This window comes from Petromyzon marinus, chromosome 34 (assembly GCF_048934315.1).
Source record: "Petromyzon marinus isolate PM22_M1 ecotype Great Lakes invasive population chromosome 34, UKy_Petmar_22M1.pri1.0, whole genome shotgun sequence".
NCBI lineage: Eukaryota > Metazoa > Chordata > Hyperoartia > Petromyzontiformes > Petromyzontidae > Petromyzon > Petromyzon marinus.
Window position 1 is genome coordinate 7,292,838 of NC_133700.1, and position 61,795 is coordinate 7,354,632.

A 61,795-nucleotide genomic window follows, 5' to 3' on the forward strand; every position below is an offset into this window, starting at 1 on the left:
GGGAGGGAGGGTGGACTGTAAAAAATAAATAAAGAACCTGTGGTGTCGAAGCCACAAACAAACGGCCAAAGGGGATTTTTGTTTGAGTTGAGGAAGGGGTGCCGGAGGTTGGGTGGGGAGATTTGGTGGGTGAGCTCGGGTGTGGTGCTGAGGTGAGGGAGCGAGGATGGGAGGGAGTTTGGTGCGGGCGGGCGGGCGGGTGGGTGGGAGTGTTCCGTGCGGGACGGGTCCAAAGGTGGCCGAGGTGTGTCTTGCTCCTTCAGTACCGCGTGGCTGTGCAAGTAGGTAGGCTGTCAACGTACTCGCGGTGGTGTTGCCCTTCGAAGGAGATCAAGTTGCCCCTTCGAGAGAAAAAAAGGTACGGGTTTTTGTTGTTGTTTTAAACGAAACGCGTCTACGGCTCTGGCCTCGAATGGTGACAATTTCGTTGAATTGTCGCACCGGTGAATTGTCACCCAACCGAGCACGGCACGGCAGAGTTGGGGCGCCACGGTGGCGAGATGTTAACTACCTCGCCTGGTGTACAGGAGGTCGTGAGTTAGATCCAGACCTCCCCCCCCCCCATGTTAACTACCTCGCCTGGTATACAGGAGGTCCTTGGTTCGATCCAGACCCCCTCATCCTAACTACCTCACCTGGTATACAGGAGGTCGTGGGATCGATTCAGACCCCCCATGTTAACTACCTCGCCTGGTATACAGGAGGTCGTGGGATCGAATCAGACCCCCCATGTTAACTACCTCGCCTGGTATACAGGAGGTCCTTGGTTTGATCCAGACCCCCTCATCCTAACTACCTCGCCTGGTATACAGGAGGTCCTGGGTTCAATTCAGACCCCCCATGTTAACTACCTCGCCTGGTATGCAGGATGTCGTGGGTTCGATCCAGACTCGCTTAACAGCCTGTATATTTGGAGTTTGCGTGTCTCTCTCTCTCTCCGCGTGGTCGCGTGGATTTTTCTCCTCTGCGGTTTTTTCCTCCACATTAAAAATAAACATGCGTTTAGAGTATTCGGCTGATATCAATTTCCGAATGGTAAGCCACTTCGTTGAGCGATCATTTGCGGCCAGGTCGCTTCTGAAAACGAGCTACGTCGCTCAGTGGTGACTCCTTACCTGGTAAAAGAAAAAAAATCGTGAATGACTTTAGTGAGCGTTCGAAATGCACTTTGTACGGCAGCAATTTCCGTTGTTGTTGCTAATCCACTGCTAGATGCGGGCCTCTCCGTGTAGTGTCGGTCGCGGTGGGGTTGTTTCACCATACTTCACCATGTTGGGCAGTTGTAAGGCCGGCGGGGCCGTGGCTAGGACCGGTTCAAACTTCAACTCACTCCACCCAAGTTCGCCCTGGGTGGGACTCGAACTCGGTGGTGCAGTGCGAGAAATCGCCCCGCCACTGCCCCGCCACTGCCCCGCCCTTACAGATGTTCATTCTAGATTTGAAGTTTTCGTGACTGCAGGGAGCCATACTCTTTGGTTCTTTCGGTAAAGTCACGTAGGTATTAATCATAAAATAAAAATGTAATCACGACGTTTCGATCGCAACACAAGCGACCTTACAGATGTCTTGAGGTTTTATGTTTATCCCCCTGCACCTTGTGTGTGTATATACATATTGAGCATTGATGATATACATATATTTCTTTATGAGTGCTATGCACAAAATGCACACTAACTTGCGGTAACAATCAGTACACGTGTTATTTATCACGCAATATACAAAACTCAAAGTCATCTTACCTTTGTAAAATTCTGAAGTCTTTAAACAACTTAATTTTATGCTGCCGACAATCTACGTTTTTGATATTTGCTCATGTGCTTTCGGTGTAAATGTTTAAACAAATCATATAAATAGAGTCTATCATCTTGATGTCACGGTGAGATTGTTTTACGACTACTTGATATCCGTTCCTCCAAAATGTTTTGACTGACCTTTTTTGTTATTTATTTATTACGTGTTATTAATTATAATTCCATATCGCTTCAAACATTTCCGTCGACCCTTGTTTGTACTTCGCAAGGCACGCTTTACACATCGCTGCGCGGTCCTTCATCGCGAGAGGCGGTGGGTCAAGGCACTTTTCCCCCCATTATTTTAGCTGCCGCGCCGGGAGAGTGATTTGAACTAGTGACTTCTGGACTGACCAATCCGGCTCGCTAACCCATTGGCACCACTCTAGGCAGCAATCTTTTGTCTGTCATGTAAATAATTTAAAACGACGACAGTTTCGGGTCGTTACAAACGTTTGCTGGAGGCAATCAACCATTGGACCCTTCCAGACTAACGCCCCATAGCGGTATTCGTTCGAACAGTACAATTTTTTTGGACGTTAAAATCTTGATGGGGTAATGTTCAGCTTTGACAAGTGTACGTGTGTGTGTATGTGTGTGTATATGTGTGTGTATGTGTGTGCTTGCTGTGCAGCGGTTAGCGCGCTGCGCTACTAATCCGGCCACCCGAGTTCGATTCCCGCTCACGGCAAACACCGGTGACGATTATCTGAACCGGTCCTGGGCCTCCCCTAGGTCGACCCAGACTCAAATGAGTACCCGGTGCGGTGTGTAAACATCGCCACTTAGGGAGACAAAGGCGGCTCGGGCGTGGTGCTGGCTACTCACTCCATGCGTGTGGCCGTGCCGGCCTTCATAGGTGCTACTCGCTGACAGCACTTGCCCCAACAGTGTGTTGAGGTTACACGGGAGATCTTTGTCTAACTGCGATGTTATATTATCCTGTAAAAAAACAAACGTTGTGCCCTAGAACGGCGTTCTTCTTTGTTGCAAAACATTGAAAGTAATGTTGTGTACGCGCATGTGTTCCCTGCACTAAATCTTCATAGTAATAACACAATTGGGTTGCAGTTGTGTGGCCAATCCAGTGGCCTCTATAGCGCATAAGACATGCGCATTCATCTACTTGCCTTGCTACTCAGCCCACTGTGGTATAAAATGCTGTAACTTTAAAACGTGCCACTCAAAGTGTGTTTTTTCAACCTGCATTTATTACGTTGCCGCCTTTGTAATAGGTTGTTTGGATCACGCCTTTATATTCTTAATCAGTAAAACATTGTTTGGTACTGTATCTGGGATAACACCTATTGTAAATTAAACACAATTTAACACTATGGCGTTAAAAAAATGATACGTATATATAATAGTCTGACATCTCAGCTAATGGCCGAAGCCTGAAATATCGGAATATTTTATTTTAAGCCGTAGCACATGTGCTATGAAGGACAATTGCCCGAAACGTCGGTTTATTGTATATATATCCTTTTACGACCAGTGTTATATATATATATATAACTCTGTGTTGAGTAAAAAAAATACTTCTGTGCCACTACTACCCGCAGCAGCAGCACCAAATAATGAATGTAAGTGAATAGTAAACCCAGAAAACCAAACGGAGCTTATCTTTAAAAGCCACACACAAACCTTTGGGCGTGGTCGTACATACACACGCACACACCCATTAAAGCTAGAGGCTTGCTGAGTCACAGTACAGCCGGAAACTGTCGGCCTCGTACTGCCATTGTCTCAGCACATACAGCAGCAGCAACGCATCTTTCATAATCAGCACCTGTCTTCATCCTGGATAAATCATAATCAGCACCTGTCTTCATCCTGAATAAATCATAATCAGCACCTGTCTTCATCCTGGATAAATCATAATCAGCACCTGTCTTCATCCTGGATAAATCATAATCAGCACCTGTCTTCATCCTGGATAAATCATAATCAGCACCTGTCTTCATCCTGGATAAATCATAATCAGCACCTGTCTTCATCCTGGATAAATCATAATCAGCACCTGTCTTCATCCTGGATAAATCATAATCAGCACCTGTCTTCATCCTGGATAAATCCGATGAGCTATGGAGCTCGTTTTCACAGGTGGCCAGAAGGGGCGCGTCAGAAAGTGACAACAACGAACAATACAAAACACGATAGGAGTGTAAATGATAGGAAAGGAAAGAAAATTACCGAGATAAATACATGCAGTTTGTAAGTTAAATTCGCAGGCTTGGGCAAAGCAGCAAATTAGAATCATTCAATAATAATAAAAATAATACGCAACATTCAAAAATGTATCATTTCAATCTGGCCCCATGGTGTAAACAAGTGCTGTCCCCAACTCGTATTAATCATTGCATTTCTCTACTGCATATGCTATGAAGACTTTACATTGCCACCGTAGATTGTGACTGTTGCCACATCGGAGCCAGCGCCGTCTATTTTAACACGATGCACTTCCACCAGGGTTGTCACATGTCCCGGTTTTCCCAGGATGTTTGCGATATGGGCGGAGGCATGAAGCGGCCTTGATGGTAAATCTGCAAATTCCCCCGGGAAGTTTTTTTGCATAACCAATAATAATAATAGTTATGACATAACAATACACCAGTCAAGGCTGTAGACATTTATCTGTCCCAGACAACCTGGCCATTACGCGGTCATCGCCCATCCACGCATTATCCAGGCTCGACCCCTGCTTAGCTTGTCAGTCAGATGGCAGCCGTCACAAAACGTCCGTGACGCACACAAAGGCAAAGACCCCCCAAATAGCCTTAACAGGCTGTTGGGGCAAGTGCTGTTAGCGAGTAGCACTTATGAAGGCCGGCACGGCACACGAGGGGGTGGATGGGCAATACCACGCCAGGCCGCCTTTGTCTCCCCAGTGGCGATGTTTACACACCGCACCAGGTAGTCATTTGAGGCTGAGTCGACCTAGGGGAGAAGCAGGACCCGTTCAGATAATCGTCACCGGTGTTGGCCGTGAGCGGGAATCGAACCACGGGTCGGCAGGTTCGGAGCGCAGCGCGCGAACGGCTACACCACAGCTCCCCACACTCACTCACACGCACAGCCTGGTGTTATTCCGCCAGCAGCAGCAGCAGCACCACAAGGTGACCACCTTGCATGCAAATCCTGCGTTTGGCCAATAGATAAAATAAGCAATTAAATCGCGTGCGCACACGCACGCACGCGCGCGCTCAACTGCGGGGCAATGCAGCATTGTCAGCTCGTCTTACCTGTCTGGACTATCGTTGTATAAGGCCACAGGGCACCTGCCCACAATCGATATCACCTCCACTGAAGACAAATATCCCTCCCCCCACCCCACCGCACCCCCCATAGCCTCACACACAGGTTTATCAGGGCAAGAGTGCTGTCAGCGAGTCGCACCTGTGAAGGCCAGCAAAGGGGTGGATGAGGTAGCCCAGCACCACGCCCGGCCTCCCCCCCCCATGATGATGTTTGCAAACCCAAACCATCACTGGCGGAGCCAGTGTGGGGGGGGGGGATGAGGGGGGCACGTGCCCCCCCAATGATCCGATCGAAATCCCTAATTTCGATCGGATCATTGGGGTTTATTAGTCATAAATCGGCATTTTGCGACCCCCACTGCTACTGTGTGGCATGTTATTACGTGCCATGGACTCTATGAGATGATAGGACAATAGTCTGAGTCCATAATTGGCAATAAGTAACGGCAAAGCGGTTATAAGTGACTCACAGAATTGTGCGCAGTTGTGTATACAGTCCACGACTTCCCTGAAGGCATCGACACCTTCAGCGAGCGCGATGCCGATCACACAACGCGGTTCGAATTCAACCCTCGATCGATGGCTGCGTCATCGCCGCACAGGCGGCAAATAAAAAGCAAGGGACAAGTCCCTACTAACAACTCCTTACTTACTAACAACTCCTTACTAACAACTACTTACTTACTAACAACTCCTTACTTACTAACAACTCCTTACTTACTAACAACTCCTTACTCACTAACAACTCCTTACTCACTAACAACTCCTTACTACCAACAACTCCTTACTTACTAACAACTCCTTACTTACTAACAACTCCTTACTACTAACAACTCCTTACTTACTAATAACTCCTTACTTACTAACAACTCCTTACTTACTCGCAACTCCTTACTTACTAACAACTCCTTACTTACTAACAACTCCTTACTTACTAACAACTCCTTACTTACTAACAACTCCTTACTTACTAACAACTCCTTACTTACTCGCAACTCCTTACTTACTAACAACTCCTTACTTACTCGCAACTCCTTGCTTATTAACAACTCCTTACTTCCTAACAACTCTATCATTTTTCATTGCTGGAGGGGTTGCCCCACCTACCTGAAAATCCTGGCTCGCCATTGCAAACCAGGTACTTATTTAAGGCTGAGTCAACCTTAGGGGGGGGGTGCCTAGGATCATTTATTTGTTGCAGGAATTAAACTCGCCGGGTGACCGGGGTTAGCAAAGCAAGACGCTAACCACTGCGCCACCGCTCCCCTCCTCCTTTGTAAGACCCCACTTGCTGGGAGTCTTATCGGCACACAAACTCACCACAGTGGTTAGCTAGCCGCGTGCCAGCTGCATCTCGTCGGATCTCAAGCCAAGCAAGGTCCAGCCCGGACAGTGCTTGCACGGGTGACCACTGCGCGCGACGGGACGCCAACATCTGTTGTTGTGCTCTACTTCTATGCTCCCGCGTCTGTCTATGCTCCCCCATCCTTCACCAAACCCGCATTGACCAGCGTGGTGAAGTAAGAAGGGTGAAATGACCCCCATGACCCACACCGCATACACTCTTTGGCATTTTATCACAAAGGACCCTTCACGACAATAAATTGTTGCGATATCTTTAGTAGCGACGTAGTGATTGGTAAAAATATCCCTCCAATACAGATTTGTTTCCGTTTGTGGAGGTTCATGGTTCCAAGTTTGATGACAGGTGACAAAGTCCACCTCGGGTTTTCCAATGTCAGGTGATAACGTGTTCAGGTGGATTCATTGATAACTGGCGTCTCTGTGTGAGTCTATGGGTCTCTGTGTGAGTCGATGGGTCTCTGTGTGAGTCTATGGGTCTCTGTGTGAGTCTATGGGTCTATGTGTGAGTCTATGGGTCTCTGTGTGAGTCTATGGGTCTCTGTGTGAGTCGATGGGTCTACGTGTGAGTCTATGGGTCTATGTGTGAGTCTATGGGTCTCTGTGTGAGTCTATGGGTCTATGTGTGAGTCTATGGGTCTCTGTGTGAGTCTATGGGTCTCTGTGTGAGTCTATGGGTCTCTGTGTGAGTCGATGGGTCTCTGTGTGAGTCTATGGGTCTCTGGGTGAGTCTATGTGTCTCTGGGTGGGTCTCTGGGTGAGTCTATGGGTCTCTCTGTGAGTCTATGGGTCTCTGTGTGGGTCTATGGGTCCCTATGTGACTATGGATCTCTATGTTAGTATATGGGTCTCTGTTAGAGTCTACGGATATCTTTGTGACGCTTTGAGTCTGTATTCGTCAATTAATCTCTATGTGACTTTGGATCTGTCCGCGAGTCTGTGGATTCCTGTGTAAGTCAGATCAGTCCCTGTGTGAGAACCTACCAACATTTTAATCTTACACTGCATAATCTGGCTTCGAGTTGTCCGTAACTCTTTTCTTCATTAATCAACTGCTGGATGAACGCCTCCCCCAAACCACCATCGTCTCTCACGGCCCTGCCATGTAACGTTATCACACTGACAGACGCAAAGAGGAACACGTGGAGTCAGAAAACACGCGCACGTTAGAGACGTCACATTGTCTGCTAAGAAAGCGAGTGAGTGGGCTTTGGCAGGACGCGCCATGGCGAGAAGGGATGGGGGCCGGTGTTCAGGACCAGCATGGAGTGGCAGCCATACACTTTACAAACTATAAACTATATATATATTTTTATTTTACTAGGTAACGGCCTCACTGAGCTATGTAGCTCTTTTTCAGAAGCGACTTGACCACAAATTATAGCTCAACGAAGTGGCTTATCACGTGGAAATTTATAGCACCCAAATTACTCTAAACGCGCGTTTCTAATCGTGGAGGGGGAAAAAAACGGAGGACTCGGATTAAAAATCAACGCGACCACGGCGAGAACATGCGAACTCCAAATATACCGGCTCTCAGGATCGAATACACGAACTCCTGCATACCAGGCGAGGTAGTAATCATCTCGACATCGCAGCACCCAATCAGAAAGATCGTCCATCGTAGAGGACTAAAATACTCAGCGTGTGCTGCTGTTGCTGTATGTATTGTGAATTACACCTTTCTTAAACATAACGTCCTGTTGATTAAGAAAAACAAACTATTTTTCTGGAAATGTTCAACTTATTGATAGTTCTATGGGTAGTTCCCCTCTTGGGCTTGCATGCACAGAGAGCAAGATAAATTGTCGTCCTCTCACTTCCCACGGGCAACTTGTGCTAACGTTTACCCAGAGGGCGAATTTAAACGTCTGGCTGGGAGATGGCCACGTGGCCCCTGCGGTCAGAGCTCTGAGCTGGCACCGCTAAAAACCTGGGTTTGAATCTGGGTCTCAGCCACTGGCCCGTGATGAATTAAAACCGAATTTCTTTAGAACTGCTGGTTGTTGTGTTGAATCTAGATTTGAAGTTTTAATCTAGATTTGAAGTTTTAATCTAGATTTGAAGTTTTAATCTAGATTTGAAGCTTTCGTGACTGCAGGGATCCATACTATTTGGTTCTTTCGGTAAAGTCACGTGATAGGTAGAAAATAAAATAAATCACGACGTTTCGATTGCAACACAAGCAATCGTCATCAGGTGGGAAAACCACAGCAAGAATTTGTTTTTGCTAAAGTGGGAGAGAGTTGCCGTGGTAAGAGGTAAGAGAGGGGGAAAGGAGGGGGGGGGGGGGTAGGGGAGCGTTGCGTGGACGTTAGGAGAGGGACGTGAGGCTGGACGGGGGAAGTGTTGTGTTTAGTTTGTTGTACCCTAACCCCCCGCCGTGCGCACCCTCGATCAGCACGGTTGGCTATGTACGGTGCGAAATAAGTTCAGCGTACGTACGAAACCGGGTTACTCGCAGTGAAGGGATGGACTCGGACCTTGGTCACCAACAACTGCACAAAAACGAACACCCCCCCCCACCCCCCGCCCACCCCCCCATACCATTAACTACGGGTTTTCACACAATTTCCTGAATGAAAAATGTCAGTTAACATGTGATCAATACAAATCCAGCGACCTGAGTTCAATTTCCTAACATCGGTGGCAAGTCGTATCGAGCCGGTCACCAACTTCACTCACTGCCGCTGACCAGCGTGGTGAAGTATGCTCAAACGACCCCCATGGCCGACAGGGTTTTGGAGAAGCCTTAATCCAACAGTGGATATGCAACGTTTTATAACTGATCATTAACCAACTCGCGCGTTTGAGAAAGTTATCACTGAAAAAGTGACTTACATAAAATCATAATCACTCTTGGTTTTTGGTTGCAAAATTGTGATAAGTGGTTCCTTCACGACTGTTTCTGCCGATGTCATGACACTTTTTAATATTTACATGGGCTCGTAAAATGTGCGTCTGTCCGTACGCTTCTGCTCCTAAAGCTCATCACCGAATTTTGGTCAAAAGTGGCCCCATTGGGACTAAACGTTACTTCAAACAGAGCCTGACTCGACTGATGAGACACCGAGGGTCGAAACCGGTCCCGGATTTGCTTGCATTACAACAATGTTGCTCACGTTATGCACAGTCCCAGAAGCTCGTGTGGCTGATGGGATGAGTGAAACAAACATTGATTTTTATTGTGGAGGAACAGGTGTATGAAGGAGGCATATTGTTTGCTTATTTACATCCACAACGACACTTATGATTATTATATTGTTATTATATTGTTTTTGGTACTGTTTGTTTATGTAACTTTCTGACCCACGACTGGACATCCGTGAAAAAGAGCTTCATGGCTCATCGGATTTCTCCAGGATAACTAAAGAATCTGATTCCGTGTTTACCCTACTAAATCAGGCCACTTACCATGAGAAACCCTGCAAGATTACGCCATTTCCCATGACCTATTGTGCAACTTCCATCATTCATTGTGGCCACACACCCCAACGCAAGGCCGTTGTTGCACAGACAACACGACGGTGAGCGGCGTATGTACACAGTGAGCGGTGCAGGCGAAGTGGAAAGGGCACACCTATTTAAACACAAATACTTTGCGCAACTGTGGCCCAAAGCAAAGTATTTTAAATGTTGTATAATTACCCACATAGCCGGCCACTGGTGGCTATTCACACCTGTAATGCAGCACTGCGGAGGCGAGGGTTGGCAGATCACACAAACTCCACGGCAGGACAGAAAGGGGATCCATTTCCATCTGTATCCATCTGTACGGGGATTTAGCATCACCCCTCTTCGCACTTGCGGGGTTTTCCTCCGGTCGCTCCGGGTTTTTTTTCCCACGAGTGTAATTGCTCGGTGTTGCTTCAAATATCCAAATATAGGACTCCAGAGCTTGGGCAATCGTTGGCACCCAGTCCTCGCTTGCATTCTCGATTATTTGTAGTTTTCTGTGCCTTTGAATTACTCTCTCTGCGAGTTAAATAAAACTGCGCGTTTATCATCATTAAATATGTTGTAAGCGATTTGCCAAGTCTGGTTCTGATCTCATCTCTAGAAATGCATTCTTGGTTTGCCAGCTGGCACACCAGCAGAGCGAGTGGCCCACAATTGGAAGGTCATGAATTCAAATGCCAAATCCTGAGCGGCGGTAGACTCAGCCCATCATCCTTCCAGGGTGGATAAAATGAGTAGCACTTTGTGGGGAAGTGAAGAGGGGTTGTCCTATGGATCAACTCGCCTCTGGCATAAGCATGTGGAATTTCCGCCACTGGTTGAGGGCTGTAAAAGGAGGATGAGCAGCATTGCCAAGCGATGCTCATTTGAGCAACATGCGTTGAGACTATTTAGATGATGTTGCTGCTATACATTTCCACATGATAAGCCACTTCGTTGAGCTATCATTTGTGGCTAGGTTGCTGCTGAAAAGGAAGGTAATTACTCAGAGGGCTTCAGCTGTTAGGCGAAAACATAGTTTAGTTTTATTTGTATATTTTAAGCGATTTGTTTACTTTCCTATAATTTGCACTCCCATCGTGTTTGTGTATTGTTTGTTGTTGGAACGTTCTGACCTGCCCCTACTGGACATCTGTGAAAAAGAGCTTTATAGCTCATCGGATTCCTCCAGTCTGGAATAACGATTCTTATTCTGAGCAAGAAATTACTTTGATCTGAAATTTTGATTTAAAGCTTTCGTGACTGCAGGGATTCATATTCTTGGTTCTTTCAGTAAAGTCACGCAGAAGGGAAACAATAAAATAATTAAAATATAAAACAATACAATTATCACGACGTTTCGACTGCAACACAAGCAATCATCATCAGGTGTGAAAACCACGGCAAGAAAATTTGAAAAAAGTAGCAGTTATTTTTAACGTTAGCACCACGGAGAGCGATTTGGCAGTTTGTTCAGATGGACGAGTCCATCTATGTTCTGAATCTATCATCTCTGCAAATGTCGTCTCCCTCTTTATTTTCTCTCCTCCGCACACAGAGACGCAAAGATGCCGGAACTCAAGGACGACATGTTCAAGCAAATCCACAAAAACCCTGGCCTGCAGGTCCTCCGCATCGAGGTGAGACCGAGGGGGGTGGGTGTCAAGCAGGGCTGGAGGTCACGGTGGTGGCGATGTCAGCAGCATCACAATATTTTTACCGGAGGAATCCGATGAGCTATAAAGCTCTTTTTGACAGATGTTCAGTCGCGCGTTCATCGTCATGCATCCTACCTGTGAGCTCATTAGCGACGATATGCCCAAATTAATTATGTACGTTACGGTAGTGTTGGTGATGATTTTAAATAATGATGATGTTGCTGCTGCTTCTGGTAATAATGGAGATGATAATGCTGACGATGATGATTATGATGGGGGACATGTTATAATGATGATCATCTTCACCGTGATCATACACCTGAGGAGCATGTGATGAACATTTGATGAACATGTGATGAACGTGTGATGTTGGTGATGGTTCGTGTCTCCCTGTAAAGGCCATGCAGCTGGTCGCCGTGCCAGAGAAGAACATCGGCAGTTTCTACGAGGGAGACTGCTACATCGTCATCATGGTGGGTGGCGAATATCAACCTTAACAAAAAACGCGAAAATTTCTAACACGTTCCTTCATAAGACGACAATCGCGTATGAGACATTTCCTTTTTTTCTAAATGCGGCGGTTTAACCGTGCGGGCATAGATAGAGGTTCGAGCGACTCGGAGCTTTGTTGAATATTTGTAGAACACCAACGATGATGTAGGCCCACGAGCGATACGTCGGAGGGATCCCTCTGCAACCAGCCTGCCAATCAGGTCGATCCGAACCCTAATGAAACCAATGGGGTAAACACTCTCAACCGGTGAAATTATCACTTACAGCCCTACCCACTGCTGCATGGAGGCCTCCCCGCCCTGCGTCGGGTAGTGCGGCTTGCTTGACCGTACTTCACCACTCTGGTCAGCGCGCGTTGATGAGTATTGGGAGGGCCGGGTGGGAGGGGGGAGCCCAACACCGGGCTCAGGTCTCGCTCGCCACTCACGGTAGCCGTGGTGCTCCGGAATCAAACTTGGATCGCAGGCCGCAGCGGCGTGGCTATCGAGACGAGCGCGGGCGGTGCAAGCGCACCGGCGTCCACGAGCCGGAGGGGCCCAGGCCTCGGGCTACGAGGAGGGGGGACAGGGCGGTGTTGGGGGAGGAGGGGGACCATGCCCACCACGCTACTACGCCCAGATTTTTCATCGCGATCGATCTCCTAAGTTTTATGATGACACTGCCCCCCTCCCCGCCCCCCCCCTCATCGTTCACACCACCCCCTTCCCCGCCACCCCTCTCTGCCCCCCCCCCCCCCCCCCACCACAGATCCGCAAGGTGTCCTCCCAGCTGGCGATCGACATCCACTTCTGGCTGGGCTCACAGTCGTCGCAGGATGAGCAGGGAGCGGCCGCGCTCTACACCACGCAGCTGGACGAGTGGCTCGGCGGGTCGCCCAAGCAGCACCGCGAGCCACAGGGCCACGAGTCCGACACCTTCAAGGGGCACTTCAAGTCGGGCCTCGTGTACGGCTGAGCCATGGGCGCGGGGGTTTTATCGTTTGGGTTAGATCGCGCAAATATAAATGTGTCGCTAAACCCGCCGCCACCACCACCACCGCCACCCGACACAGCCAATTAGTACTGTTTGTCACGTGAACAAGATGTGTTGATTAGTTACTATTTCAGCACACCCACGGATGTTGGAGTCAACTCACAAAAATTGTTCACTCGACAACACTCGTGTGGAGGCCGGCACGGCACACGAGCGGGTGGGTGGCCAGCACCACGCCCGACCACCCCTGTCTCCGCAGCGGTGATGTTCATTCACCGTGTTCAGGTGGATTCATTGATAACTGGCGTCTCTGTGTGAGTCTATGGGTCTCTGTGTGAGTCGATGGGTCTCTGTGTGAGTCTATGGGTCTATAGGGGAGGCTCAGGGACGGTCCAGATATTGGCCACCGTTTTTTTGTCGGGAGAGGGAAGTCGAACTCGGGTCGCCGGGTTCGTAACGCAGCACGATAACCGCTACACTACCGCTCCACAACAACAACAACAACAACCGCCGTCTGCCACAAAGTGGTGGTGACGTCACCACTGTGCTTGTGCCAGGCTATGCACGTTTTAAGGCCACGTGAAGTGGTGAACGGCCGCTAGCAGGAGGTCATGCGACAGACCTAGGTGCCATGGGTTCACTGGTTGAGATGACTGGCCAATGCACCACCTGTGCCTCCTACTGTGCCAACTACCACTGCCCATCACCACAGCCACACGCACGCAAAGGCAAAGATTCCCCCCCCCCCCCGCCACGTGGCCACACAGACCGTCGGGGGCAAGTGTCATTGGCGAGCAACCCCCGAAGCGCGTGCGGCTCACACGTGCCGCCGTTCACCTCCCCTCCTTGTGTTGCAGATACATGAAGGGCGGAGTGGCCTCTGGGTTCAACCACGTGGAGTCCAACGCGTACAACACGCGTCGCCTGCTGCAGGTCAAGGGCCGCAAGAGCGTCATGGCGACGGAGGTGAGGCCCACGAGCTCAACCCTTTGAGGAGGAGGGGGAGTCCCGGGGTGGATTATGGGGCCTAGACCGTGCCAGAGAGTCGCACTTCCAAGATCCCGGGTTAGGATCTGGGTTCCGGCCGCCGTCATATTGTTTCTGTTCTATTTTTGTTTTACCAGGTTAAGGTCCCACTGAGCTACGTGGTAATGTTTCAGAAGCGGCTTGGCCATCACAAGTGGTGGCCCAACGAAGTGGCTTTTCGCGTGGGAATTTATCGCAGTCAAAAAATTACTCTCAAGGTGTGACGTTCATTCTTAATGTGGAGTGGAAACTCCGGAGGACCCGGAGAAAAATCTACGAGACCGAGAGTGAGAGAGAGAGGCATGAAAACTCCAAATATACAGCAGGCATTGTCAGGGTCGGGATCAAACCTTGGCACCATTGGTCAGTTGCATTAAACAACTTAATACGAAAATCTCCCTGAATTGACATTTATTTAAACAGCAGCGAAGGAATATGATGGAAATAATGTAAATTTGCAATGCGCCGGAGAGTATTGGCTCACTCTCGTACAGTGAACACTGCCTTCTTCTTCTGTGAGACCTTCCATTGGAATGGTGCGACACCGATAAGCTTGTCTAGAAGTACAGGGTTCTCAGAGGTTAGCTCTGTGGTATCCGCTTCCACGGTCCGCTCTCCGACACGGCACGAAGGATCGCCACTGATTCTGTGAGATGTCCAAATGCTTACCACCTCTCATGACGTGATGGCCATAGTGCGAGTAAAATGTTAGGGGGGGGGGGATTTTTTTATTACACAATCAAGAAATCCTCAAATTGCTAAAAAGAGTATTATTAGAGAGTACAAATTCGTCCACGGAGGAGATGGAGCGATGGAGGCCTTGCAGAAGAGGTAATGTTGTTTCACGTGCCTCAGTGGGTTTACTTATTCTCTTGGCTAACAGAGACAACAACAACGACTGAGCTCGTATACAGATGGCTCGTGGATTATTACATCGCAGGATTGTGGTTTAGGGGAGGCTTACATCCAGCAGCGGATTGCCCACTGTGGTGATGATGATAATAATTATAAAAAAACCCCAACACATTTGTTTTTGGGATTCAAAAGCTGACGTTGCACGGTGATGGTACTGGAGCACCAGGTGGCATAGGTAACATTGCCCCGGGTTTTTTTTACATTTCAATAAAACAGGTTTGGTAAGAGAGACTTAAGTAAACACAACAGAGCTTCTATAGCGACTGTTCTCACCACGCACCAACCATCACAACCCACTACCCTCCACCACCACCCCCCACCACCACCCCCACCACCACCCCCCACCACCACCACTCCCCACCACCATCTGCTACCCTTGCAAAGTTTTAGAGCCCCCTCTGTTCCTCATTCATCGTTCTTTTCACATTCGTGTACAAATTGCACACGAGGCCGTTGCACGTCCCAGGTGCCTGTCGATTGGCAAACTGAACACCACGTGCTGCACGTTAACGAACCACGGCGGAGATAAGCGATTGACGTTGTGGAGCAGCGACCGATGCGATAAGTCGACGTCTCGGATCTGTAATCGTTCAATGGTGCTGTGTCCGACCGCCTTGATGTGGCAGCCATCGTTCACGGAGCATGTGCTCTAACGACCACGTGCTCCATGGACCACGTGCCCCATCGATCACGTGCTGCACGGACCACGTGCTCCACGGAGCATGGCTCCCATAGACCACGTGGTCCATGGACCAGATGCTCCATCGATCACGTGCTGCACGGAGCACGTGCTCCACGGACCACGTGCTCCACAGACCACGTGCTCCATCGATCACGTGCTGCACGGACCACGTGCTCCATGGACCAGATGCTCCATCGATGATGTGCTGCACGGACCACGTGGTCAATGGAGCATGGCTCCATTGACCACGTGCTGCACGGACCACGTGCTCCATCGAGCATGGCTCCATTGACCACGTGCTCCATGGACCACGTGCTCCGTCGATTGCTCCACTCTGCCGTGGCAGACAAAGCCGCGGTTGAAAGCCCATTTGTGTGAGAGTTGAGCGAGCCCATCGGCATCACGATGATGCCCGACCGCCATCATTCAGCACGGTCCGCAGTGCACGGGGAAACCAGAAAAAGCCAGGAAGGGCTTCGGTTGGGTCGTTGGTGAGGTCTTTGTTGGTGGAGGTTGAGAAGCCTTGAAGTAGGGGCACACCCATAGAGGTGTTTTGACAGGCATGTCTGGTGTCAGTCACACCTGTGCCCAGAGGTTTAGAAACAAGGCCAGGTAATTTGAGCTGCAGCAATTGGAGTTATATTTCTGGTCTAAAGCGGTGGAGAGAGTTGGTAGGTACAAAGCGATTTTGGTTTCGTATTTACCGTAATAAGGTTACCACGTTGACATCACGAAGGTGCGTTTTTCTTTCAGAATAATTGCATTGGAAACAATAGTGATGTGTCTCTTGTGATGTGCCTCTGTGATGTTCCCTTGCGATGCGTCCCCCGCGATTCACCCCTTGCGATGCGACCCTGTGTCGCGCGAAGGTGGCCTTGACCTGGGACAGCATGAACAAGGGCGACGTGTTTCTGCTGGACCTGGGCAAGGTCATCGTGCAGTGGAACGGCCCTGACAGCAACAAGAACGAGCGCATGAAGGTGCCAGCAGCCTTTTATTTCAACGTACAGGGCGATCCACCGATGGACGTAACCGAAACGCACCAGGGCAGGCAACGCAACAGCGAGCGTCTTCCGCTACGAATGACACATGACGACGTTGTTGATAATGACAAAGATCCTTAATACCACATGGATTTGAAACCCGTTTCTTTAGAACTGCTTTTTGTGTTTAGTTTGTTGTCCTTCCCCCCGCACCTCCGATTGGCACGGTCGGCTACGTACAGTGCGAAAGAAGTTCATACATATGTACATCATAACAACCGTAAAAAAAAAAAGATCACGTAGGTGAGCTTGGGAAAAACAAGCCGCTCGAAGGGATGATGATGATGATGGCCGGTGGTCGAGATAAAAAAATGAGTGCAAGCCAAAAGAGGGAACACATCCGAGATAACGTCATCCATGGAGATGGAGCGATAAGATCCTCTCGTGTGCATGATAACGACGACGATGATGATGCTGACAACGGCGATGTCTGTCGTCGTTGTTGTTCTTCGTTGTAGCGTTCCGACCCCGTGCCCCTACCGGACATCTGTTTAGAAAAAGAGCTTCATAGCTCATCGGATTCATCCAACATAAATACATACCCTCACGATTCCGATGTTTGTGCATCTCAACCCGCCCCCGACCGACCGACCGGCCGGCCTCGAGCGCAGGGCCTGCAGATGTCCATGGACATCCGCGACCGCGAGCGCGGCGGGCGCGCCCAGATCGGCGTCATCGACGGCGAGGATGAGAAGGCCTCGAGCGAGCTGCTGCGCGTCATGGTGGCCGTACTGGGCGAGCGCAAGAAGGCGCTCAAGGACCCCGTGCCCGACGACCGGCCCGACGCCGCACAGATGTCCAACATCAAGCTCTACCAGTGAGCGGTGGCGGGGGTGGGCGGGGGCGGGGGGAGTAGGGGGGCCCGCCCCCCCCCCCCCCCGTCAATCACAGTAGAGTACAGTATTCCATCGTTATTCAAGAACCGGCGATCTGTTATTTGCGGGCTATCCGCAAACTGCATCTGGAACTCTGCCCGATTGCATCGAGGGAGAGATGAAGTGACGAGATAAGCGATGAGATAAAGTTACGTGTTTCTTTCATATATCTAAGAGCTTATTTACACATTGAATTAAGGTCATGAATTAAATGTGCTATTCACGAACGTCTCCGGAATGTATACCCTCGCCAATAATGAGGGGGTACCGCGCCATTATTTGACGCACTCCTTTTTGTGTGTGTCTGTCACAGCCTGTCAGATGCAGAGGGGAAGCTGGTGGTGCAGGAGGTGGCAACACGGCCACTCACCCAGGACCTGCTCAAGCACGATGTAAGGCGGCGACAGGGATTATGGGCGAAACACAAAAGCGGCACGCCCCCCCCCCCCCCCCCAACGCACATACGTACATACACGTTATCGTGATTTTGAAATGTTGACTGTGAGGCTACCACATTTATTGGAAGCTCAGCCGGGAATACCCAGCGAGCTGGCTGCCCCTTCTCTCCCTACCTCAAGCAGGCCAGCCCACTTTTGCCAAACCACACCCACTCAGCCGGTAGCCCCGTCCACATTCACATAGCCACACCCCCAATACAATCAACGGCTCCGCCCTACTCTGTATAGGCCCCGCCTAATCCTGATCATTAGACCAAACAAATATGTTTACCCGATTTTTCCAAAATCTTCGGGTCACCGGGACAGGTTTTCTGAAACCACCGGAACTGTTCCGAGCAAACCAGGCCAGGTGGCGTCTTTAAATGTGAGGGCACCTCACAGGAGGTGCCACGCGTCGCTCTGGTTTCACCGCGTCACCGATCCTTCAGAATGTCCAAGGCTCACTTCACGTAAATGTGTTCTCAAGCTCGGAGCTGAAATCCCAGAGCGCAGACCCCGCACACATCTAGGCACTGCTGTAGAGAGCAGAGCCCCTTGCCTGCACGGTGGCCCAAAATAGGCTCCAGAGATAGCTGGGTTTGCTGTGCGAGCGAGTGAGCACCAATCCGTTGCGGTGGGCCATGCCTGCACATCGCAGCACTGTGGATGTCAGGGTTGGTGGACCACGGGAGATTGGTCAAACTCACACACTGATCTGTGGGCCTCCCCATGCCGTGTCGGTCATGAAGGTTGGGGCGGGGGGGCATTGTTTGACCATACTTCACCATGATGGGTCAGTGCGGGTTGGTGAAAGGGGGAGGGGATACCAGGACCGGTGCACGAATCACCCGCCATTGATGCTTAGCCGAATCGAAATCACATCGGCGGCGGCTTGCTGATGTTTAGAAAGCGCGGTGCATCAACCGGTGTGCCACCGCTCCGCGCAAAACACGCAACAATTCGCTTTACAAACTAACAGTGAAGTTCACACGTCACAAACGGGCGATTGTGACACCTTAAGCATTTCGTTCACCGCGCAATGGAGAGCGCGGATTAGGTGGTGCACTATTTGCTCAGCCACAGGGTTCGGGGCGGGCTCGGCGCAACAATGACTGGGAATGTTAATAGGAGGCTAAGGCAAACATTGTGGCTTTTTACCGACAATGTGTAATGGACACTGTGCACACCGCAATTGTGCCAGTTATTGTTATTGTTATTTTTTAACAAAGCCTCCCCAGTCCCAAATTAATTTGTCGATTTGTTTTTGTTTACGAGGCAATATTTGTCAGACGTGACGTTGCAGCTAGCTGCTGAAACGCGTCCGGGGAGGGCGAAAATCATTCGGCCCTTACTGAATTGGCAGTGTCGGCGGGCGGTGGCGGGTTTAGCGACACATTCAAATTTACGCCGACCTAACCCAGTTAAACCTTTATTATGGAGCTCTGAAAAGTACCTCGTTTTACCAAGGCGTATTTTGTTGAGCACAAACACAGTCACAGTGCTCTGAAACCAGACATGGCAAGTCCTCGCTTAACGCGCGGCCTTGAGACTGCAACGCGTGCTCGCTACGACGCGGTTCTGCCATTGCGGAGGCACGTGTTCTCGCAACGTGGACCGCGCGCCGTCAGAACGCGTTATGGCTGGACCCTTCGGGAACCCAGTCACGGCACGTGCCAGAGAATCTTGCACGCGCTGCAGCGCGGTGCTGCTAATATTCGGAAGTGTGGGGGAAAGGCAACGAACTCCAGGCAGTGATCAACTACACAAACACCGCCGGCCTATGAACACCCGCACTTGCGAAGCAGCTTCTGTTTAAAAAAAAAAAAACATTTTCAGCATCGACTTAAAACGCGAGACTCTCGCTTGCAAATCGAACCGCGGCACTGTTTTGTTCGGCTGAGCGACCCTCCGCAGGATGTCAATGAGGTCAGCCTCGTGCTGGGAGTGAGCGTTTGGGTGCGTGGGCATTTACATACAGTACATCATTGTGTTTCCGACTTACGGACCCCGCGACTTACGAACGGCCCCCAGGAATGAATTACGTTTGTAAGTCGAAGACTGTCCGTAAACACAAATCGCAGTTTTAAAGAAAGCAGTTTTCTTCAAGTAGTCGGAGAGGCCCTACGTACCGGGCTACGAGGGAAGAGAGAGGGGGGGGGGGCTGGAAAATGGCATGTCAACCACGTCCCCATTTCAGTCCTTGCAACAAAGACAAAGATTCTTCCCTGTGTAGCCTTAACAGACTGTTGGGGCAAGTCCTGTTAGCGAGCACTGGGGCGCCACCGTGGTGAGATGTTAACTACCTCGCCTGGTATACAGGAGGTCGTAAGTTCAATCCCGACTCTGACGCCTGCTGCTGTATATTTGGAGTTTGCGTGCCTCTCTCCCCGTGGTCACGTGGATTTTTATCGTGGTTCTCCGGTTTCCACCTCCACATTTAGAAACACGCGATTAGAGCAATTTGGCTGCTATAAATGTTCACGTGATAAGCCACGCGCGTGAGCTATCATTTGTGGCCAGGTCCCTTCTGAAAAAGAGTTGCATAGCTCATTGGGCATTACCTGGAAGAAAAAAAATTCGTTTATAGTCAGTTACCTATGCAGACCAGGCACGGCACACGAGGGGGTGGGTGGGCCAACACCACGCCCAACCCGTCCGCCTTTGTATCCCCAGTGGCGATGTTAACTACACACCGCACCGGGTACTCACTTTGAGGCTGAGTCGACCTAGGAGAGCGGCTTGAGATTAATCGTCACTGGTGCCGGGTTCGTAGCGCGGGGGGGGGGGGGGGGGGGCGGGGGACGGCGGCGAACCGCTGCACCTGCGGCTCAGAATTCGCACCTCGGTACCATGACATCCACAGCCGCGTGGACGCCACTGCAGTGACTCCTCACTGTGCCTACCGATCTCCTTGCCAGACACAGAGAGACTGCCCCGAGACGTAATCTCCGCTTAGTTAACAAAGCCCCGACCCATCGTGACAGACCGCGAGAGATATCTACAAATAGAGCGTCAGGGGCACAGTGGATCGCGGAAATGAAACTGGATATTTCATTAAGAGATGAATGCCTTCTACCACTTCGCTCCCCAGCCAGACCGCCTTTGTTTGACAATCATAGTGTTCGTTTTATGGGTAATTAACTCGCAGGGAATTGAATGTTGTTTGTTTGCCGCCGATTGTGTTACTGGTCCTGGGAACATGACGCTCCGTAGCTCAGCTTTTAAAACTGACAGGGCCGGTAGGATGAAAAGCCTTTAAGCATACAGAGACACGGATAAAGATCCCCCGTGTAGCCTTCACAGACTGTTGGGGCAAGTGCTGTTGGAGAGCACCGCTGAAAGCCGGCACGGTGGCACACGAGCTGGTGACGTGGCCAGTAACCACGCCCGGCCGCCTTTGTCTCCCGAGTGGCGGAGTTGGCCTGATAACTTTAATCCGAATTGTCTTATGGTTGTTATTGTTTGACTTGCATCACACTGGGATTTTTGCACACAGCGTTGTAATACGGTGATTTTAGTTTTTTTTCTGGATGATTTGCTGGTTTATCCCAGGATGTTTCTGTTGCGCGTCGTCGCTTTAAGATTTTTCTCTGTTCATATTTTGTTTGTTGCGGTTGCACCCGGCTCAAGAGCCGCATGGCTCACAGGGCTATACCTAATAAATGAAACTTGAAACTTGATGTTTACACATCGCACCAGAAACTCATTTGAGGCTGGCCCGAACTTGAGGAGGCCCAGGACCGGCCCAAATAATCGTCACCGGTGTTGGCCGTGAGCGGGAATCGAACACACACTGCCTGCCCGGCAGTACTGTATAAACTAAACTATTTTATTATTTGACTAGATAAAGCCCACTGAGCTATTAGCTATTTTTCAGAGGCAAACTGGCCACAAGTGGTCTCTCAACAAAGTGGCTTTCATCATCGTGGAAATGTATAGCAGCCAAATATTCTCAGCGCATGTTTCAAAATGTCGAGGGAAAAACTGGTGGACCCGGAGAAAAATCCGCGGGGATACAGACACTGCAAACTCCAAATAGACAACAGGCGTCAGGGTCGGGTTCGAACCCACGACCTCCTGTGTACCGGGCGACGGAGGTAACATCTCGCCACCGCGGCAGCGCCCATGAACGGGCCTACCGCCACAGTTATTCAATCGGCAGGCCGCGTGCGCGGTGGGGTCAAGTGTTGGCACTCCCACCTCTTCGACGGCGCCTGGCCCGCGCGGAAGAGTAGGCCAAACACCACTCGAGAGCGGCCTCTCCGGAGCTGTCTCGAGCGGTGGCCACCTCTGCTGGCAGCGGAGTGAGCAAGGATCCGCGGGGCTGTGCTTTAACCACCGTTCGTCGTTTGAATGACTCTATAATAATCATGTGTTTTCTTAGGGGGGGGGGGTTAGATCACGTGAATATAGATGTGTCGTTAACCCACCACCACACAGCCAACCAATAATGCTTGTCAATGTAAACAAAACGTTGGCAATGAGTTACTACTTCAGCCCACCGATGTGTTGGAGAGTAAATCCACAACATTTACAATTCGAGTACTGTACCGTTTCGCTGGTCACATCCAGCTTCATCGGGCGATTTCGCCAGAATTGGCGTTGTTGTTAATGTTGTTGTTATTGTTGTTGTTTCAGGACAGCTACATCCTCGACCAGGGAGGGGTGAAGATCTACGTGTGGAAGGGAAAAAACGCCACCAAACAGGAGCGCCAGGGGGCCATGAGCCGGGCCCTAGTGAGTGAAGCCATCTCCTCCTCCTCCTCCCTCCACCTCCTCCCTCCTCCTCTTCCCTCCCCATCCCCCCCCCCATCCTCCTCCGCCTCTTCTGCTTGTCGTACGACTGCTGATGTAGATACAGAGCAACAGTCACAATTACACATTCAGGCGGTGTTAGCGCCGCGATGTCGACCTTCGCATTTGAAGGATACTCATCGGGCACTACAAACGTCGCATGTCCGACCGTCACGTATCTGCCCTGAGGCCACATTTAACCGGCGGGGAGCCGGGTAGAAGTTGAGGAGGAAGTCCCAGCGGCAGATTGAAACCCTTCTCCCGGTGTGGTGGTCGAAACGTTGGTGCGAGTTTCCGTGAACCTCACCGCAGCCTCTCCCACCCAGTAGCACAAACAGGCGCGCCCGCTGCAAGGGCACGTGCGGTGGGGTAAAGTGTGGGCACGGCCCGCCTGTGCCAACGCAGCTCTAGGAGCTCGCCGTAGTGGAGGCGCGTCCGCCAGCAGTGGCGTGAGCGAGCAATTGTGGGGGTGGGGGTGTAATCTTATTGTGAGAGTCCTCCATAACGGTCCCCGCAGCGTTGGCATTCCCCACCTCCTTACACGCTGATGCCCATCCCTTCGCCGAGTTGACCGGCAGTAACCCCGGAGTATGAAGAGAGGGGATTGGTGGATGAGCGGAGGGGGGAGTGAACGGGAGAGGGGGCCGTGTGGATAAGAGGAGACGTCGGTGTAGTGACGGGGAGAGAGAGAGAGAGCGAGCTGTGTATGAAGGAGGGAGCTGTGGATGAAGGAGGGAGCTTTGGATGAAGGAGGGAGCTGTGTATGAGGGAGGAGAGAGCTGTGGATGAAGGAGGATAGAGCTGTGGATGAAGGAAGGAGCTGTGTGTGGAATAAAGGGACTGGAACCCTTTGCTGTCTCCGTGTGTTGGTGAGGAGGGCGTCCGCTGCAATGCGATCAGGCAGGAGATGCCACGATCGCATTGGTGGTGTCTGATTGGCCTCGACATTCTCTCGCTGTAGGAGTTCATCAAGGCCAAGGGCTACCCCTCGAGCACCAGCGTGGAGGCGCTCGCCGATGGGGGAGAGTCTCCCATGTTCAAGCAGCTCTTCCAGAAGTGGACGGAGAAGGGGGAGACGCAGGGCCTGGGCAAGACCCACACAGTGGGGAAAATCGGTTTGTATGACAATAACAACAGCAACAACAACAACAACAGTGATGCCGTTACATCCGCCACCACCGCCACTGTCAACACCATCAACAGCACCCGAGCAAACGTGGAACCTTGGACCAACGTTGGTCCAACGGTACCGACCACACGACAACGTTGGCCCAACGTTACTACCACGACCGCAGCCACCATCACCTCTGTCAACATGAACAACAACAACAACAGCAACAAAAACCATTGAATGCTGAGTAGTTGGTGCATTGTCTCATATTGTGTGTGCTCTGCACGTGTGAGCGGCCGTGTAGCGGTTTGCGCGCTGCTGCGCTACGGACCTGGAGACCCGAATTCGATTTCCACTCACGGCAAACGCCAGCGACGAACACATTCCTGTGGAGGGAGCTGGTAGGAACGTTGGGTTGCTCGGTCAATGGCCTGGGTCAACGGCGGCACCACGTGGTGGTGTATTCCGGAAATCTGCCAGACTGTGAGGGCGGGCACAAGCCGGCGTGAGTAGGTTAAACGTTGAGTTTTATAAGGGCACCACGGGGTGACCAGCCACTCCCCACCTATCACCACCCCTCCCACCCCCCACCTCTCCCACCCCCCACCCAGCCCCATCCTCCCCACCCCCCACCCAGCCCCTCCCCACCCAGCCCCTCCCCACCCTCCCCTCCCCACCCTCCCCTCTCCACCCAGCCCCACCCCTCCCATTTTATCCGGGTGTCCGGATACACGTGGACAGACATCCACAGACATACACAATTAATCCCCTGCCTCCTGTGAATTAATCCCGGTTGGGCTTCCAGTCCACTACGTTTCCTACCAGTATTATCTGGGTCCCCGAGCTCGATTCAGCCTCAAATGCGCGCGATGGGCAAACATCCCTGCTGGGGAGACAAAGAGGGCCGGGCGTGATGCTGGCCAACCCACCTCCCTTTGTGTCCCGTGCCGAGCCTTCGTATGTGCTACTCGCCGACAACACTTGCCTCTGCAGTCCATCGAAGGCCATGCGGGGGGGGGGGGGGGGATCTTTCCGTTCGTGTGCGTGTTTCACACAGTACGTGTGCTTGCGTGTGTGCGTGTGCAGCCAAGGTGGAGCAGGTGAAGTTCGACGCCAAGATGCTCCACGCCAGCCCCGAGCTCGCGGCCGAGCAACGTATGGTGGACGACGGCACCGGCACGACCGAGGTGACGCACGAACAACACGAGAGACAAAGGTCTCACGTATAGCCTCGACCTTCTTATGGGGGCAAGTGCTGTTTGCGAGCACTGCTGAAGGCCGGCATGGCAGATGAGCTGGCGACGTGGCCAGTAACCACACCCGGCCGCGTTTGTCTCTCCAGTGGCGATGTCTTACACGTCGCACCCGGGTACTGATTTGCAGATGATCGTCACCGGTGTTGGCCATGAGCGGCAATGGAGCTCGGCTCGTTGAGATTGTAGCCACTGCTCCTCGACGCACGTGTCGGAAGAACTTGATAACGCGCAAAATCTCATTGCGCGGAAGCTATCGATGCTCGTGTTGAGAGTGAGGCAGGTTAAGTGCATGAACAGCAGAGTGGACTAATTCGGTTGTGCCGTGGGGAGACGATGCAATCACACCAACTCCGGTCACCCTCGCAGCAGTGGATTTTGGCTGGCAATTGAACAAAGCCGGTAACCGCAACGTGCGGCGCTTTCAGACGCGCTTCTGCGGCCGTCTGGAACGCTCTTCCTTATGATGTTCGGAAGCCACCGGGAGCCATGCACTGTTAAATCATCGAGATTGAAAATTCACTTCTTTAGAACTAATTTTTGCGTTTAGTTTGTTGTTCTTCCCCCCGCACCTCTGATCAGTGCGGTTGGCTGCGCACGGTGCGAAAGACGTTCAACATACATACAATACTTAAGCAAAAGTGTTCCGACAAAGCCATCACCATCGTCATCATCATCATCAACATAATCGTCATTGTCATCATCATCATTGTCATCATCGTCATCATCATTGTCATCGTCATCGTTATCATCATCATTGTCATCATCATCGTCATCATCATAATCATCATCATCGTTGTCATCATCATCGTCATCATCATCGTTGTCATCATCATCGTTGTCATCATTATTGTCATTCCCGGTACCGTCCCTTCCCAGGTGTGGCGCATCGAGGATCTGGAGATGGTGGCCGTGGACAAGCGCCGTCACGGCCAGTTCTACGGCGGTGACTGCTACCTGGTCCTCTACACCTACGAGCGCAACAACAAGCCCTCCTACATGCTCTACATGTGGCAGGTAAACAGCGCTTATTGATAGCGGCAGCAGCAGTAGTAGTATCGCCATGTGTTCATCAGAATCATCAGCAGAATTGTCATCTTCAGCAGCAGCATCGCCACGTGTTCATCATCATCAGCAGCAGCAGAATGACCATCTTTAGCAGCAGTATCACCACGTGTTCATCATCATCATCAGCATAATGACCATCTTTAGCAGCAGTATCACCACGTGTTCATCATCATCAGCATCAGTAGAATTGTCATCTTCAGCAGCAGCATCGCCACGTGTTCATCATCAGCAGAATGACCATCTTTAGCAGCAGTATCACCACGTGTTCATCATCATCAGCATAATGACCATCTTTAGCAGCAGTATCACCACGTGTTCATCATCATCAGCAGAATGACCATCTTCAGCAGCAGTATCACCACGTGTTCATCATCATCAGCAGAATGACCATCTTTAGCAGCAGTATCACCACGTGTTCATCATCATTAGCAGCATCATGTTCATTGCCATCATTATCGTGGTCACCATGACGTATCACATAATCGTTATCATCATGATGTGTTAATTGTGATTCGCATAATCATCATCATCAACATCATCCACACACTTTCATCATCATTATCCTGATCACCATTTAAATATCATCATCACATGTTCATCATCATCTATGATCATGATTATCATATGTTTATCACCATCATCATGTCTCTTATAAATAATAATAATCACGATCATCATATCTTCACCGTCGTATAACGAGTCATCATCATCAGCTCATCCATCGTAAATTACCAGCCGTTCTCTTCAATGACCCCTGAACTCTGCTTGAAGAGCGACTTTGTTTGTCACGCGTGGCTGTAGTGGTTGTGGTGGCTGTGGTGGCTGCTGTGGTGGTGGTGGCTGTGGTGGTGGCTGTGGTGGTGGCGGTGTTGGTGGTTGTGGTGGCTTTGGTGGTGGCTGTGGTGGCTGTAGTGGTGGCTGTACTAGCGACTGTCGCGGTGGGCGTGGTGGTGGTTGTGGTGGCCATGCCGACTGTGATGGTCACTGTGGTAGAGCTGTGGTGGCTGTCGTGGTAGTCCTGTTGGCTGCGGTGCTAGCGGTGCGCCGCGGGATGTCAAACACCACTTTCCCCATCAGTCTCTCGAAGGCTATCCGTGGCGGGGGATCTTTGTCTCTGTGCGGTTGCCGTGGTTGTGGCACAGGGCCGCCACGCGACCAAGGACGAGGTGACCGCCTCGGCGTACCAGGCGGTGGCTCTGGACGGGAAGTACGGCGGCGAGGCTGTGCAGGTCCGCGTCGTCATGGGCAAGGAGCCGCGACACTTCCTCACCATCTTCCGCGGCAAGCTCGTCATTTACGAGGTGCGAGATGTTGACTACCTCGCCCGGTATGCAGGAGGTCGCGGCGTCGATCCCGACCCTGGCGACGCCTGCTTGTATATTCGGAGTTTGCGGGTGTCTCCGTTCCCTCTTCCGTTGCCTTTGGTTTGCGGGGATTTTTTCTCCGAATCCTCCGGTCTTTCCCCCGACATTTAGAATCAACTCGCTTTCAGAGCATTCGGCCGCTACAAGTTTCCACGCGAGCAGCCATTTCGTCGGGCTGTCATTTGTGATGGCCAGGTTGCTTCCGAAAAAAGAGCTGCACAGCTCAGTGGGCCTCACCTGGTGAAATAAACACAGGGTTTAGTTTTAGCGCTCGCTTTGAGGCTCCAGGGCTGGTTCAGAACGATGGAACCCAGGTCCGCCCGGGTTCCATAGCTTAGCACGCTAACCACCGCACGCGTTTGTACTCACGCCGCGGACGTCAGGGTGGCACATCGCGGGACAGCCGCAAGGAGCCCGAGCCGCCCATGCGCCTCTTCCACGTGCGCGGCAATGACGAGATGACCACCAAGGCCATCGAGGTGCCGGCACGCGCCTCCGCGCTCAACTCCAACGACGTCTTCGTGCTCAAGACCACCAACACGTGCTACCTGTGGTGCGGCAAGGTCAGACATTGTTGTCACGACGGGTTGCGTTTTTTTGTTTTTTGGGGGGGGGGGGGGGGGTTGGGGGGGGGGCGGTTTCCTGCGAAGGCACGAAGGCTCAAAAACCCCCCCAAAAGGCCCCGACGGCCCGGAGGTTCGTCTCTCTGTGTGCGTCCGTGCGCGTACGTTCATCCGCGTGCGTCTGTGGGCGCTTGTGTGCGTGCACGCCGATCTGTGTGCGTGCACGTTCACTCGCGTGCACGTTCATCCGCGTGCGTCGGCGTGCGCCTGCGTGTCTGCGCGTGTGTGCATCTCCGTGTCCGCGCGTCTGCGTGCGTCTGCGTTGATCTGCACGCGTGCGGTCCACCAGGGCTGCAGCGGGGACGAGCGTGAGATGGCCAAGACGGTGGCGGAGCTGCTGTGGAAGGGAGACAAGCAGACGGTGATGGAGGGCCATGAGCCCTCCGAATTCTGGGTGCAGCTCGGAGGGAAGTCCTCCTACGCCAACGACAAGCGGTGAGCGTCGCCGCCTCCAGACGGGCTCGGGGTGACGCGCGTCGCGAGTCGGCGTCCGACGTTTCGCTCCACGTGCCGGGAGCTTCTTCGGGAACTGAAACATTTCCCTGACCAATTCGGCCCGTGTCGCTGTGTGACACGGCATAGCATGCCGGGCAATGGCGGAGCCAGGATTTTCAGGTGGGGGAGGGGGGGGGGGCAACCCCTCCAGCAATGAATAATGATAGAGGAGTTGTTAGTAAGTAAGGAGTTGTTAGTAAGTAAGGAGTTGTTAGTAAGTAAGGAGTTGTTAGTAAGGAGTTGTTAGTAAGTAAGGAGTTGTTAGTAAGTAAGGAGTTGTTAGTAAGTAAGGAGTTGTTAGTAAGTAAGGAGTTGTTAGTAAGTAAGGAGTTGTTAGTAGTAAGGAGTTGTTAGTAAGTAAGGAGTTGTTAGTAGTAAGGAGTTGTTAGTAAGTAAGGAGTTGTTAGTAAGTAAGGAGTTGTTAGTAGTAAGAAGTTGTTAGTAGTAAGAAGTTGTTAGTAAGTAAGGAGTTGTTAGTAAGGAGTTGTTAGTAAGTAAGGAGTTGTTAGTAGTAAGAAGTTGTTAGTAGTAAGAAGTTGTTAGTAAGTAAGGAGTTAGTAAGTAAGGAGTTGTTAGTGGTAAGGAGTTGTTAGTAAGTAAGGAGTTGTTAGTAAGTAAGGAGTTGTTAATAGTAAGGAGTTGTTAGTAAGTAAGGAGTTGTTAGTAAGTAAGGACTTGTCCCTTGCTTTTTATCCGACGCGTATGCGTCGATGGCACAGCCATCGATCGAGGGTCGAGTTCGAACCGCGTTGTGTGATCGGCATCGTGCTCGCTGAAGGCGTTTGCCTTCAGGGAAGTCGTGGACTGTAGACGCAACTGCGCACACTTCTGTGAGTAACTTATAACCGCTTTGCCGTTACTTATTGCCAATTATGGACTCAGCCTATTGTCCTATCATCTCATAGAGTCCCTTGCACATAATAATATCCTACACAGTGGCAGCGGGGGTCATAAAATGCCGATTTATTACTAATAAACCCCAATGATCCGATCGAAATTAGGGATTTCGATCGGATCATTGGGGGGAGGCACGTGCCACCCCACTCCCCCCACTGGCTCCACCAGTGATGCCGGGTAACCGTCCCGTGTCTTACTTGGTAAAATGAAAATAGCACGCCGGGAGACTCACCATCCTGTGGCCAGGTTGCTTCTGAAAAATAAGTTAAAACCTCAGTGGCTTGTGCCTGGTAGCATGGAGATGGTTTAGCTTAATTTGTATGGGTTTGGGTGATTTTTCACATTTATTGTACCTTGCACTACTATCGTGTTTTTGTAACTGTTTGTTGTCATAACGTTCTTACCCCGTGCCCCTACTGGCCATCTCTGAAAAAGAGCTTTATCGCTCATTGGATTCCTCCAGTATAAACAAATATTCTGATTCTGATTTTCCGAATCGGTCCTGGGCCTCCCCTAGGTCGACCCAGCCTCGAATGAGCACCTGGGAAGAAAAAGGTGGCCGGGCGCGGTGTCTGGCCACCCACCCCACGCGCCACCGTGGCGGCCTTCATAGCTGCTAACGAACAGCCCCCAAACTTCTGTTCAAGGCTATAAGGGGATGGGGAATCTTTGCCTTTGATTCCGTGTCACCGCGCCGTGCCCGCTCCCCGGTTGAGCCCGTGCCGCCGTTGCCCCCCGCGACCGCTGCAGGCTCCAGGAGGAGGAGACGCGCGTGCAGCCGCGTCTCTTCGAGTGCTCCACGCAGACCGGCCGCTTCTTCGCCACCGAGGTGACAGACTTCTCGCAAGACGACCTGGACGAGGACGACGTCATGCTGCTCGACACCTGGGACCAGGTGAGCCGAGCTCGCCGTGGGACGAGGGGTATAGGTCGCGGGGGTTCCCAAAGCGGTCGGTGGTTTGCCAACAAAGCTCCAGACCTCGCGACGCGCCACCATCCGCCCGCGCTTCCTTCACCAAGCCCTCTTCACATCTGCAAAATCTGCCCCACCCACGTGTTTTTCTTTTTCTGGATTGTTCCCGATGGTTGTTCTGGATTGTTCTGGATGGTTCTGGGTGGTTGTTCTGGATTGTTCTGGATAGTTCTGGATTGTTGTGGATGGTTCTGAATGGTTGCTCTGGATTGTTCTCCATGTTCTCCGTTGTTTTGGATAGTTCCGGATGGTTGTTCTGGATTATTCTGGATAGTCCTGGATTCTAGATTTGAAGTTTTCGTGACTGCAATGATCCATACTCTTTGGTTCTTTCGGTAAAGTCACGTAGGTAAAAATAAAGTTAATAAAATCACGACGTTTCGGAGGCAACACAAGCTTCCGTCATCAGTAATTTTGCTGTGCTAGTTCTGGATTATTGTTCTGGATTATTCTGGATAGTTCTGGATGGTTGTTCTGGATTGTTCTCATGAAATGCCTCTCCTACTGAAGCTTGTTGTAGAACATCCTCGTCAGTTGAATGGGAATCAAGCCTAACTCGCAACTACGATTCATAGCATTGGTCGTGAAAGCCTTGGTAGGAAATTAACTCGCATGTATTTGCATAAATACTCAGTAACTGATTTGTACACGCACGACTAGATACGCGTATGATGATGCGTGCACATGTCTGGGGAGTGGTGGTGTGGCGGTTAGCGTGCTGTGCTACAAACCCAGTGACCCGAATTTGATTCCCGCTTGCGGCCAGCAACAGCGGTGATGATTATGTGATCCGGTCCTGGGCCTCCCCCAGGTCGACTCAGCCTCAAATGAGTACCTGGTGCGGTGGGGAGACAAAGGCGGACGGACGTGGTGCTGCCCACCCACCCCCCTCGTGTGCCGTTCCGGCCTTCATAGGTGCTCGCTAACAGCACTTGCCACTACAGCCTGTTAAGGCTACATGGGGGATCTTTGTCTTTGCATGTATGTTGAAATTCTTTCTAAACACAGAAACCATTTATCAAGAAATGAGCTCCGGCGGCTTCCTAATGTCGGAAGGAAGAGCTTTCCAGACAGACCGCAGAAGCGCATCTGAAAGTGCGCGACGCGGTGCCCGTTCCTTGTTCGATGGCGAGGCAAAAGCCTCCGTGTGCGTGCGTGCGTGCGGCAGATCTTCCTGTGGGTCGGCAAGGGCTCGACGGACACGGAGAGGAAGGAGGCTGTGCGCTTGGCGCAGGAGTACATCGACACGCACCCGAGCGGGCGAGACCGCGACACGCCGGTGCTGGTCGTCAAGCAAGGCTACGAGCCGCCAACGTTCACCGGCTGGTTCCAGGCCTGGGACAGCTTCAAGTGGAGCGTACGTCGTTGTCGTTGTTGTCGTTGTTGTTGTTATTTTACGTTATTATTACTACCAGCACTCGCTAGAGACACGCTGAAGATTCATCACCCGGGAAACACTCGGAGCGGAACGTTGGACATTGTGCTGAATGTACAACGCGAGTTGTACACCGAAAGCCTTGCAACACCACGACTGCTAAAACCCACAAAGTAGCAAAAAATGTAATATTGCATTCGTACAACCTTAGTAGGACTCGTGTTATGACGCTTGCTTTGCACGTGACTTGTAATTTCGCGTTCTGCAGCGGTGACGCCGCGGTTATCGTTGTTGATTTCTTTTCTTCTCAGTCTGGAAAGTCGTACGATGACCTGAAGGCCCAGTTCGGAGACGTCGCCGCCATCACTAAAATCACAGCGGTGAGTTTTCTTTTTATTTCGCGACGGGGGTACGGAAACAGAACTGCAGACGCCGCTTCTCCTGCATGGCTGGCGTTGATCTCGAGCCTTTCTCTTTGATTGCCAGGCCACCGCGGGCCATGACGTGCGGTCCCCCCCGACAGTACACAACACGTGAAAGCACCCTCCCCCCAATGCTTTCAAACGGTGTGGCGGCCCTCACACTGACGATGTCTTATCGTCGAAAACGGGCCCCCCCCCGCCCGCCCTCTGAAAATGAGTGAAGTACACCGATCTAGAGCGGCGGCAAGCGCCACGAAGGTTGAGCGAGCCAATTGTGTCAGGAGTCGTAGCCGAGGGGTTTATCACTGCCGATGATGTCGCCTTCACGTTGCTCTCTGTGTGAGTCAGTGGATATCCATGTGAGTCTGTGGGTCTCCATCAGTGCCGGATTAAGCTAGTTGCGGGGCCTGTAGCATATGTTATAAAGGGGCCGTAAATTAAAAAAAACACACACAAATATTGAAACACTAATTTTTGACTTGCATAGTAAATGGTATTCTTTCATTTGCTTTACAGCCAGATAATACGACAAATCGCTAACCTTAAACACACAGTCGTTAATACAATTGAAGGCAGTATAGTGCTATAGTAATAGAGCAAGTGCAGAATCACTTAACCGGAATTGATAGCTTGACAGCATTTAGCGCAGGGCTCTTGAAAGTGCGGGGCCCATAGCATATGCTGCTTTTGCTACGAGGATAATCTGGCACTGGTCTCCATGTGAGTCTAGGGTTCTCAGTGTGAGTCTATAGATCTCAGTGTGAGTCTATAGGTCTCAGTGTGAATCTATGAGTCTCCATGTGAGTCTATAGATCTCAGTGTGAGTCTACGGGTCTCACGTCAGTGTATGGTTCTGTATGTGAGTGAAAGGTGATCTATCTAATCTCGTTCATAATTATAGAGCGCCTTCACTCAAGGGGCTTCACACAGCTTAACTACACAATGAGTACAATGATGTAGATGTCAGTGGCGTGCTACGAGGATTGAGGAATGAGTGACAGTGATAGAGGGGTACCTAAGCATCACGAAAGAGGGGCAGGGGAGGGACAGGAAAGAGCGAAGGGGCGAGGGATGCGACGAGGAATGGAATGAGCGATGGAGAAGAGGTGAGACTTTGAGAGAGGAAGGGAAGGAGGCTCAGGGGTGGAGGGGGGGGGACTGCTTATTGTAAGTTCAAACTCCGGTCGCTTTTTGGTGTGTTTCATCAAGGCGCGATCGCCACCTGTACGTTGGACGTGGCGCTGCAAGCCTTCGAGTTAAAAATATTGACACGGCTACAGCAGCAAAGCCACTTTTGCCAGAAATTGACGCTCGGCAAACCAGGAGATTGGCCATCGTCAAGACCACTCGCGGCAGCGGCTTTTGGCTCGCCTTCAAACAAAGACGGCCACTGCATTGCGCGCTTTCAAATGCGCTTCTTCGGCCGTCTGGAACGCTCTTTCCTTTCCAACATATTAGGAAGCCACCGGAGCTATGCACTTTTAAATAATCTCGATTGAAAACTCATTTTTTCAGAATAGCTTTTTGTGTTTAGTTTGTCATCATTGTCCCTCACCTCACGCAGACCCATAGACTCACACAAAGACCCATGGTTTGTTGTCCTTCCCCTGCACCTCCGATTAGCGCGGTTGGCTACGTAAGACGTTCAACAAATGCCCCTGATTCGCGAGCGCGCTCCCTCACCCTCGCCACCCTCGCCACTCACCCTGCGCGTGGTGCTCGTGCGTGCTCGCGCGCGCCCCTCCAGGAGATGCAGGTGACCAACGTCAAGAACCTGGCGGCGGCCGAGGAGCGCACGAGCGTCCAGAAGGCGGCGGCGGCGGCCAACACGGGCAACATCACCACACGCGACGGACCCTCAAGCTCGCCCACCGCGCTGTGGGCCACCGGGCCCATCCCCATCGCCGACAAGTTCTACGCTCCCGAACTGCTGCTCAACAAGCAGCCCGACCAGCTGCCCAGCGGGGTGGACGCCCAGGTCAAGGAGGTGCGTTCGCTCGCTCGCTCATCAATTTGCTCGTTTGCTTGCTCGTTCATCGTTCCTTCGCTCGCTCGTTCATTTGCTTGGCCGCTCCTTCATCGTTCATTCGCTCGCCATGCTCCGTCGATGCATCGAGCCGCCTCAGCCCCCGTCGCCCGCGGCAGCCTCTTAACATCTCGCCGCGGTGGCGAAATGTTAACTCCCTCGTCTGGTGTGCAGGAGGTCGTGAGTTTGATCCCGACCCTGATGCCTGCTGCTGTATATTTGGAGTTTGTGCGTGTCTTTCTCTCTCTCTCCCCGTGGTCGCGTGGATGTTTCTCCAGGTCCTCTGTTTTTCCCCTCCGCATTTAGAATCAACATCACGCATTTAGAATGTTTGTCTGCTATACATTTCCGCGTGATAAGCCACTTCGTTGGGCTATCATTTGTGGCAAGGTCATTTCTGAAAAAGGAGCTACATATGGCTCAGTGGGTCCTACCTGGTAAAATAGAAAAAGTTTAGTTCAGTCATTACTCTGTTATCGCCGCTGTTCAGTCACTCCCGTAAAGCTCTATCATCGCTGCTGCCACTGCACCGCGGCAGTGGCTGCGTAGCGCTAAGAGGCGAGTTCTGGCTCGATCAGAGTCGGAACGTAAAAGCTCTCCGGTTCGCTTTGTTCACCTGCCTGTCACTCTTTTATCGCTCCTACCACCAGCCAAAGGTAAGCGGATGTGCGGTTATATATATGCGTTCGCGGCTACATATTTATTCAGAACCTTCATGGTCAAATGTTCGTGTGCTCGTTGTTTCACGAAATTCGCGCGGCATAATTCTGACCGAGTCGGTCACCGCGTGCCGACGTCACGGACCGGGGTCGCGGCAAATTACCGTAAGAATTTGACACCGCAACAACAACAAAAATCACTCGACTGGGAATTACACCGCTCGACAAAGGTGTCCCCCGCCTCGCCCCGACCCCAGACCGCAGGTCGTGTCCGTGAAACGACGCCTGCACGCACCATCATCAGAATTGAAAGCCCGTTCTTTTAGATCTGCTTTTAGTCTTTTATTTTTATACTAGCCCCCTCTCCCCCCAGCACGCCCGATTAGCACGGTTGACTACGCACGGTGCGAAAGAAGTTCAACGTATGTACGTAGACTCACGCAGAGACCCATAGACTCACGCAGAGACCCATAGACTCACACTGAGACCCATAGATTTACACTGAGACCCATAGACTCACATAGAGACCCATAGACTCACGCAGAGACCCATAGACTCACGCAGAGACCCATAGACTCACACTGAGACCCATAGACTCACACAGAGATCCATAGATTCACACAGAGACCCATAGACTCACACTGAGACCCATAGACTCACACTGAGACCCATAGACTCACGCAGAGACCCATATACTCACACTGAGACCCATAGACTCACGAAGAGACCCATAGACTCACGCAGAGACCCATAGACTCACACTGAGATGCATAGACTCACACAGAGCCCCATAGATTCATACTGAGACCCATAGACTCACGCAGAGACCCATATACTCACACTGAGACCCATAGACTCACGCAGAGATCCATAGACTCACGCAGACACCCACAGACTCATGCAGAGATTCATGGTTTGTTGTTCAACATACATACGTACAAGGTGAATACAACTGATGCGCTGCTTCAAGTATCGTACAGGCCACGGTGAGAATGTTGTTGCTCCGTGTGAGGGTCAATCGGAGCTCAAGGCGAGACTGTGCGTTCACTGGGACGTGGTTCATCGATGAGGCCTGAGGGCTAAAGGAGTTCAGATACAATTCACCACTGATGCTCGATGATGACGTTGTTCAGCCATTACTGGGACTCCATACTAAGGCGAGTTGATCGTGATTTTTATAGCGCAAAGGGACCAACCGCTGGGCGAATGCAACCTCCGATCAGCGCGGTTGGCTACGTACGGTGCGAAAGAAAGTTCAGCGTGCATACTAACACCTCCCCCTCCCGGCCCGCCTCCCCCCCCAGATCTACCTCTCCGACGACGACTTTGAGCGCGTGCTGAGCATGAGGAGGGAAGCGTTCTACGGCCTGCCGCTGTGGAAACAGCAAAACGTGAAGAGAGACAAAGGCCTCTTCTGAGGTCCACGCGCTCGCCCCACCCTCGAGAGAGAGCGGCGCACGAACACAAACGAAACGTCGGTCGCCCCGCTCGCTGCGCATAGCCCCCCCCCCCCCCCCCCCAGAGAGAGAGCGATCGTTGGCATCATCGTCACTGTTGTCGTCATCGTTGTGGGGTTTGTAGCGGTCGATTGAGCCGCTGCATATTTCTCATTGATAATCGTTGTTGCTGGTGTTCAAATGGAGGCGATGGTGATTTGGGAGTGGGGGGGGGGCACGGGGCGGATTTCTCCCGTCAGGTCCACGAGCTCAGAATCCCGCAGTCATTTAATTCAGCGGGGTCGGTGCCCACCTCATGGTGGGCTCAAAAAGATTTTGCCGCCCGGTTTCCCGTCTGTCTTCTGTGGTCGGCGACCAACAACGGGCGAATTGCGAGTTTAGTTAATCCCCTTTCATCCCCTGTGGGACACAAAGGCCGCAACGAGCTCCCTCCACTTCTCCCTGTCCTTGGCAACGTGCTGAGCTTCGCCATCAAGGGAGGTCGATCGCTGCCGCCAGCTCGTCCGTCACGGTCTCGCGCCAGGTGGGCCTCGGGTCTCCCGGGGTGTCCCGTTTGCCCGGTGGTTGTCCGTCTTTTGGACGAAATTTTTCGTTTGTTTTTGGCTATACGGTCAACCTTGGTCCATTCTGAGAACGTGACCGAGCAGTCGGAGAGTCGCCGCCCCTTGACGTCTCGCGTGATCTTAGGGCAAACGGGCGAATGTTGTGGCAGCCGAGATTGAGATGAGTGTGGAGTGGCGGCGGGGGGCGGGCGGGAGGGGTTGGTGGGGGGCTAATTGTGTAATTCACTCGAATTCATCGGTGCCACGAAAGTTTTGACGACCTTAAGTGGTACCCCCGATTGCTGCTCTGCGAACATGGACCAACATCTGCAACGTCCCTGTCGGGTTCTCTACTCCCCACTAAAATAAAACATACAATAAATAAAAACCTTCTTTCACAAATTCCATCAATTGTCCACCGGAGTGCGCTGCAACCCATTCATTCGATATCGGACAGACGGAAATGTAACGAAATGTCTCCTACTTAATGCTATCGAGGGAACATTAAGCAACAGAATTACCGTCGTTTTATATAAAGTGCGATACTATTCCAACAGTGTGCAGTAGTAGTTGTAGTAGTAGTAATAATAATGATGATTACAGGAATGTCCCACCCTTCATCAATCTGCTACTTGGGACATAGGCGACCTCACGGGGGTGGTTGTTTGACCATACTTCACCACGCTGGTTAGTGCGGAGGGCGGGAGGGGGGTGTGCAGGACCGGTTCGGACATCACACGCCACTGAAGTTATCGTCGCGGCCCGGGGAAAATGAAGCTCAACATTTGACGAGTTCGTAGCGCGGTGCGCCAACCTGCCGTGCCACCGCTGTCCCCTCGATGCAGTAGGCACCGCTTGTTGTCCGTGGCACCCACTACTGAGGTGGAGTTAAACAAATAAAATAAAACGTAATGCTCTCATCACGTTTATCGTGTGGTCAAGTGTGGCGATTAAGCTTAATTACGGTTCCACGTCTGGCACGCACAACTGTACCCATGCGGTCCCGACACCGCCGCAATGCACGTCTGGGTTAAGTGGCGGCGATTTCACGACAGGCGACCCGACAGCGAGCCGCAGTCGTTATGGCTTTACACGAAAGGGGAATTCTCAATATGATTTGTGCATTTTTAGATTGTGACTTTTTTTTTTCTCCCAAAAATAAATCCAATTCCAGTCTTTCTCGAAATGTCATCACCAGTTTTTGTTGTTGTTGTTGTCGTCGTTGTTGTTGTAGTCCTCAACAGTTGTTGCTACTGGAGGACGAGTGCGAGGGCCAACTTCGGGCGGACACACAAAGACAAAAGTCCCCCGTGTAGCCACAACAGACTGTTGGAGGCAAGCGCTGTTAGCGAGTAGCACCTAAGAAGGCCGGCAATTGTGGCACTCGAGGGGGTGGATTGCCTGAACGATACCTGGCTACCTTTGTCTCTCCAGTGGCGATGTTTACACACACAGCACCAGGTACTCATTTGACGCTGAGTCGACCTAGGGGAAGCCCAGGACTGGTTAAGATAATCGTCACCGGCGTTGGCCGTGAGCTGTCATCGATACTCGGATTGTCGGGTTTGCCGAACAGGGCGCCCAACGCTGCACCACTGCTCCCCATGCACTCCATCGCATGCATTGGACACTTCAAAGACGCGTGTCCCTTTAAAGCAACAAAGTCAAGATGTTCCTGCTCAAGCAATGAATGAGCTGAATGGGTTAACTCTGCCTGTGTGCTAGCCATTGGCGTGTATGTTGAACTTCTTTCGCACCGTGCGTAGCCAAACGTAATTGGTGAAAGGTGGGGGGGGGGGAAGGACAACAAACTGAACACCAAAAGCGAACTCCGGTCATCCGCGCAGTGGCTTTTGGCTAGCCATCAAACAAAGACGGTCACTGCATCGCGCACTGCCTGCGGCCGTCTGGAACGCTCTTTCTTCCGATATTAGAAAGGCGCGGGAGCTTTGCACTCTTAAATCATCCAGATTGACAAACGAATTGTCTAAAGAACTGCTTTTTGTGCTTAGTTTGTTTAGCTTGACCCCCGTGCCTCCGATTAGCACGGTTGGTTATGTACGGTGCGAAAGAAGTTAAACATGCATGCAGCACAACAGAAGGGCAGCACAACAGTAGGGCAGCACAACAGAAGGGCAGCACAACAGATGGGCAGCACAACAGATGGGCAGCACAACAGTAGGGCAGCACAACAGTAGGACAGTACAACAGAAGGGCAGCACAACAGAAGGGCAGCACAACAGTAGGACAGTACAACAGAAGGGCAGCACAACAGAAGGGCAGTACAACAGAAGTGCAGCACAACAGAAGGGCAGCACAACAGATGGACAGTACAACAGTAGGGCAGCACAACAGAAGGGCAGCACAACAGAAGGGCAGCACAACAGAAGGGCAGCACAACAGATGGGCAGCATAACAGAAGGGCAGCACAACAGATGGACAGTACAACAGTAGGGCAGCACAACAGAAGGGCAGCACAACAGTAGGGCAGCACAACAGAAGGGCAGCACAACAGTAGGATAGTACAACAGAAGTGCAGCACAACAGTAGGACAGTACAACAGAAGGGCAGCACAACAGAAAGCACGGCCACCCATTGTGCGAGGGAGCCGAGTCCGAGGAACGCGCAGAGGACAACTGGCCGTGGCAGAGCGAACCAGAATCAGAATATTGATTTGGACTGGAGGAATCCGATGAGCTATGAAGCTCTTTTTCACAGACGTCCGGTAGTGTCGGCTCAAGATCTTACATCAACAAACAAAAAATACAACAAACGAAAACAACGAGAACACGATCGGTGTGCGACCTTCCAGGAAGGGTAAGCGAACAAAAAATAATAATCGCCGAATCGACAAAATCTAACAACGAGAGACCATCGTGTGTGGGGAGAGTTCAACCGTGGGCTGTCGTGCGGACAGACTCGCCACCTCGCGACTCCCGGGCCGCCGCTGCCCGCAACGTCGCCCAGAAGCGGACGGCGCCCCAACGGGAGCGCCTCCACCGCTGATCTTAAGCGAGGACGCTGCCTGACACGATTCCCCTTCAACACCCCCACCACCACCAACCCCACCACCACGTCAACTTGCGAGCGAGCGCTCGCCACGTGCTGCAGTGTGCGGTGGAGCTGCTGGCTGATGGTTCACACCGCGGCGTCTGGCTTACGATGCGTCCATTATTATATCGACAGGGTGGTCCAGATAACCTGTGACCCCCCCCCCGACCCCCGAATTAATTTGACCTCTAATATATATTTTCTTTCTCCCTTTGCGTATGCATTTCTGTTTTTACAACAACAACAGTAGCAACTAAACAAGAAAAACCTTACCTTGCAAAGGTTACGTTTTAGATAATTAAACGGGGGGGGGGGGGGGGGGGGTACAAGACATCACCTGAGGCACGACTAGTGTCGGGAAGGTGAGGGTCTGCAGAGCGGTGGCGCAGTGGTTAGCGCACTGCGCCGAACGCGCCACGCGCTAAAGTTACATTCCCGGCTAGGGCGAGCGTCAATGGTGAGCGAGCGAGATTGTGAGAGTGCGAGAGTGTGGTTACTTTGACTTTTAAAATAACTTTTATTGCCCCCAGCAGCAAAAGCACTGGAGGCGATTTCGATATTAAAATACACAAAGTCACCAGCAACACAAATTAAAATAAACGTTACAAATCCACGCGCTGTGACGCTAAACGGCACCGCGCACAACACGAAAGAAAAGTCACGTGGTGGTGGTGGTGGTCATCGCGCACGCCACGGTGACGAACGAGCGCTTCAGAAGGTGAACACGTGGGGTGGTGCCGTCCACGCTGGTACAGAGAGGGGTTTGTCTGACCCCCCAGCGTTTGAAGAAGACGCGCTGCACATCACCGACACGTGTGTGTGGTACGTGGCGTGCTCCAGCCGGAGCCGCGCCTTGAGCAGGCCTCTGAACACTGGAAGCAGCACAGAGCAGCCGTCAGTGTCACCTTGCAGCGTCTTCTTCCTCGCTCTGTACACCGCCAACTTCGCCTGAGCACAGGCGAAGTTGGCGAGGTCATGGGGCTTGTTAGCCAGGTAAGGCACCACCCCCCATATACGAAGCTGCTGTTGTAGAAGGGCACCCCCAGTTTCCTGAAGATGTCCCCCAAAAGGCGGGACATTGGTTTGAGCCGCTGGCAGTGTAAGTACCGGTGGGGCAGATCCCCCCTGGCACCGCAGGAGATGCACCAAGTCTGTTACCCCTGGCGAGATTCGGCTGAGCCACACGGCCGATGGCAACGTGCAGTGTGCCAACCTCCACCGGAGGTCACCGCAGCGTTTGGCTACGGGAGACTTGTACATTTGTTTCAGAGAGCGAGAGTGCGAGAGTGTGTGTGAGTGTGTGAGAGTGTGAGCGAGTGAGAGTGTGTGTGAGTGTGTGAGAGTGTGAGTGTGACAGAGTGTGAGCGAGTGAGAGTGTGACAGTGAGAGTGAGAGACTGTGAGCGAGTGAGAGTGTGAGAGTGTGAGCGAGTGAGAGTGCGAGAGTGTGACAGAGTGAGCGAGTGAGAGTGTCACAGAGTGAGCGAGTGAGAGTGTTTGAGTGTGAGCGAGTGTGAGAGTGTGAGCGAGTGAGCGTGCGAGAGTGCGAGCGAGTGTGAGAGTGTGAGCGAGAGTGTTTGAGTGTGAGCGAGTGTGAGAGTGTGAGCGAGAGTGAGAGTGTTTGAGTGTGAGAGTGTTTGAGTGTGAGCGAGAGTGAGAGTGTGAGCGAGTGTAAGTGTTTGAGTGTGAGAGTGTGAGCGAGTGTGAGAGTGTGTGAGCGAGTGTGAGAGTGTTTGAGTGTGAGAGTGTTTGAGTGTGAGCGAGTGTGAGAGTGTTTGAGTGTGAGAGTGTTTGAGTGTGAGCGAGAGTGAGAGTGTGAGCGAGTGTAAGTGTTTGAGTGTTTGAGTGTGAGCGAGTGTGAGAGTGTGTGAGCGAGTGTGAGAGTGTTTGAGTGTGAGAGTGTTTGAGTGTGAGCGAGTGTGAGAGTGTGAGCGAGTGTGAGAGTGTGAGCGAGTGAGAAAGTGAGAGTGTTTGAGTGTGAGAGTGTTTGAGTGTGAGAGTGTGAGCGAATGCGAGAGTGTGAGCTAGTGAGAGAGTGAGAGTGTTTGAGTGTGAGAGTGTGAGAGTGTTTGAGTGTGAGAGTGTGAGCGAGTGTGAGAGTGTTTTAGTGTGAGAGAGTGTGAGCGAGTGAGAGTGTTTGAGAGTGTTTGAGTGTTTGAGTGTGAGAGTGTTTGAGTGTGAGAGTGTGAGCGAGTGTGAGAGTGAGAGTGTGACAGAGTGAACGAGTGTGAGTGTGTGAGCGAGTGTGAGAGTGATATCCGAAGCGACTCCGAGGCGCGTCTTTCCCATGTCTTTTCTGAAGTAATTCGCCACAGGTGGTGAGAGTCAACGAGCCAGGGGCATGGCGCCCTCGTCCCTGCCCTGCAGGGAAGGAATTCTGCAGGGAGCCGCTCTGCACAGAGCTCGCGATCTCGTTGAAGACAGACACACGCACAAAAACACAACAACAACAACAAAAACACAACAACAACAACAACAAAAAAACAGAAACACGGCGTGCGGGAACCGTGGAGCGAACCAGGAAGGGGTTGTGATTAGAATTCTCATTCTGCAGCTGTCGCACTTGCCGGTGAGCACGGTTGGCTACGTACGGTGGGAAAGAAAGTTCAACATACACACTGGCCATTGACTATCACTACCCATAGACTCAATACTGCCCATTGACTATCACTACCCATAGACTCAACACTGCACCTCCGATTAGCACGGTTGGCTACGTACGGTGGGAAAGAGGTTCAACATACGTACGGTACTTATTGGGGGGTTCATTCGAAATGTGCACTACTCTCGAATCTGTTTTCAAGAATTATCCATCCTGGATGACCAATACCGCCATTCGCCACGATGTGACGGTGACGTCACCACGGCACCTGTGCCAGGCTAGGTGCACTTTGAGGCCACTGAAAGTATCGAAGGCCCTCGCTGACGGGAGGTCACGGGATAAACTCCCACGTGCCATGGTTTCACTGACTGGCATGACTGGCAGATGCATCACCTGCTGTGCCCCCCACTGTGCCAACTTGCTGCATTTCAGCCACCCGGCGCTCCGCTCGTTGTTGTGAGCGTCGCTCCTCCACCCCTCCGCTGTTGCTGGAGTGGCGACTGCCTCCAACTGCCCAGCAGCAGCATCGTCCTTCACGAGCCTCCTCTATAGAGGCCGATCTTGACAGCGCTGGTAGGGTAACCAGTCGCCGGCAAGTCACTCGGGATAGTTAAACTGCTTTCACAACGCTAGTGTAGTTATTGTTTGAGATGAGAGCTGGGATTAATTTGATTAGTCGAGTGAAAATTGTAATCGCCTCCTTCAGCTCATTCCCTCTCACTACCACCACCTGTCCAATCACCTTCATCGCATTCACTCTCACTACCACCATCTGTCCAATCACCTTCAGCTCATTAACTCTCACTACCACCACCTGTCCAATCACCTTCATCTCATTCACTCTCACTACCACCATCTGTCCAATCACCTTCATCTCATTCACTCTCACTACCACCACCTGTCCAATCACCTTCATCTCATTCACTCTCACGACCACCGCCTGTCCAATCACCTTCATCTCATTCACTCTCACTACCACCACCTGTCCAATCACCTTCATCTCATTCACTATCACAACCACCACCTGTCCAATCACCTTCATCTCATTCACTCTCACTACCACCACCTGTCCAATCACCTTCATCTCATTCACTCTCACTACCACCATTTGTCCAATCACCTTCAGCTCATTAACTGTCACTACCACCACCTGTCCAATCACCTTCATCTCATTCACTCTCACTACCACCATCTGTCCAATCACCTTCATCTCATTCACTCTCACGACCACCGCCTGTCCAATCACCTTCATCTCATTCACTCTCACTACCACCACCTGTCCAATTACCTTCAGCTCATTCACTCTCACTACCACCACCTGTCCAATCACCTTCATCTCATTCACTCTCACTACCACCATTTGTCCAATCACCTTCATCTCATTCACTCTCACTACCACCATCTGTCCAATCACCTTCATCTCATTCACTCTCACTACCACCATCTGTCCAATCACCTTCATCTCATTCACTCTCACTACCACCACCTGTCCAATCACCTTCATCTCATTCACTCTCACGACCACCACCTGTCCAATCACCTTCATCTCATTCACTCTCACTACCACCACCTGTCCAATCACCTTCATCTCATTCCCTCTCACTACCACCACCTGTCCAATCACCTTCATCGCATTCACTCTCACTACCACCATCTGTCCAATCACCTTCAGCTCATTAACTCTCACTACCACCACCTGTCCAATCACCTTCATCTCATTCACTCTCACTACCACCATCTGTCCAATCACCTTCATCTCATTCACTCTCACTACCACCACCTGTCCAATCACCTTCATCTCATTCACTCTCACGACCACCGCCTGTCCAATCACCTTCATCTCATTCACTCTCACTACCACCACCTGTCCAATCACCTTCATCTCATTCACTATCACAACCACCACCTGTCCAATCACCTTCATCTCATTCACTCTCACTACCACCACCTGTCCAATCACCTTCATCTCATTCACTCTCACTACCACCATTTGTCCAATCACCTTCAGCTCATTAACTCTCACTACCACCACCTGTCCAATCACCTTCAACTCATTCACTCTCACTACCACCATCTGTCCAATCACCTTCATCTCATTCACTCTCACGACCACCGCCTGTCCAATCACCTTCATCTCATTCACTCTCACTACCACCACCTGTCCAATTTCCTTCAGCTCATTCACTCTCACTACCACCACCTGTCCAATCACCTTCATCTCATTCACTCTCACTACCACCATTTGTCCAATCACCTTCATCTCATTCACTCTCACTACCACCATCTGTCCAATCACCTTCATCTCATTCACTCTCACTACCACCATCTGTCCAATCACCTTCATCTCATTCACTCTCACTACCACCACCTGTCCAATCACCTTCATCTCATTCACTCTCACGACCACCACCTGTCCAATCACCTTCATCTCATTCACTCTCACTACCACCACCTGTCCAATCACCTTCATCTCATTCACTCTCACTACCACCAGCTGTCCAATCACCTTCATCTCATTCACTCTCACGACCACCACCTGTCCAATAAGCTTCAGCTCATTCACTCTCACGACCACCACCTGTCCAAACACCTTCAGCTCATTCACTCTCACGACCACCACCTGTCCAAACACCTTCAGCTCATTCACTCTCACGACGACCACCTGTCCAATCACCTTCATCTCATTCACTCTCACTACCACCATCTGTCCAATCACCTTCATCTCATTCACTCTCACTACCACCACCTGTCCAATCACCTTCATCTCATTCACTCTCACTACCACCACCTGTCCAATCACCTTCATCTCATTCACTCTCACTACCACCACCTGTCCAATCACCTTCATCTCATTCACTCTCACTACCACCACCTGTCCAATCACCTTCATCTCATTCACTCTCACGACCACCACCTGTCCAATCACCTTCATCTCATTCACTCTCACTACCACCATTTGTCCAATCACCTTCATCTCATTCACTCTCACTACCACCATCTGTCCAATCACCTTCATCTCATTCACTCTCACTACCACCATCTGTCCAATCACCTTCATCTCATTCACTCTCACTACCACCACCTGTCCAATCACCTTCATCTCATTCACTCTCACGACCACCACCTGTCCAATCACCTTCATCTCATTCACTCTCACTACCACCACCTGTCCAATCACCTTCATCTCATTCACTCTCACTACCACCAGCTGTCCAATCACCTTCATCTCATTCACTCTCACGACCACCACCTGTCCAATAAGCTTCAGCTCATTCACTCTCACGACCACCACCTGTCCAAACACCTTCAGCTCATTCACTCTCACGACCACCACCTGTCCAAACACCTTCAGCTCATTCACTCTCACGACGACCACCTGTCCAATCACCTTCATCTCATTCACTCTCACTACCACCATCTGTCCAATCACCTTCATCTCATTCACTCTCACTACCACCACCTGTCCAATCACCTTCATCTCATTCACTCTCACTACCACCACCTGTCCAATCACCTTCATCTCATTCACTCTCACTACCACCACCTGTCCAATCACCTTCATCTCATTCACTCTCACTACCACCACCTGTCCAATCACCTTCATCTCATTCACTCTCACTACCACCACCTGTCCAATCAGGCCCCGTGATGGGAATGCTGCTAGGTTGGCTGCGAGGAGGGATCATAGGCGTAAGGCACTGCCACTAGCATACAAGGTGCCGCCGATCCATCACGACCCTACCTGATTTGTTTGCTTTATCTTGCTATAACCATACGAACAGGTTCGTAACAATTATAGGCGATATCATGAGGACAGAAAAATAACCAAGGTGCTTGGATGTCGTGACCAACACAATGCCCGAAATTAACATCGTTCCGGACCATTCCGGCTCAATTTTAATCGCTAAAATTCTCAGTCCTCCTGGCCAATGCATGGGACGAAAACTCGAGGTTTATTAGCAGGGATCGGGTCAAGGCCCCCTTCTTGTTTGCCAGAGTTATTGGCCCAGCAGGACCTACGCATAAAAGTATTCATTCATTCCAAAACTCTCCTCACCTTCCGGTTGCAACCCAGCATCGACAGCCCCCCACCCATCGTCAAATTGCACCTTGCAAAGATAAACACCGCGGGTGGCTCATACCCCCGGCCAGAATGTCGTAACGGACTGATGATTAATGAGCTCCTGGCACAACCACCGCCGCGGCAGAGGGCTGGCAAGGGAGGCCGTGGTTTGTCATTCGAGGGGGTGTGGTGTGGGTGGTTTGGGTGGTGTGGAAGGGTGGTGTGGGGGGGGGTGTGGAGGGTGTGGGGGGGGTGGTGTGAGGGGGGTGTGTGTGGGGGGGTGGTGTGGGGGGGTGTGTGGGTGGTGTGGGGGGGGGTGGTGTGGAGGGGTGTGGGGGGGGGGTGTGGAGGGTGTGGGGGGGTGGTGTGGGGGGGTGGTGTGGGGGGGTGGTGTGGGGGGGGTGTGGGGGGGTGGTGTGGAGGGGTGTGGGGGGGTGTGTGGGTGGTGTGTGGGGGGGTGGTGTGGAGGGGTGTGAGGGGGTGTGTGGGTGGTGTGGGGGGGTGGTGTGGGGGGGGGGTGGTGTGGGGGGGGGTGGTGTGGGGGGGTGTGTGGGTGGTGTGGGGGGGGGTGTGGGGGGGTGGTGTGGGTGGTGTGGGGGGGTGGTGTGGAGGGTGTGGGGGGGTGTGGGGGGTGTGGGGGGGTGGTGTGGGTGGTGTGGGGGGGTGGTGTGGAGGGTGTGGGGGGGTGTGGGGGGGTGGTGTGGGGGGGTGGTGTGGGGGGAGGTTCTGGCACCGGAACGGAGCCGTTAATCGCGCGGCATTTCCGCCGCTAATTCTCCGCGAGTCGCGCGTGAATGGCCACGAATTCACTCGCGCCGCTGCCTCTCGCGATGCGACGCGCAGGTCGTGGCGGAGGGGTTGGTGGGGCGACGGGCGGGGGGGGGGGCAGGATGGGGGGTGTCCGTGAAGTTTAATTTCGCTTGGTTGAAATGAAAACCGTGTTACCGCGGGGTTTGTCAACTTGCGTTGTGGGGTGGGGGTTAATAACGGAGTTTTTTCGGAAGTGAATGTCGAGGTTTGTTTGTTTGTTTATAATGGGGGGACTTGTGTGATTAAGCTGTACATGTGCAGCTTAATCATGCAATCGCAAGAGAGGTGGGGCGGGGGGGTAGAGAGATCGGGCCCTGCCATAGGAATGTGGAATTTCAGCGTAAGTAGAAATTAGCATTACCCCCCCCCCCCCGCCACCACCCCCAATACATTTTGATTCTAGTATAGCACACGGGTACAGAGGTAATGATTATTGATTTATTTTGAACTTCTTTCGCACCGTACGTAGCCAACCGTGCTAACAATGATCGGAGGTGCGGGGTAAGGACAACAAAGGAAACTCTCTCGTCCGATCATTCCTACACATTCCTCCTGTTCTCACTTCATCCGTATGTATGAAATCGCTTCTGTCATCGAACGAGGATTTTCGTGAGTTAAAAGGGGGGGGGGGGTGGTAATGGGTCCTCTTTGGGCTAGGTCCATGGCCACGAGTAAGAGAAGGAATAGATGGTGGGAGTGGATGTGAATGTGGAATTCTGTCTTCGATGCCAAACTGCCGAAAGGATGCAAGGAGGGAAAGCCCCGGATGATGTTGTGTTGCAACGTGATCCAAACAGCTGCGGGCAAACACTTTAACAAGAATAATAATTGCAACGTAAACAAATAAACACGCGTGTTTGTACGCACCCATTCATTTAATATCTCAGCTGAAGGTCTTGCTAAATCTGAGCAAAAAAAAAAGTCATAGACGAAGTTGAAAAACAAGCTGCATTTATGCTGTATTTATATATTCAGCACAAATATTTTAAAATGTTTTACCAATGACCATGTGTACTATCAATAGGATTATAAAGAGAGAGAGAGAGGTTAATCGGATATCGTAAAGCCATCATGCCTGGGTAGACTATGCAAAGGGCATTTGATTTAGTGGAGACGGATGCAGTTAACCAGGATCTGACTAACCGCACCACATGTTGCGAAACTCCCCGTCCCGAGGGCAGTGGTGAGGTGCCACACCTTGGCCTCAAAGGGGAAGCCGGTACAGCCAAATTCAGATTCGTCCATCTGTTCTATCTGAAAGGGGACAGGTTGTTTACCTCCGGGTGCTCCTGCTTTCCTCCGGCATTGTTAGCGCTCATTCATTAATCAGCCAATAACCCTGGGCAGCCACCTGAGGACCGCTATACCATTCACCACAATGAAAAACAAATTGTGTCTGGGATGGGCCCTTGATGCGCTGAGTGACATGAGCACGTGCGTGCGGTCACGGGTTTTGCGATAACCACTTCCCGGTTGCTATTTCTACGTGATCCACGCTCTCCGGCATCGTATGTTGACACAAGCGATCTACGCACACGTTTGTGAATTCACATTTTGTAAATGTAACTTGTTCATAAAAAAAATCAACGACACACATACCAATACTCAAGCGTCGTTAATTGAAAGATAAAATTGTATTTTTTTGGCGCAAGGCCAATGATTGTGGAACGATCATTGCTGCCGCATTATTTATTTTTATATTTAATGCAATTTTTGTAAACTTGCCCCTCATACCAAGTTCCTTGTTTCCAATTGTTGCAAAATGCCCTTACGCAAGATAATTATTCTTGAAAGTGCGAAGTCGTGGCTTCGTCTTGCACGAGTTGCCAGTCGCAATGATGTCCACATGCAAAGTTCTGCGATTGACGGTGAGATTCGCATGTCTTTTTTTTGGGCGTTTTCCGATGTTTAGGATGTGCACACTTTCGTAATTATATCAGATTCATGCGCATCTGCTCAGGAGTTCGATGCCAATCTCGAGGTCTGCTGCTGCTCACCACGACGAGAGAGCTTCAGCAGAGAGAGAGAGTTCGTTTCGTGTCGCTGTTCCTCCTCCTCCGTTGAAGGAGCGCAGACCACCACAGTGGGTTTACTGTGCGGTCCGTAGCTGGCGGGTTGCATGGCCACACTGGCGGAGCCATTGGGAGGGGGGGGGGGGTAGCACGTGCCCCCCCAATGATCCGATCGAAATCCCTAATTTCGATCGGATCATTGGGGTTTATTAGTAATAGATCGGCATTTTGCGACCCCCACTGCCACTGTGTAGAATATTATTACGTGCCAGGGACTCTATGAGATGACAGGACAATAGTCTGAGTCCATAATTGCCAATAAGTAACGGCAAAGCGGTTATAAGTGACTCAGAATTGCGCGCAGTTCCGTATGCAGTCCACGACTTCCCTGAAGGCATCGACACCTTCAGCGAGCGCGATGCCGATCACACAACGCGGTTCGAATTCGACCCTCGATCGATGGCTGCGTCATCGCCGCACAGGCGGCAAATAAAAAGCAAGGGGCAACTCCTTACTAACAAGTCCTTACTTACTAACAACTCCTTACTATTAACAACTCCTTACTTACTCCTTACTTACTAACAACCCCTTACTACCAACAACTCCTTACTTACTAACAACTCCTTACTAACAACTCCTTACCAACAACTCCTTACTTACCAACAACTCCTTACTACTAACTACTCCTTACTTACTAACTCCTTACTTACTAACAACACCTTACTACTAACAACTCCTTACTTACTAACAACTCCTAACTTACTAACAACTCCTTACTTACTAACCACTCCTTACTTACTAACAACTCCTCACTTACTAACAACCCCTTACTACTAACAACTCCTTACTTACTAACAACTCCTTACTTACTAACAACTCCTTACTTGCTAACAACTCCTTACTTACTAACAGCTCCTTACTTACTAACAACTCCTTACTTGCTAACAACTCCCTACTTACTAACAACTCCTTACTTACTAACAACCCCTTACTACCAACAACTCCTTACTTACTAACAACTCCTTACTAACAACTCCTTACTAACAACTCCTTACTTACCAACAACTCCTTACTACTAACTACTCCTTACTTACTAACTCCTTACTTACTAACAACACCTTACTACTAACAACTCCTTACTTACTAACAACTCCTAACTTACTAACAACTCCTTACTTACTAACCACTCCTTACTTACTAACAACTCCTCACTTACTAACAACCCCTTACTACTAACAACTCCTTACTTACTAACAACTCCTTACTTACTAACAACTCCTTACTTGCTAACAGCTCCTTACTTACTAACAACTCCTTACTTGCTAACAACTCCCTACTTACTAACAACTCCTTACTTACTAACAACTCCTTACTTACTAACAACTCCTTGCTTACTAACAAGTCCTTACTTACTAACAACTCCTTACTTACTAACAACTCCTTACTTACTAGCAACTCCTTACTTACTAACAACTCCTTACTTACTAGCAACTCCTTACTTACTAACAACTCCTTGCTTACTAACAACTCCTTACTTACTAACAACTCCTTACTTACTAACAACTCCTTACTACTAACAACTCCTTACTTACTAACAACTCCTTACTTACTAACAACTCCTTACTTACTAACAACTCATTATTTACTAACAACTCCTTACTTACTAACAACTCCTTACTTACTAACAACTCCTTACTTACTCACAACTCCTTACTTACTAACAACTCCCTACTTACTAACAACTCCTTTACTTACTAACAAGTCCTTACTTACTAACAAGTCCTTACTTACTAACAACTCCCTACTTACTAACAACTCCTTACTTACTAACAACTCCTTACTTACTAACAACTCCTCTATCATGTTTCATTGCTAGAGGGGTTGCCCCCTCCACTACCTGAAAATCCTGGCTCCGCCAATGCATGGCCACGTTTGCATTGCTGTGTCTCGCGTCTTGACTATATCTCTATGAGTGTCTGTGTGTCTCTATGTATCTCTGTGTCTCTATGGGTTTACTTATGCGACCCATAGCTTGGGTTGCATTGCCAGAGTCGCACCGCTCTGTGGCTCGTGTCTTTAATGCTCTTTTTATGAAGAAAGTTGTGGTGCATCGTCCTGGTCATGATGACGTCCTGATGTGGTTCAGGGTTCCACCGGTGTCTTTTAAGAATGCCGAAGCCAGGAAATGTGCGATGTTTGGGTCTCGAATGAGGATTAATTTACGTGCATTATATTTTAATACCTTTCGCAGTTCATGCACTAAATGTAATTATTGTAATAACTGTATAATAATAATAATCTTTGGTAAATTGAATTTAATGTCACTTTGTTTTTAAAATTCACCAAAAGTGACGTCACATTGCCAACATAATTTCGTATTTTTTTTTACCACCAAACCTGCAACAATATTTTCCTCACGTGAAGTTCATTTGTCACTCCGCTGCTGGACGAAGGCCTCCCCACCCCGTGAGTTGCAGGTCGTGGGATGGTGCATTTGACCATACTTCACCATGCCGCTCAGTGCGGGTTATGAAGGCTGGGAGCATAGACGTGGCAGGATAGAATCGGGTTACCACCTGTCCAGGTCAGAGTCGGTGCAGTCTGGAAATCGGCCTCCGTGCTCGGGGTGGCAGGAATCGGCTTGTACCGAAACCTGGCCACCGGTATTGCTGCGTGGAACTTTTATTTGCCACGGTCGACCTCGACGCTGACTTTTTGAAATATGTGTGGAGGGCGCTTGGGCTCCGGTGGGAAAAGGTGACGACGCAATGTGACGACACAAAAAGCTCTCACGTGGTCTGCCAGCACGTGCTAATACAGAATTAATCGGTGCCCCACCCCCTCGCCCCGCTCCCCTTCCTCTGGAAAATAAAGTTGGGAGTCAGATTTAGAGCATTGGCTTGATTCGAGGCACCATCAATACCCCATCGGAACCGTCGGGGGGCACTGCGTCGTAAGGGGTGATTGCAAGATGCGTAGCTTAGCTCCCAAAAACCTGCGTGCCAAGGGGGTTGTCCACCTCTTTTTGTTGGGGAGGTGCCACAACATACATCCACAGTGTATTGTAAACGTTATCACATTGCTATACTTCTTATGGTGAAGCGAAAGGTGTTATGTGAGGAGTTGTCCTCGCGTTTAGACCACAATGGTGAACGATCACAGCGGTAAACTATTCCGATCACAGCAGTACACTACTCTGATCAATCACAGCGGTACACTGCTCTGATCACAGCGGTACACTACTCCGATCACAGCGGTACACTACTCCGATCACAGCGGTACACTACTCTGATCACAGCGGTACACTACTCCGTTCACAGCGGTACACTGCTCCGATCACAGCGGTACACTGCTCCGATCACAGCGGTACACTACTCTGATCAATCACAGCGGTACACTACTCTGATCACAGCGGTACACTACTCCGATCACAGCGGTACACTACTCCGATCAATCACAGCGGTACACTGCTCCGATCACAGCGGTACACTCCTCCGCTGCTCTTGACGCGGTTTTTTTCTTCCTGGGCTTGAACCACCTGAATGTGAAATTGGAGTTGTTGCTCTGCATGGACACCCATCAGCCATACGAAGCAAGATAACCGTGTGGATGTCGACGCTGACCCCGAGTTGTGTTTGTGTTGAACCTAACGCTGTTGACAAACAAATGTCGTAAGGCCGATGGGATTGTGTTAAAAAATATATATAACGGCAACTTTTTTTTTTTTTAAGTGCGAGAGACGAACACCGGGAAAGGAGACGTTAATGGTCAGATAATTCGCTTCGTTACTTGCATTCTCCGCGACGACGCTCGTGATTGTGTTGTCAAATGTTTAGAAGCCGAAGACTTGAGGCATAAAGTTTGCTCCACATGTGGTGTACGGTCAGTCGGCCGTCTGGAACGCTCTTCCTTCCGATGTTAGGAAGCCACTGGAGCTGTGCACTTTAAAAGCGTCTACATTGAACACATTCTTTTTTTTTAAGCTTATTGTTTGTGTTTAGTTTGTTGTCCTTCCCACGCACCTCCAATTAGCACGGCTGGCTACCGTACTGTGCGAAATAAGATAAACATACACACATATACGTACGGTCACATTTACGCAAACCTATTTTGATGGTGATCGCAGACAGAAGGACCACAATGCACCCCCTTTCAGCAAATGCTCATGGTTGGTGTCTTTTGGCATTCGCTCAATGGCCGTGTGCTTCCGATAGAATCAGAATCTTTATTAATACTGCAGGAGGAATCCGATGAGCTATGAAGCTCTTTTGTTCCCCCACAGATGTCCGATATGGGCGGGTCAGCGAGTTTCAACAAGAAGCGAAATCGAGAAAAAGGGTAAGAGAGTCGCTAATTTGCGTCTTGTCTTTCTGTCTGCAGAACGACTGTTGGACCGAGTTCCATTCTATCACCGCGTGTAAGATGGTAGCAGCAGCAACATGTGGAGGCATAAGTTAGATGCTAATGTCGAAGTCTATTTTTTAGCACACGACGAGAGGGCTAAAACTCTATGTGGTTTTCTCGATTTGAAGTTTTCGTGACTGCAAGGATCCATTCTCTTTGGTTTTTTCGGTAGAGTCACGTAGATGAAACATAAAAAGAATAATAATGAAAATAATAAAATGAAAATAACTAATTTTCTTGGTTATTTCGGTAAAGTCACGTAGAAGGGAAACAATAAAATAATACAAATGCAACACAAGTAATCATCATCAGGTGTGAAAACCGAAAGAACCAAGAATATGAATCCCTGCAGTCACGAAAGCTTTAAATGAAAATAACTACATTTAGTTATTTGCGGTTTTTTTATTTTCATTATTATTAAATAACTAAATTTAGTTATTTTCATTGTATTATTTTCATTGTTATTATTTTTATTTTTCATCTACGTGACTTTACCGAAAGAACCAAAGAATATCTATTTGGTTTTATTTTATTTTACCGGCTAAGGCCCCACTGAGCCGTATAGCTCTTTTTCAGAAGCGATCTGGCTATCAGAAACGATAGCTCAACACAGTGACCTATCATCGCGTGCAAATGTAACGCATGACAGTTCTAAATATGGACCGAAATAATCGGAGGACCCGGAGAAAAATCCACGCGACCACGGGGAGAGAGACATGCACACACCAAATATACAGCAGGCGTCAGGGTCGGGATTCAACCCACGACCTCCTGCAAACCAGGCGAGGTAGTTAACATCTCGGCACCGTGTGGGCGAGGAGGGAGTTCGTGAAGTGTTGCCGTTCCTCCTCCTCCTCCGTTGAAGGACCGCAGCCCCGAGTGGTTCACCGTATGGTTAGAGTTGTTGAAATATGATTATGCGTCGGAATTATGAAAAGTCGAGACGCACTTCAGTGTCTCGGCAAGTGTGCGGCAGAGTGGGCCCTGGGCATCTCCACTGGACGATCCGATTCAGTCGTTACGTGCTGCACGTGCCTGATGAATGTGATGCAGAGAGCACGAATTCAAGTGTAAGGCGCAATATTGTCTATGTATACGTGTACGTCATGTGTGCTCGCTAACAGCACTTGCTCCAACAGTCTGTCCAGGCTATACAGGGGATCTTAGTTGTTTTGTCTATGCATACCTATATTGTCTGGCGTGCCGTGGTGTAGCGGTTAGCGCAGTGCACTATGAACCTGGTAGTCTGCTCAGGGCCAACACCAGTGACGATTATCTGCACCGGTCCTGGGCCTCCTTCCCCAGGTCGACTCAGCCTCAAATGAGTACCTGGTGCGGTGTGTAAAACATCGCCACTGGGGAGACAAAGGCGGTCGGGCGTGGTGCTGGTCACCCCACCCCCTCGTGTGCCGTGCCGGCCTTCATTGGTTCTTGCTAACAGCACTTGCCCCGAAAGTATGTTAAAGCTATACGGGGGATATTTGTATTTGCAGCCATGCGGATTCAAATAAATACTTAATTTTTTTTAAAGACTGTAGGCTGACTGAGAAATATATCCGGGTTTTGGTCTACAGTGGAGAAAATTTGGTCGGAGTCTAAAATGACCACGCGTTGGACATTTCACGGTGGAGCATATAATAATACGCAATATAATCATAACGAAAGAATAAAATAACGTCTTATTTACTGGGCATGATAACTGAACCGAAGTTCACAACGTGCCGTGTGCCGTCTGATGGTCAGGAACAGAAACTCCGGGGGGCTTTCTCTGCGTTGTCACTCGGGTGGATGTCGTCGACGGATCATCATCCGGGGAGGTTGCAACGATACGCGCGGGATGGAGCGTGAGTCATTCTGCCGCACCGGTAGGAGAGCGAGGTTTGTGAGCCCGCTATTGTTATGCGGGAGGGGGGGTGGGGGCGGCGAGTCGGTGGGGAGACAGCCGCCTCTTTAACACCTGCGAATGTGCTGAGATCGATTTAACTGGAGCGCCGATTTGCTCTGCGGCGGTATATGAATGAACAGGTCTTGACACGAGAGATTATCAGCGGCGTCATCAACAACGTGGGAAGGTGGGTGGTAGTGGTGGTGGTGGGGGGAGATAAATACCGTCTTCTCCCGATTATTAGAGGCTCCGGAAAGTAAGACGCACCCCACGAAGTGTGCCCTGTGTCAATAGAGTGATTCGACTCTAGTCGCAATCACAACGATAAAGATGTCCCCGTATAGTCTCGAACAGACGTTCCGGGCAGGTGCTGTGAAGGCCGGCACGGTACACGAGGGGGTGATTGGCCAACAGCACGCCCGGCCGCCTTTGTCTCCGCAGTGGCGATGCTTTACACATAGCACCAGGCACTCGTTTGAGGCTGAGTCGACCGAGGGGAGGCCTCGGACCGATTCGGATAATCAGAATCAGAAAATGTATTTAGACTGGAGGAATCCGATGAGCTTTAAAGCTCTTTTTTTGTTTACAGATGGCCAGTAGGGGCGGGTAAGAACGCTACAACAACAAACAGTACAAAAACACGATAGCAGTGCAAAGTACAAGAAAATAAAACAAATCACCCAAACACGAACAAATACAATACTAAACCATCCCCATCCTACCAGGCAAAGCCCACTGAGGTGTTCACTTATTGTTCAGAAGCGACCTGGCCACTAAATGATAGCTCAACAAAGTGGCTTATCACGTGGAAATGTATTGTAGCATAAATACATAATCTAAATCATCTCAATACATAGGTCTAAACGTGGAGGGGAAAACTCGGAGGAGCCGGAAAAAATCACAGGGAGAGACACGCAAACTCCAAATATACAGCAGGCGCCAGGGTCGGGATCGAACCCACGACCTCCTGTAGAGCGAGCGAGGTAGTTAACATCTCCTAGCCACCGTGATGATGATACCCACGAACCTCCTGTAGACCGGGCGAGGTAGTTAACATCTCCTAGCCACCGTGGATCGAACCCACGAACCTCCTGCAGAGCGGGCGAGGTAGTTAACATCTCCTAGCCACCGTGGATCGAACCCACGAACCTCCTGTAGAGCGGGTGAGGTAGTTAACATCTCCTAGCCACCGTGGATCGAACCCACGAACCTCCTGCAGAGCGGGCGAGGTAGTTAACATCTCCTAGCCACCGTGGATCGAACCCACGAACCTCCTGTAGAGCGGGCGAGGTAGTTAACATCTCCTAGCCACCGTGGATCGAACCCACGAACCTCCTGCAGAGCGGGCGAGGTAGTTAACATCTCCTAGCCACCGTGGATCGAACCCACGAACCTCCTGCAGAGCGGGCGAGGTAGTTAACATCTCCTAGCCACCGTGGATCGAACCCACGAACCTCCTGCAGAGCGGGCGAGGTAGTTAACATCTCCTCGCCACCGTGGATCGAACCCACGAACCTCATGTACACCGAGCGAGGTAGTTAACATCTCCTAGCCACCGTGGATCGAACCCACGAACCTCCTGTAGAGCGGGCGAGGTAGTTAACATCTCCTAGCCACCGTGGATCGAACCCACGAACCTCCTGTAGAGCGGGCGAGGTAGTTAACATCTCCTAGCCACCGTGGATCGAACTCACGAACCTCCTGCAGAGCGGGCGAGGTAGTTAACATCTCCTCGCCACCGTGGATCGAACCCACGAACCTCATGTACACCGAGCGAGGTAGTTAACATCTCCTAGCCACCGTGGATCGAACCCACGAACCTCCTGTAGAGCGGGCGAGGTAGTTAACATCTCCTAGCCACCGTGGATCGAACCCACGAACCTCCTGCAGAGCGGGCGAGGTAGTTAACATCTCCTAGCCACCGTGGATCGAACCCACGAACCTCCTGCAGAGCGGGCGAGGTAGTTAACATCTCCTAGCCACCGTGGATCGAACCCACGAACCTCCTGCAGAGCGGGCGAGGTAGTTAACATCTCCTAGCCACCGTGGCGCTCACCCACAGTTTGGAGGGCCCCCTGTCCAGAGCGATCAGCAGTGGAAGTGAGCTCGCAGCTGGAGGGTGGCACAGAGTCATCCCTCGATAACTCCTCGCCAGGGGGTCGACAACCTGCGGCTCCGGAACCGCGTGAGGGGCCCTTTAACGACGACTTCCTCGTGACATTATTTAAAAAAAAAAACCTAAATAGTAACATGTGCAATGGACTGATAGAAAGAGGGGAGGGTGGGAGATAGGGGGCGGGGTGGTGTTTGTGGAAAACACAGAGAGAACGAAATTACTGCCCCTTTATTGCAGAATTATCTTCGTAACCCTCGTCCGCATTAATAGCCGGCCGTGTAATAGGGGGGCCCCATTGATTGTAAGAGCAGAAGTCGCCCGGGATGCGTTACGTAAATTGCGAGCGGGGTTCGGCTTGGTTGACACGGGCGCTAGTTTGTGGTGGGGGGTGCGGTGGGGGAGGGGGGTGCAATGGGGGGGTGCAGTGGGGGGGTGCAGAGGGGGGGGGTGCAGTGGGGGGGGGGTGCAGTGGGGGGAATGCGGTGGGGGAGGGGGGTGCAGTGAGGGGGGTGCAGTGGCGGGGGGGGGGGTGCAGGGCGCGTTTCCAGATGTGAGCTCTGACGTCGATGCCCTTCGCCTTCTCTCAAGGACGGCGCAAATAACCACCAACACCACTACCACCACTACCACTACCAACACTACCACTACCAACACTACCACTACCACCACTACCACTACCACCAACACCACCACGACCACCACTACCACTACCACCAACACCACCACCACCACTACCACCACTACCACCACTACCACCACGACCACCACTACCACCACTACCACCACGACCACCACTACCAACACCACTACCACCACTACCAACACCACCACCACCACCACTACCACCACTACCACCACTACCACCACTACCACCACTACCACCACTACCACCACGACCACCACTACCAACACCACTACCACCACTACCAACACCACCAACACCACCACGACCACCACTACCACTACCACCAACACCACCACCACTACCACCACTACCACCACTACCACTACTACCACCACTACCACCACCACTACCACCACTACCACCACTACCACCACGACCACCACTACCACCACGACCACCACTACCAACACCACTACCACCACCACCACTACCACCACCAACACCACCAACACCACCACGACCACCACTACCACTACCACCAACACCACCACCACTACCACCACTACCACCACTACCACTACTACCACCACCACCACTACCACCACTACCACCACTACCACCACGACCACCACTACCACCACGACCACCACTACCAACACCACTACCACCACCACCACTACCACCACCAACACCACCAACACCACCACTACCACCACCACCACTACCACCACTACCACCACTACCACCAACACCACCAACACCACTACCACCACTACCACTACCACCACTACCACCACTACCAACACCACCACCACTACCACCACTACCACCACTACCAACACTACCACCACGACCACCACTACCAACACCACTACCACCACCACCACCACTACCACCACTACCACCAACACCACCAACACCACCACTACCACCACTACCACCAACACCACCACTACCACCAACACCACCACTACCACCACTACCACCACCACTACCACCACTACCACCACTACCACCACCACTACCACCACTACCACCACTACCACCACGACCACGATGATGATGATGATGATCCATAAGAGGTTTGTTTTTGCGGTTAGATCGTGTAAATATAAATGTTTCGTTAAACTCACCACCACCCGACACAGCCATTTAGTACGGTTTGTCACGTAAACAGAACGTGCCAATTAGTCACTAGTTCAGCACCCCGGTGTGTTGGAGAGTAAACCCACAACATTTACAATTGTAAATGTTATGGGTTTACATTTGTAAATGTTATTGGTTTCCTCTCCAACACTCCGGTGCGCAGAAATATTTACTAATTGGAATGTTTTGTTAATGTGACAACCCCTTAATAATTGGCTGTGCCGGTGGCGGGTTTAACGACAGATTTATATTGTCGTTGCGACTTGCAGAAGTGGTGAGTGGGTGAGGTTGTGATTGCGACTTGCAGAGTGGTGAGTGGGTGAGTTTGTGGTTGCGACTTGCAGAGTGGTGAGTGTTGTGAGTTTGTCGTTGCGACTTGCAGAGTGGTGAGTGGGTGAAGTTGTGATTGCGACTTGCAGAGTGGGTGAGTGTTGTGAGTTTGTCGTGGTGAGTGCGTGAGTTTGGGGTTGCGACTTGCAGAGTGGGTGAGTGTTGTGAGTTTGTCATTGGGACTTGCAGAGTGGTGAGTGGGTGAGGTTGTGATTGCGACTTGCAGAGTGGGTGAGTGTTGTGAGTTTGTGGTTGCGACTTGCAGAGTGGGTGAGTGTTGTGAGTTTGTGGTTGCGACTTGCAGAGTGGGTGAGTGTTGTGAGTTTGTGATTGCGACTTGCAGAGTGGGTGAGTGTTGTGAGTTTGTCGTTGCGACTTGCAGAGTGGTGGCCGAACAGAGGAGTGTGGTGAATGAGACTAAGCAGTCCGTACAGTGGACCCAGTCCTCACCACGGGTGGAGGAGGCAGAGGAGGATTCAATGGGGCGAGAGTTTCCATCTGCAGCAAAGTGCGAGCAACGGTGGCCGCAGGAGGAGAGTGGTGGTGGGGGGTGGGGGGGGATTTGTGGAGCGTTAAGGGGAAACGGAGTCTCAAGACGTAGCGCAGAGCTAGCGCCGCGTGTGCCATTGAGCGAAAAAAAGGAAGGTGCAGCGTAGCGGCCTGCGAAGGTCAGTTTCAATTGCGGATACGTCATAGGCTGGAGACAGTCATAGGCAGAGGAGAAGAGGAAGATCTCGAGGATGGACGCACGTGGGGGGGAAGGGCGCGGAGAGCACAGATGGCTGTAGGGGGGGGGGGGGGGGCAGGGAGTTCCACTCTGCGGGAGCAGCAGCAGAGAGGGAGTAACCTCCTACGGAGTGGAGGTCGACAGAAAGGCTTGGTTGCTGGGCGCGAGATGAGAGGGGAGAGGTAGGAGAGTTGAGTGGAGGAGAGTGAGATGAGAGGTAGGAGAGTTGAGTGGAGGGGAGTGGAGTGAGATGAGAGGTAGGAGAGTGTGTGGAGGGGAGTAGAGTGAGATGAGAGGGGAGAAACAGGAGAGTGTGTGGAGGGGAGTAGAGTGAGATGAGAGGTAGGAGAGTGCGTGGAGGGGAGTGGAGTGAGATGAGAGAGGTAGGGGAGTGCGTGGAGGGGAGTGGAGTGAGATGAGAGAGATGATCAGCAGAGGCTGAACATTTTCAGTTTGATTGGCATGTAATGACACACTCGTTGCAAGGCGTGGAGAAGTTTGTGCCACTCGTGCGGATAAAGAGGCTCACTGTGAAGTGGCCTAAGCAGTCGTACTGCGCCATCATCATCCCAGGGCCGTTCTCTGACACAGGATGATGCACTCCTACATGCTGAGAGCTCAGTGAAACATTTATTGACGCGATGCCCAAAGAATACAATTCGTATATAATTGAAGGGAAGAGACAGATATATATAGAAATATATTAAATCACCCTGTTGTTTTGTGTACTTAGGGTAGTTTGGAGAGATACATGTTGGGAACTACTCTGACAGACAGAAAGAGGAACACAAGGGTTCGAGGACATACACAACTCAATAACAGCTTGCCAATTGTTCGGGCCTGTGCGAGAGACACGTCATCTCGAATCGACGATGACAGCCAGTTTGCATAACTATACAGGGTGGCGCAAAACGGCAGGGCGCACGGGGTTACCTATATTTAATTTAACACTGATATTAAAACATTTTAATAGTTTATTCTTTGAGCCAATAAAAGCA

General features: G+C 51.0%; 1 protein-coding gene across 1 annotated transcript; it reads left to right on the forward strand.

Annotated features, from left to right (window-relative positions):
• The first annotated feature begins 226 nt into the window (after window positions 1-226).
• LOC116948657 (advillin-like) lies at window positions 227-38,218 on the forward strand. Its single transcript, XM_032965559.2, has 20 exons — window positions 227-358; window positions 11,406-11,487; window positions 11,904-11,978; window positions 12,766-12,962; window positions 13,848-13,956; window positions 16,483-16,593; window positions 17,268-17,473; window positions 17,845-17,923; window positions 22,607-22,705; window positions 23,724-23,877; window positions 24,960-25,060; window positions 26,006-26,143; window positions 27,337-27,495; window positions 27,942-28,121; window positions 28,471-28,616; window positions 30,324-30,468; window positions 31,715-31,903; window positions 32,233-32,301; window positions 34,091-34,330; window positions 36,333-38,218. The coding sequence occupies exons 2-20, from the start codon at window positions 11,416-11,418 to the stop codon at window positions 36,444-36,446; spliced, it is 2,583 nt and encodes an 860-aa protein (XP_032821450.1). The 5' UTR covers window positions 227-358; window positions 11,406-11,415; the 3' UTR covers window positions 36,447-38,218.
• Window positions 38,219-61,795: the final 23,577 nt, after the last annotated feature.

Coding starts and splice junctions, on each gene's coding strand:
- LOC116948657 (XM_032965559.2), top strand. CDS start 11,416: ATGCCGGAACTCAAGGACGACATGTTCAAGCAAATCCACAAAAACCCT. Junction 25,061..26,005: donor ACGGCACCGGCACGACCGAG/GTGACGCACGAA, acceptor GTCCCTTCCCAG/GTGTGGCGCATCGAGGATCT. Junction 28,617..30,323: donor TCCTACGCCAACGACAAGCG/GTGAGCGTCGCC, acceptor CGACCGCTGCAG/GCTCCAGGAGGAGGAGACGC.